This window comes from Balaenoptera acutorostrata, chromosome 7 (assembly GCF_949987535.1).
Source record: "Balaenoptera acutorostrata chromosome 7, mBalAcu1.1, whole genome shotgun sequence".
Taxonomy (NCBI): domain Eukaryota; kingdom Metazoa; phylum Chordata; class Mammalia; order Artiodactyla; family Balaenopteridae; genus Balaenoptera; species Balaenoptera acutorostrata.
Genome location: NC_080070.1, coordinates 12,202,164 through 12,274,252, shown reverse-complemented (window position 1 = coordinate 12,274,252; position 72,089 = coordinate 12,202,164). Strand labels below are relative to the sequence as shown.

Genomic DNA, 72,089 nt, shown 5'->3' with positions numbered 1-72,089 from the left:
GAGTTCAAGGCCCCTTTACACTTAGGAAAAAGGATCCCAAAGAAATTTTTCTTTACGTGTGTTATTAGATATTGGTATTCACTTTGTTATAAATAAAAATCTGCAGGATACTTCAGTGGCCTTTTTATTTCTAGTTTGAAAATGTGTAATCATTTTAGAGACCTCATAATGTCTACACTTGAAATGTTCAATTCCTTTTCCTTAAATTCTGGTCTCAAAATAACGTTACTGGGCTTCCCTGGTGGCGCAGTGGTTGAGAGTCTGCCTGCCGATGCAGGGGACACGGGTTCGAGCCCTGGTCTGGGAGGATCCCACAGGCCGCGGAGCGACTGGGCCCGTGAGCCACAATTGCTGAGCCTGCGCGTCTGGAGCCTGCGCGTCTAGAGCCTGTGCTCCGCAACAAGAGAGGCCGCGATAGTGAGAGGCCCGCGCACCGCGATGAAGAGTGGCCCCCGCTTGCCGCGACTAGAGAAAGCCCTCGCACAGAAACGAAGATCCAACACGGCCAAAAATAAATTAATTAATTAAAAAAAAAAATAACGTTACAACTTAACTGACTTCACGATACTATACAAAATGTTCTGTTGCATAAGACATGATACGGTACATTATGAAAGTCTATGAAGCTGAGAGAAGGTTTGCCAGGAAGGTCATTGAGCAGATTTCTCATCAGGAGCCTCGGAGGCCAGATGGCATGACTCAATGTACTTGAAGTGTTGAAGGAAAGAAACCGTCAACCAAGAATCCTATATCTAGCAAAACTTTCCTTCGAAAATGAGGGAGAAATCAAGACATTCCCAGTTAACCAAGAGTTGAGAGAGTTCTTAACCACCAGACCCGCCTGCCACAGGGAGTTCTTCAGGTTGGAGTCAAGGACCCTGGACAAGTAGCTCAAAGCCTTATGAAGAAATAAAGACCTCTGGTAAAAGTAGACAGACGGGCGACGAGAAAAGCTAGTACTGTTGTAACTTTGGTTTGTAGCTCCACTTTTTGTCTTCTATTTGATTTAAGAGACTAATACATAATAAAACACACACATACAAATCAAAAAAAAAAAAAAAAAGATCACCTCTTCACCTAGAAAAGTTACTTCACCCCCACTTTAGCCTAACTTTGGGAATTCCCATCAACAACATTCTTCTTTCCACTGTAGGAAGCAACGCTGCCAGAAGCTATGGCAAGCAGAGCCTCTTCTAAAATGCCTTTGATGATTGCAGCAACATGGATGCAACTAGAGATTATTAAGTGAAGTAAGTCAGAAAGAGAAAGACAAATACCATGTGCTACCACTTACATGTGGAATCTAAAGTATGGCACAAATGAACCTATCTATGAAACAGCAACAGACTCACAGACATAGAGAACAGACTTGTGGTTGCCAAGGAGGAGGGGGGTGGGAGAGGGAAGGGCTGGGAGTGTGGCATCAGCAGATGTAAACTATTATATATAGGAGGGATAAACAACAAGGTCCTACTCTACAGCACAGGGAACTAGAGTCAATATCCTGTGATAAACTGTAATGGAAAAGAATATAAAAAAAGAATGTCTATATGTGTATAACTGAGTCACTTTGCCATACAGCAGATTGGCACAAGATTGTAAATCAACTATACGTCAATAAAAACAAAAAAATAAAATAAAAAATGCCTCTGATGACGTACACAGCCCCTGCTCCTGCTGACTACCTCTCTGCAGCACCCAACACTGTGAAACCCCGCCCCCAGCTGAGGTCACTCCAGTCCTGTGTCTCCTTCCTTTGTCCTCTGTCTCCCACCAGTGTTTCTCTAACAGAAACACAAAGAACTGCTGTGTTTTCACTCAGTCTCACTGTTCACGTTCCCACGCTTGATTTGGGCATCAGACCTGCGAGAGTTCAAAACTTACTGGGTGGTAGAACTGCCATTTCTCTGCCTGTCTCTCATTATAAAGAACTTCTCTGAAATTCTGAATTCACTGGTCTGGTCATCCATTCACCAGCAAGTATCTAGGTACTGGGGTTAAGAGCTAGGAATGAGATACAGTTGTTAGTAAAGAAACAACAAACCCCAAATGGAGTCACTTGTGCTAAGCCCCACGTCAGCAAACCAAGACTTAATAGCTAACCTAATTGCAGTTTCAGCCTCTCTCAGGAATGGGACCTTTCACCAATAGATCTGGAATTACCTGGTCAGCACTAGAGGGGTGACCCCCCACCTTCCCCCAAAAGGAAGGTGACCCTGCCTGAAACAATCCACTCTTAGCTAGAAACTTCCCTTTTCTGCACCCTCCTGCCTGTAAAGTTCTTGCATTTTTTACAGCTCCGCAGAGCTCCTTTCTACTTGCTCAATGGGATGCTGCCCGATTCGTTAAGTCATTGAATAAAGCCAATTCGATCTTCAAATTTACTCAGTTAGAATTTTATGTTTTTAATACAGTGATGAGCAACACAAATAAAAAGAGAGGCATCAAACTCTTCGGAGAGTGTATCCCATTATCCCTCACACTCTTGGAAGCCTGGGTCAGCAGAAATGGAGGAGAGCCAGTGACAAGAAAAAGCCTCTTGAAAACCAAATCAGAGGTCCTGAAATACTACAGACTTACTTGTACAAGTGGGTGGGAACAAGCAGAGAGTAGCAGTTGTTTATTACTGTACACTGTAATCGAGGGAAACATTTGGAGTTCAAGAATAGAGATTTAAAGATGAGATGCTAAAATTCATAACAACTTGTCCAAAACAGGCCAGAAAACCTTAAGTTTTCGCCTTGTTTAAAAGAAGTCCTAAGTAAAGGGAAAACCAAATAGTATGAAAAATTTTGGAGACATCTCACACACCAACCTTCCCTTTATTTGAATTACTTCATTATCATTACTTTAGAGTTATGTACACTCATAAAAATTCATTTATTCTGAGTTGAGAAGTCCATTTTATCATCATGTGTATTGTGCTTACATTTTAAAATCAGAAACAACTTCCCCAAGATAAAACTGATTCTTCATCTCTTTTGGTTTGACTATTCCAAAGTAGATTAGGTGACTTGGGGTATTATTTTTACCCTATGTTGATTTGCCTACCTTGTAAAGGAGCACGGAACTTTTCCTTCAACCCTTATTTTCCTAGTGATTTGTTTAAAATGAAAGGTAAATATGTGTTTGTGGGCCTATAAGTGTGTGTGTGTACAATCATTTTTATATAGAGATTTATTATCTCTCAATTTATTTTGTACAAGAGGTTTGTCTCAGAAAATCAGTGTCTTCTTGCTTTACTATTGTGCTATTGTGATTTATCATAAGAAATACATTTGGTCTTTGTCCCCTTTTCCCGCACAGAGCTCCCAAGACCCTTGGAATTTCCTCAGTGAGGAGATCAACAAAAATGCCTTTGTTATGTTAACAAGGTGACTTTTGGAACACACCTAAGGGTGCGGACTGATTGCCAGGAAAACCGAGGGCGAATACAAGGTTGGAACTTTCAGTCCCACCCCCAGGTTTCCAGGAAAGGGGGAGAGGCTGGAGGTTGAAACAATAACCAATGGCCAATGACTTAATCAACTGCACCTATGTAACAAAGCCTCCATTAAAACCCAAAAGGACTGGGTTCAAAGAGCTTTCAGACTGGTGAACACATGAGGTGCTCGGGGTGTGGTACCCCAAAGGGGGCGTGGAAGCTCCATGCCCCTTCCCACGACCTTGCTCTATGCACCTCTTCCGTCTGGGTGTTCATCTATGATCATAACCTTTTATAATAAATCGGTAAATGTAAATAAGCTGTTTTCTTGAGCTCCGTGAGCCACTCCAGCAAATTAACTGAAACCAAAAAGAGGGTCCTAACTCTTAACTTATAACCAATAAGTCCAGGTGACAACCTAGACTTGGGATTGGCATCTGAAATGGAGGGCAGTCTGGTGGGACTGAGCCCTAAACCTGTGGATCTGATGTCAACTCCAGGTAGATAGTGTCAGAATTGAGTTAAATTGTAGGGCACCGAGACAGCGTTGCAGAATTGTTTGCTGTGGGGAAAAAAAAACCACACGTGTTTAGTGACCAGAAGTGTCCAAAGTAAAGTGTTCTGTGTGAGGAGTGAAAAAAGAAATCTCACAAGGTGGGTTTCTTTCCAACTCAATTATTCTTCCCTTAAGCCCTGAGGGCATCACAAAAGACCAACAGGATAAAAAGTTACAGCTAAGCCAACCCTGCCTTCAGTCTTTGGTGCACACAAAAGGATCCACAGGGGTAGGTAGTATAACATAGTGGGTAAGAACAAGGACTCTGGGACCATGTGACTCGGGTTTGAATCCCAACTCTCTCTCTCTCCTTCTCCGTCTCCCTCTCCCTCTTTGACTTTGGGACAAGTTATTTAGCCTCAGTTTCCTCCCCTGGAAAATGGAGATAATAAAAGTACATTCTGCAGAGGGTTGTTGTAAGGCTTAAATTTCATGATATGTATAAAGTGTCTGGACAGGGCCTAGCTCATAGCTATAAATATTGGAAGTTATTATTACTTTCAATCAGTTCCCTGCGGTCACAAGTGACACGCAGTTATCCGGTGACTTAGTGAACGGATGGTTGACTTAACCAGAGCTACTCAAGAACACAGCTCTCAACACCATGTCAGTGATTCATAAAGGAGCGTCTACTCAAGTTCCTCCCTGGGCCCCACGATTGAACTCACACCCCAGGGCATCCGAAAGGACACGGGAGAGGATTAGAAAACAACTCCTTCCATCATTTGCATCTCCAGACTTACAACTAAGAGTTCTAAAATAAACAAATGGAGTAGATTGGGAAATGATGCATCAACTGCTGCTTCTGGTGACATGAATAGTGGGAGCTATCACAAATCTGCCCATCACACGCTAGGGAGACATTTTCCTCAGACACCAAAGAGAAGCAACAACTCAGGATGACCGAAACCTGCAATCCCCCAGAAAATCAATTGTCACCATCTCGCATCATTTTGATGTGAATATTTATAGGCACTGAATGCGTCCTTGGTATCACTGCAAATGGGTTCATTGTGGCTATAAATACAGCAGAATGGATTCACAACAAGGCAGTTTCCACAAGTGGCAAGATCCTGCTTTTCCTGAGTGTATCCAGAAGAGCGCTACAAAGGTTCATGATGCTAGAACTCACCTTCAGTTCAACATCCCCACAGTTTTATAATCAAGACATTCATTGTATATGATACATTCAAAGGAAGTTTCATGTTCATAAATTATTGTAGCCTCTGGTTTGCTGCCTGGCTTAGATTCTTCTACTTCGTGAAGACTGCGGATTTCTCCTACCCCCTTTTCCTCAAGCTGAAGTAGAGAATTTCTGGATTGATGCCCTGGCTTCTGTGACTATCAGTGTTTGTTTCCTTGGGCCACAGTGTGTTCTTCCTCAAAAACATCTACACTGTGCATTGCAACAATCCTTTTTCTAGCCCCTCCTTCAACTCCACTAAGAAAAATTACTTTTCTGAGACCAGTGTGATCAGCCTGGTTCTTTTCTGTAACATGGGCATCTTCGTTCCTCTCATCACGTGCATCCTGGCTGCCACCCTGCTGATCATCTCTGTCAAGAGACACACCCTAAACATGGGAAGCAATGCCACTGGCTCCAGGGACCCCAGCATGGAGGCTCATGTGGGGACCATCAAAGCAATCAGCTATTTTCTCATTTGCTAAATTTTCAATGCAGATGCTCTATTTCTTTCCATGTCCAACGTCTTTGATATCAACAGTTCCTAGAATATTTTGTGCAAAATCATCATGGCTGCCTACCCTGTTGGCCACTCCATTCTACTGATACAGGACAACCCTGGGTTGAGAAGAGCCTGGAGCGGCTTCAGGCTCATGTTCACCTTTACTTAAAAGAGTAGACTCTATGATCCACACCCAAAGCACCTACCCCGACCAGCTCTGCCCTTCCCTCACCTAGACCTCTCTCTTCCTGCCTCCTTTCTTCCCCAAACCTCATCTGATCCTTTCACTCGATGTGTTTTTTGTATTGGAATTGGATCTTCATTCCTCTTTTGCTTCATGGGCACAATCTTAGTGATGCTTGACATATTCTTCACCTGAGTCTTCCATTTCTACCTCCCCTTTCTCTATCTAAAGCAGTGGTTCTGGACACTGGCTACACATTAGAATCTCTAGGGGAATTTTTTTTTTCAAAACACCAATGTCCAGGCCTGACCCCAGATCAGTGAAGTCAGGATTTCTGGTGTTGGAACTTGGACAATCTGTTCAGTTCTCAAGGTGATCCTGATGTGTAGCCAGAGTTGATGTAGCCACCAAAATAAAGGAAGGCTTTGCAACTTGAACTTCTTCAATTCCTTTCTTTCTCCATCCACATGTCTTTTAAACAGATTCAGATTATTCGGGAAGCTTTCTGAGTAACAGCTGGAAATGCATTTTATCTCCATCCTCCAAAGACATAATCTGAATAATTTGGAATATTTATCAAAATTAACACTACATAAAATATCTTTCAACCTAAAAATTACTAACAACTCTTCCCATAGATAAGATATGGTTCATATATATATATATATATGGAAAAAATATGTGCAGGAAGATGTTCACTGCAGGACTATTCATTAACGAGGGAACTCATATCTGAAAATGGAAACTTACGCAAACAGTTTTCAAGTGAGACAGATGCATGTGTCCTGAAATGAAAAGATCGCCAGTATGCTGTTAAGTACAAAATGCAAGCAGATATTTTATGATTCAATTTATGTTTTTAATGCAATATAAATGCTTCTTGTATATATATATGTATATATAATGTTTCTAGAAGGATGTACCAAAAATGATTTAACATAGGACTTCTGAATAGTGGCATCAGGTGTCTGGGGATAAATGAAACATTTACACTTAATTTTATAGCTTATTGCATTGTTTGAACTATTCAGAACATGTATGCACTAATTTCAAAATTTTGAAAGATTTATAGTTTTTTTTTAATTACAAAGAAAACTAGGTAAGTGAGCAAGGTTTGAGGGAAAGAACTGTGTATCTTAATGAGTTGATTGAAACCATTGGTTTGTATAAAAATGCAAACCTTCAAAATCATAAGTTAAACATCTCCACTCCTATCACTACCTCCTATTTTTCATTTTATTAGCTCAAGGGCTGCCCTGGAAAATCGCCAGCTTTCAATCCACTGACATGTCTAGATTCTCTGTCCCTCTATCAACCCCTCTTCTTCACTTTCCTTCATAGCAGTTTGGAATACTGGTTAATCATACCCACACCCTTAAAAATGTTTTCAGCATATACAGGTGAAGAGAGATGATGTCTGAGATTTGTTTTGAGATAATTCAGCAGAGGGCAAAGGGGTAGGGAGGTTTAGATGGGTCTTATGCTGATGTCTTTTTTCAAACAAGGACTCAGGTACATGCTGGTTCTTTATACTAGTCTATTTCAGGGTATGTTTGAAATTTTCCCTAATATATTTTTTACATAAATGAATTATAAAACACTTTCATTTCCTGGTCCCTGTTTCCCATCATGAATCTTCATCCCCATCATGTGGAATAATTGCACATCTAGATGAACCCAACTATTTAACACCCCACATTTACTTCTAAGCAGCCTGGTGTTGCTTGAGATCTCTCACAACTGGATGAAGTTATGTTCCTACAGATTCATGCTCTTCAGCCTCAAATGAGTAACATCACTGGGCATTTCTAGCCTGTATTTCCCTAAAGAAGTCATTCATTAACTACCCATGATAACTATCTCATATCTTTTCCTCAGCCCTAAACCTCCAGTCTATCATCTCTCTGCCTTATTTTCAACTGATGAAGTTGCCCTTACATTTTTTTTTTTTTTTGATAGAAGGAAGTAATCAGGAGGTCATTCCTTCACCTTCCCTTTAGCGAATCTATAAAACCACTAATTTTCTCCTACATTTCTAATATTTCAATAGAAAGAGTGCCCTTCTATCAACATAGATACAGAGAACAAATTGGTGGTTTTAAGAGGTGGGGCGGGGGGGAGGGATGAGAAAAATAGGTAAACTAGGTTTTTTTTTAAGTTCAAATAAAATTTAAAATTTTTAAATAAATACATCTAGGCAAAAGGAGACATTACAAACAGATCATAATCATGAATTTGAATGTGTTATGCAAAATTCTAAGAGCTATTTTTCAATGTCCAATTTCAAACTATACATGTTGAACACATGTGTACATTTCTGGTCAACATATAATTAGTAGTGGGATTTCACAGTTACAGAATATGTATATCTTCAGCTTTTATATATGCTCCCAAACTGCTTTCCAATAAAGTTCACTGTATTTTCATACACAGTGAAATAGTACATAGTACTGGAACAAATTCAGATAAATCACAAAAATGAAATCTCATAAACACAGATATAAGACAGGATAGATATTATGGTACCATTTTTAACAATATAAGCATTACAGAAATTGCTCTCTGCAATTTTAAGACAGGATATGTGGGGTGGCTATTGTCTAGAAAGGAGCAAAGGGGGACTTCTGGGGCACTGGTACCATGGTAATGTTTTCTTTCATGATCTGGGTGCAAGTTACTTATTTTTAGTTTGTGAAAATCAATGAGTTATATAACTTCAATGAAGAGTTTAAAAAATTAAGTGGCTATACATGTATATATGGATTGGTGTATAAATACTTCAATTAAAAGGTTTGAAAAATCCTAAACAAAAAAACAAAAAACGAAACACGATGAATGAGATGTGGTGGTGTGGGTGGTATTAAACCAACCTAGCCAGGAAGGCTCTGTGTGAGTAAATAGCATTTAAATAAGAAATAATTTTTAAAATGATAAATGCAAATCAATAATTTAGAAAGATAATTACAAAATAAATTTAAGGAAATCATAAGGAAAACACAATTTATAAACATAATTCATTACATATTCATTTCATGAAATATCAAAAGGGGGAGAATTAAAAATGAATATAAGAATTGGTTCATTGGCAAAAGACAAAATTAGTAGTGTTAACTTATATAATTGAGAAAGAAAGACAATGGAATAAATACACAAAATTTTTGAAAAAGGAAAAGTTACCACAAACTGGAAAAATTACAATATTCTTAAGAATCCATCTTGTTCAACTATAATAAGAGTTTTAAAACCAAGGGACTTCCCTGGTGGCACAGTGGTTAACAATCCGCCTGCCAATGCAGGGGACACGGGTTCGAGCCCTGCTCTGGGAAGATCCCACATGCCGTGGAGCAACTAAGCCCGGGTGCCACAGTTACTGAGCCTGCGCTCTAGAGCCCAGGAGCCACAACTAGTGAGCCCGCACGCCACAACTACTGAAGCCCAGGCGCCTAGAGCCCGTGCTCCACAACAAGAGAAGCCACCGCAATGAGAAGCCTGCACACTGCAATGAAAAGTAGGCCGTGCTCGCCGCAACTAGAGAAAGTCCGTGCACAGCAATGAAGACCCAACGCAGACAAAAATAAAATAATTTTTTAAAAAATGAATTAATTAAAAAAAAAGAAAACCAAGATAAGATTGATGTTTCTAGAAAAAAATGTAGTTTACTAAAATTGACTCCCACAGAATTAGTCATTATAGTTGAACTAGAGAAAGTTGTCAAGAACCACACCCCCAAAGTGCTAAGAATAAATGTCTTCACAAGGGAATTACACGGACTTTTTAAAAGCAGATAATTTCAAGCCTATGTAAATTCTTTCACAGAATAAAAATTAAGAGAAGCTTCCAAATTTGTTTTATAAAATCAATATAATTTTGATATCAAAACACACAAAAAATTGTCTCCCAGAAAACTACAAACCAACCTCACTTACCAATATTTAGGCAAAAATGTTAAATAAACCTCAAAGAGATCCAAAATACAAGTTTATTCCATAAAAGTAAAGATGGTTTAATATTAGAAGATGTGTCAATGCAATTTAACATATTAACACTTAGAGAAAAATCATATAGTAATTTTTATAAATACTTAAAAAACATGAGCAAAATTCAACAGCAATTCCTATTTTAAAAATATTCATAAAATAATAGATGGATAATTTAATATGATAAAATATATCTACCCTAACCTGATAGCCAGCATCATTCTTAAGGAGGGAACATTATTATTTATATTAAATTCAGGAAAAAGACAAAGATGTTCACTTTCACCCTATTAATTAATGTTGTCCCTAGATACTACCCAATGCAATTATAAAAGAGAAATAAATTGAAAGGATTTTTAAAAATTAGAAGGGAAAGTACAAGTATTATATGTAGAATATATAATGGTATAAATAAAAACTCAAACAACTGAAAAATTATTACAAACAATAAGAGCATGAAATATGGAAGGGAAAAAAAACCCTTGTAAGAGCAAAAAAAGATAAAATACTAGCAATAAAGTTAACAAAAAATAAGCAAGATCTATGTGAAGACTACTATAAAATGACCCAGAGGTACACAACAGGAGATTTGAACAAGTAGAATAGCTACTATGTCATTGAGTGGAAAGAATCAATGTCATTAAATGTAACATTTCCATAAATGAATCAAAATTCAGTGTGATATACACAAATCCCAAAATTTTTCTATACCAACTGATTACAAACATTATGTGGAAAAATAAAGCAAGCATAACTAGAAACATTCTGAAAACAAATCAAAAAAATTGAGGGAGGATTAATCCCATGAGATAAACATGTTATAAAGCTAACATATTCAAACTAGTGTGATACAGGACAATAAATAGCCAATGAAACCAAATAGAAAGTCCAGAAATATGAGAATTTAGTATATGATAAAAGTAGTATAGCAAAACAGTAAGGAAATGATGGATTATTCAGATAAATGGTATTAGAACAGTTAGATAGCCTTCTGGAAAAAGACAAATTTGGATACATGTCCCACATCTTATACCAGGATAAATTCCAAATGGATCAAAGACTTAATGTTAAAAAAATTAAATGCTAGAAGAAATCTTGGAGACTTCAAAATTAACTTTGGAGTTGGGGAAGACCTTTCTAAAAATAAAAAAGGAAAAAAAATAGAAGTTTATTAAACCTGATTACATAAAATAAAGATTCTATATGGCAAAAACTACCACAAGCAAAGTCAAAGACAAATAAAAAACTGAGAAATAGTATTTGTTGCTCACATCCTGGATAGAGGCTAATTTTGCTAATTTTTTTTTTTTATTAAGGATCCTTAGTTTTTTGGGGGTTTTGTTTTTTGGTTTGGCCGTGTCATGGAGCTTGCAGCATCTCACTTCCCAGACCAGGGATTGAACCTGGGCCACGGCAGTGAAAGCCCAGAACCCTAACCACTAGGCCACCAGGGGACTCCCTAATTTTGCTAATATATAAAGGGCTCATACAAATCAATAAGACCAATTACTAAATTAAAACATTGGCAAAGAATATGATCTGGAAGTTACAGAAAATGAAATGAAGATGGCTCTTTAAAATTAAAAGCTTATAAAATGCAAAAAGGTATACAGAAATAAAAATTGTAAATCACCCATTATCCTTCAACCCAGAGACAGCTTTTGCTAATATTTTTTAAATGTGCGGGGCTTCCCTGGTGGCGCAGTGGTTGAGAATCCGCCTGCCAATGCAGGGGACACGGGTTCGAGCCCTGGTCTGGGAAGATCCCACATGCCGCGGAGCGGCTGGGCCCGTGAGCCACAATCGCTGAGCCTGCGCGTCTGGAGCCTGTGCTCCACAACAAGAGAGGCCGCGATAGCGAGAGGCCCACGCACCGCGATGAAGAGTGGCCCCTGCTTGCCACAACTGGAGAAAGCCCTCGCACAGAAACGAAGACCCAACACAGCCATAAATAAAATAAATTAAAAAATATATATATATATATAAAATAAAATAAAAAAAAAATGTGCGTATGTGTGGTTGAACAAAATTGGTCTCTTACTGAATATAAATTTCTGTGACATTTTGTTTTTACTTAACATCTTGATGTTTATTTCCAATTTTATTAAATTGCTTTCTAAAACCTAAAAAACAAAAAAAAAGTTAAAAATGCTCAGCCATAAACATAACTTATAACAAGTGAAAAATTAAGACTACTCTAATTTTCATTCATCAGATTAGCAAAGATCAAAAAGTTTGGTCACACACTGTGCTGGTGATTACAGGGACCACGCAATCTCACAAACTGATGGAGTGTTAATTGCTACTTCCTCAAATGCAGTTTAGTAAGACCTATGAAAATTATGAAGGTATATCAGTCATGAGAAAGAAAGACATCCTGCCATTTCCAACGACATGGATGGACCCTGAAGACATTATGCTAAGAGAGATGAGTCAGGCAGAGAAAGAGAAATACTGTTATGATATCACTTGTATATGGAATCTAAAAAAGCCAAACTTGTAAAAACAGAGAGTAAAATGGTAGTTACCAGAGGATGCGGGGTAGGAGGTTAAGACAGAAATTGTTTAGGATACAAATTTGCAAGGAGTAGTAAGTAAGCTCTACAGAGCTAATGCACAGTAGTGAATATAGACAACAATATTGTATTGTAATCATCAAACTTGCTAAGAGACTAGAAGTTAATGATTCCAACCACTAAAAAGAAAGGATCATTATGTAATGTGACAAAGGTACTAATTATTGCTGCAATGGCAATCATATCACAGTTTATAAATGCATCAAATTAACATGTTGCACACCTTAAATTTACACTATATGTCAAATACACTTCAATTTACAAAAAGAAAAAGAGGAAATGCTAAAAAAAAATATGGAGGTACATACATTTACTTAGCAATTTTATTTGGGGGATTTATCTTACAAATATACTTGAATACACAAAAAGTGACATTTGTTGCAATATTCTTTATAATAGAAAAAATAGTAAAATCAAAACATCCATCAACAGCCATCCATACAAAGGAAAAAGAATAGAGGGCAAGGAGGAGAAGAAAAAAGAAAGAAAGACATAAATGTGCTTATATGTGGATATGGAACAGCTTCCAAATGTATCATTAGGACCAAAAAACAAGTTTAAAAAGCAGTGCCTTTACTATACTATCATTTGTATTTTAAAGGGTTTTTTAAAAATACCTGAGCGTATGTTTGCTTTCCTATATAAATTCTCTCTGGAAGATTTTAATAAGAAATTAATAACATTATTTTCTTTCAAAGAAGTTAATTGTGTGGCTAGGAGACAGGAGGAGAAGGGAAATTTTTTGCTGTATACATCTTTGTATCTTCTGAATTTTCAATGGTATAAACATATAATCTATTCAAGAAATGAATAAAAATAAAATCGGAGGTGTTTTGTGATATGTGTTACTAAATGTTGAGAATGAAGTCATGCTTACTGTATAAAGCACACCAGGCTTACTATAAAATGCTTACTATAAAGGCCACTGCCACTCATGTGTTTCCCTATCTTTGGTCTGTTTCACCCACAAGTGGCAAAAAAGATTTTTTTCTCAAGTTATCCAGAACTAGCATATGATATGTGACGGCCATTCTCAGAAGGCCAGGAGTATTCTCAATGTGTGTCAACTTGGGTTATGAGGGCATGTGTCTCTGGTCCAATAAATTTAAGAAATGCTGTATTAACCATAGCAAACAGGTTTATCACCACAACTCTCCTCAGAGCCTTTAACTTGCCAAGATGCATTGAGAGCCTCCATTTGGAAGTTTTAGAATGAGTTCCTATTTTGTGCGTTTTGAATAGGATTGTTTATCACTAGATGTATAAATCAATTTTGTTATTGACATCCCTCCCTTTTGAGCTTTCTGATCTCTTATACTTTCTTCATTATGCTTACATTTATAAAGTGGTTTAAGTCTGCTTTGTTGAATTGGTTTTTTTTTAATTTCCTTCCTTTTCTTAAACTTGAAATAAAATTTTTTCATACTGAAGAATGTCCACTGAGATTTCTACCAACGTAAAATCTTTGTCTGCTTAATAAGTGTTTGCCTATGTGAATGAAAAATATTACCTGCCATATCAGTAAACAAAGGATGTTGCAGTCATCGAGCCATCACATTATAGCCACCCAGATGGGGAGCCCTGAGGGAATTCAGGATGGAAACAGAATGCCCGCCATCAAACCACCAGATACTGCAGGCGCCCCCTGACGGTGCACCCTGAGGAAACTCAGGATGAGAAAGCACAGGATACTGACCCCAATAGCTGAAGTGCATATCAAAGGAATGATTTCAGTGAGCCCAGATTCTTGCATCTTCCCATACATAGAAAAGTGCTAAATTCCTTAACTTGAGATATCTGGTTTGCTTTAATTGATAGTAATCTTTTGATGTTCCGACTACCTGGTCTTTGTTGCAAAAACTCCTAGATCCTGGCTTCCCCCCACCCCCCACCCCCCTTACCTCTTCGGAGCAGTCTCTTAGAGTTATCTGAGATGCTATGTCCCGGGCTTAAGGCCTCGGTTTTGTCTGCCGAATAAAACATAACTCTCAACTTTTAGGTTGTGCATTTTTTTCAGTCAACACGTATAAATCTAAAATGTAAAACATCTCTCTAATTGAGTCCTTTATTTTCTATACACGAAAAGATTGTTTCTAATTTACCATCACTATTGGTATGACAAGCCCTAGAAAGCCGCCTCTCTAAGTTCTAGTACATTAGTGATAAAGGAGCATCCCCTATATCATCTGCTGACTTTTTTAATGAAAGAATTTCTTTTACTCAGCACTAGAGCAAGGGTAACCTACACTCAACTTGAGAAGGCCAGAAAGAGATGTAAAAAACTAGACTAAAAATCAACTGAAAACAAAATCTGAAGAACCAGTAACTAAGAGAGGGCTCAGAGAAGAAAACTGGGTTGAATCTTTTAAAAAACTGAATTATTTAACAACAATAGCAACAACAATGACAACAAAATAACCACAAGCGTGGGAAGTGCAAGGAATGGTAAGAATAACCTGTTTATCCCTGAGCAAACAACTAAACTTTCCAAATTTTAACTTCATCATCTAAAAATGAGAGGGATAATAATGCTGATCTCACAAGGGAGTCCAGAACAATAATTAAGATAATTTATACATGGTAAATGAATGATACAAGATGGCCATTTCGTTATTTTTCTTATAAAGCCATATAAGGGTAGCAACTAATGTTGTATCACCAATCTCCAACACTTAATCTATAATAAATTCACCAAATAAAACTTATTCCTCCTTCTCTTCCTATCTGCAAAGAATGAGGTTAAATTCCTTCTGAAATAGAAGCACTATTTCTTTTTCTCGTCAGGAAGAAGCAGAAGCTTGTCCTAAGGGTCCCATTTTCTGAACTTCAACGTCCATGGACTTGTAAGAAGGGAAAAATAAAGGCAAAGAGCAAAATCAATAAAGACCTTGAAACTCCCAAGCGCGAAGGAGATCCTATAGATCACTTGAATCTACTCAGAGCAGGTCTGGACTTTAGACGGAGTCATTGCTCATGATCTGGAGTGGAAAGGGCCACCGTCCTGAGACAAAAAAGGGTGAACTGCCCTCCCCCATTTCATAACCAGTCTATAGTACAATGGATAAACATGGACACCTTGGGGGGAGTCCTCACTGGGCCGAAGACTTAGCTGCACTAGACAGCATTCCTCACGTGTACTGTCCTTAAAGCTACCAACACGTAACACGACTTTTTGTTGACACCATGAAAGCTGTCCAGGAAGGAACATGACTGTTTCAGGTGTGAAACATGTCATCTTTATTTGTGATTTAATCCCTCCTAAAGATTCTGTTATTTTTTTTAAGTCCTTGATATCCAAAATGACGGCACGGTTTTTTTTCACCTTAGCAAACGGATTTTGAAATACATACTGGACGCCGAGAAAACTGGTAGGCCAATTTTGTCAACACCTTTTCCCATCTCATCATTCTTAATGTCTTAATGAAGACATTAAGTCAATAAATATCAAAACAGAGCTATGGGCAGCTGGAAATAGGTGAGGGAATTCCCTGGCAGTCCAGTGGTTAAGACTCTGGGCTTCCACTGCAGGGGGCACGGGTTCCATCTCTGGCCGGGGAACTAAGATCCCACATGCCTCACAGCGCGGCCAAAAAAAAAAAAAAAACCCATCACCTGTGAGAAAATATTTATGGAAACAATTAGATTCTTCATCAAGCAGCTCCCCAAAGCAACTAATAGATAACTGGGGAAGTACTGTCACATGTCACAATTGTTTGTCACTGTTTTCTGGTAATATTGTGAGGTTTTACTTTCTTGTGAAATAGCCTGATTGCCAGAAAGCTATTCAAAGCCTCATAACTCAAATTCTCAGGTATGGCTTTTTTTAAATGAGATTACCAATACTTACAAAAACATAATAATGTTCCTCATTTATAAATCTCCCCCCAAAAAATTACAGAAATGAAATTAAAGTTGTTTCACTTTTTAAAAATTATTATTATCAAAGTAAGACCAGCTTTGGTCCAAAAAAAAAAATCAAATGCTGAAAAGGTGTTTTGTGAAAACCATCAGTCTCCCTCCTCACCTCAATTTCCACTCCCCAGAAGCTATGTTTTTGTTGATTTCTGGCTTTAGTTTTGGGGTGGTTACTTTCAGAGGTCCAAGTGCATGTACCCAATACATGTACACATACACATACATTGCTTTATCCATCTGTAAACAATATCCATTGACTCATCACCGTAAAAGATGAGGACTGAAATGTCACTTCCATTGCCCTCAAATTCCCCCCGTCCTCCTCCCAAATTTTAAGAGTTATATTACTACTTGTATTCCTTATTCTTGTTGCCTCAAAATTACTGAATGATCATTTTAAGTTTCAATTTCTTGTTCTACTATTTATAGTTAATGACTATCAACTCCACATGATACAAAAAGACTATATTAGCTCCCCTTGACTTCCAATGACTTCTCCCATTTTCTCCTTTCTAACTTCTGAAAGCAACATGCTCCTTTTACATTGTAATATGCTGTTCTGTAACTATAGTTCAGTCTTCTATGCTTTATCTATGAATTTATTTTAAATGTGGAAAACCAATAAGCAGCATTCCTAATGTTGTTATTAAAAGTATTATTGGACTTGGGACCAAAAAGAGCTTTCCGTTAAGTTCAGTAACACAGTCAATAGACCCAGATAAAAGGAGATTGTTTCCAACATAAAAATCAAATGCATTTTATTTTCTTACACTTCATCATTGACTCAACAGCAGGCAAAGTTTAGTTTGGGTTTGTAATTCTGCTCAATTGTCTTCCTTTATGTTGTTTAGATCATACACACCCCAAAAAAAGATAAGTATATACTTTACCATTTCCTCAAAGGAATTCAGATTTTTGACCATGTTACTATCAGTTAGATGTAATCCACTTTTTTTTTTTTCCAGAAGCAGCTTTCTCAAAGCCCTTCATCCTCTTATTCCATTCTTGACAAATAGCTCCTAACCCTGACTCATACTTATCACTACTGGAAATTCCTTCACTGAATGTCTTGGTTATATCCATCAACTGTTTCCTAGATCTCATGTCTTACTCTTTTTTTTTAATTGAAATATATTTGACATATTGTGTAAAGTTAAGATGTACCTGTTAACGTAATACATTTATATATTGTAATATGATTGCTATTGTAGTGATAATTAGCACCTCTATCATGTTACAGAATTATCCCTTTTTTAGTGGTTGGAATCATTAAGTTCTAGTCTCTTTGCAAGATTAATGATTATGATAACGTACTGTTGTCTATATTCACTATACTGTGCATTAGCTCTCTAGGATTTATTTACTACCCTTTATAAGTTTGTACCCTTAAACAACATCTGTTCAATCCCCCCAACCCCCAATCTCCTGGTAGCCACTATTTTACTGTTTTTACTCTTATTATTTCCTACCTTTCTTATTAGAATATATCCTCAAGTCACTTGCTCAGAAAGGTTACCATAAAAAAGTAAATTCTCTCAGTCCTTGAATGTTTGGAAAGGTTTTGGGGTTTGTTTGCTTGTTGTTTGTTTCTTGCCCTCACTCTTTTTTTTTTTTTTTTTTAAGGATTTTCTTATTTATTTATTTATTTATTTATTTTTGGCTGTGTTGGGTCTTCGGTTCGTGCGAGGGCTTTCTCCAGTTGCGGCAAGCGGGGGCCACTCTTCATCGCGGTGCGGGGACCGCTCTTCATCGCGGTGCGCGGGCCTTTCTCTATCGCGGCCCCTCCCGTCGCGGGGCACAGGCTCCAGACGCGCAGGCTCAGCAATTGTGGCTCACGGGCCCAGCTGCTCCGTGGCATGTGGGATCTTCCCAGACCAGGGCTCGAACCCGTGTCCCCTGCATTAGCAGGCAGATTCTCAACCACTGCGCCACCAGGGAAGCCTCTTGCCCTCACTCTTGAAAGGTAGTTTGGTTAATTCTAGGTCTAAAATTATTTCCCTTAAGTACTTAGAAGAAATTTCATTATCTTTGAGCATTCATTGTTACTAATTAGAAATCAGAATGCAACATGTACCTTTGTCCTTTGTTGGTTTTTGTATTTTCTTTCCCTAGGTTTCAGGATCTTCTTTTTGTCCTTAGTGACTCACAGCATTACACTACATCTGGATGTAATTACAGTAACCATATAATGCCTAATATTTTTAATGTAATTTAAAGTCTAGAGGCTGGAGAAAATGCTCCAGGAAGTTATTAAAGAGCTTGGATCCTTCTAGCTTCTTATGCAATCCACGATTATCACGTTTCTGAACCTCCTGTTCATGGCCACAAGGATGGCTGTGACACACTGAGGTATCACCTCTACATTACATGCAAAACTGGGTATATGGACACCCCTGCAAGGAAATCTGCAGAAGAAATTATTTTTCATTGTGTGTGCTTTTACTCTTAAGAAAACCAGGGTACTTACAATGAGAAAGAGGGGAGAATGATCACGGCTTAGGGACTCTCAAAATGTTCCAGTTGATGAAACTTACATAAGACTAATTCAGGGCTTATCAATCAAAAGACCATGTCTTTCATCAGCACTAAGAAATTTTCTTCTATTTTTAAAAAATAATTGCTTCCTCTCCATTTTCTCTAATCTTGCTCCCTGAAATTCCATTCAGTCAGATTCTAGACCTCCTGGATTAAACATCTGTGTCTCTTATCCTTTCTGTTCTCATTTTTATCACTGATTTTTGCTCTGCATTCAGAGAAATTACTTTGACTTCATCTTATTTTTACTGAAGTCATATATTAACTGAATGTAATTTTAAATCATATTTTTAATTTCTAAAAGCTTTTTCTTGTTTTTATTTTTAATAGCATCCTTTTCTTATTTTATGGATACAATATCTTCTCTGTCTTCTCTGAGGATATAAGTTTGAATTTTTAAGTGTCCTTTGATCTTTATTTCTTCAGGGGTCATTTACTCTGAAAGTTTATCTTGGCTTTCTCTTGCAAGCTATGGATTTTGCTATTTCTGATAATCCTTGATTACTAATTCATGAGGGAAAATGAAAGGCTGTATTGCATAAGTAAGTGTTATTCCCCAGTAGGACAGTCTGCTGAATAGAACGGTTGATGGAGAGCTCTGCTTTCTAACTGGGTCATCCATTCGGTTCACCAGGATTGGCTTCTGACAAGTGGCTTTTCTTGTAGGTATGAGAGTGAGGAATCTGACATTAGCCTGGAAATCTAAAATGTCACAATAAGAAGGAATCTAATCTATGTGCACACACCAGCACTAGAAGCCCTAGTTCTTCCTGGGAAATGTATTCAATTTCTCTAGAAATGAATTGTCAATATGGGGGCTGCCAGTGGTTCTGTGTGCAGTGGTGGGGAAAAGTTGGAAGGGATCGCTGAAGCAGCTATCTGGCACACAAAGTTTTAATGATACCTCTGGTTTTGCACCATGCCTCACTCTCACTCTCCAAAGCTAGGAACCCTAAATCCGGGGTCCTGGATGTGGCAAGCTGATGAGCTACCACGTTCCCAGAGGCCAACCACGTGCCTATTCCGAGCATCCTCTACTCCACTTTGCCTATGATACGTTTTCATTGATGATTCACATCCGAGAAATGGGATGAATTCTCTAGTCTGCTGTTGGCCATCCCCACGCCTCTCTCTTCATCATTATGATTTTTCTGCCAATGGAGTCTCAAAAGAAAGGGGAGGCAGGGCTTCGCTGGTGGTGCAGTGGTTGAGAATCCGCCTGCCAATGCAGGGGACACGGGTTCAAGCCCTGGTCTGGGAAGATACCACATGCCACAGAGCAACTAGGCCCGTGAGCCACAACTACTGAGCCTGCGCGTCTGGAGCCTGTGCTCCGCAACAAGAGAGGCCGCGATAGTGAGAGGCCCGCGCACCGCGATGAAGAGTGGCCCCCACTTGCCGCAACTGGAGAAAGCCCTCGCACAGAAACAAAGACCCAACACAGCTAAAAATAAATTAATTAATTAATTAAAAAAAAAAAAAAAGAAAGGGGAGGCAAATGCATCTGTTTGGTCTAACATTTAAAATCAGAAGCCTTCTACAAACTTTTTTATTATGCAAGAGCCTCTAAGCATATTTCAGCAGCTTAATCTTTGATGCCTACAATGTTTTATCACGGACCATCTTGTATGGCCCAAATCTTAATTGTGGATCATAAAAATGCCCCCAAACTGGTTTTCTACAGGAAATTTCTAAAGAAATTTTTGAACTGGAACATTAACTCCATTGATAACAGGCTGATCTTGTTTTTGTTTTATGTCAGGGTTTTTCTCACCTCTTAACAGACCTGTTAATTCCATTTTATTTTTTATTTATTTAATTTATTTATTTATTTTTGGCTGCTTTGGGTCTTCGTTGCTGCAATGCGGGCTTTCTCTAGTTGCGGTGAGCGGGGGCTTAGTTGCAGTGCGCGGGCTTCTCATTGCAGTGGCTTCTCCTGTTGCGGAGCACGGGCTCTAGAGCGCAGGCTCAGTAGGTGTGGCACGCGGGCTCAGTAGGTGTGGCTCACGGGCTCTAGAGTGCAGGCTCAGTAGTTGTGGCGCAGGGGCTTAGTTGCTCCACGGCATGTGGGATCTTCCCGGACCGGGGCTCGAACCTGTGTCCCCTGCACTGGCAGGTGGATTCTTAACCACGGCGCCAGGGAAGCCCTGTTAATTCCATTTTGTGACTCCCCTCTTTGGACAGTTTATCAATCCTTTAAGTTGGAAACAGTGGCAGCTCCCAATTCCGTTTTCTCAGTAGATTCATAGAAAATGTCCAGAAAGCTTAAATTCATGAAAGCTGATTGTTGGGCTAGAGATGAGAGGTTTTATCAGTAAGTTGTTAGTTAAGTGTTGTTTTTCTTAAAATAAAGAAAAACATCCATATGGGACCTCTTAGCATGTACTCTACACAGCAATGTGCATGTCCCTCACCATTATCTTGGGAATTTTTTTCATAGGAGCTAAGAACAAACAGAGAAAAGATAAAAGTAGAATGTAGGCCATCCCAGCCAACTCTTAACTTGCCCGCCAAGTATATAAGAAGGCATGGTGGCCGAATCCCTGAAGTCTTGTGCCTATCTCACCATGGAGACACTCTTCCAGCCATCAAGTAATGGGATTCTGTACAACAAACCTAGCTGAACAGAAAGATTGAGCTACTAGTGCCAGGAGAATAAGCAAGAGAAGGGGCAGTTTAAGAGAGAAGAAAAGGTGACATACTGGACACAGGGGTCACAGCGAGAGGAAAGAGGGTTGCAGGTAGTAACTCTGCAGATGGGAAAGATGGGCTGGTGACTGGATAGTTATTTGGCTTGGAGACCACCTTCTACCTTTAACTAGCAGCCAGGCGCAAAGCACAAGAGACTATCTTGAGTGGGATGAGTGTAACATGCAGTGAGTGAGTTTTCCCAGAATTATGTTTTCACCCACCAGGTGGATGGGGGGTGGGGGGTTACTCGAATATTAAACCAATTACTTTAAAATGTAAGCTGCTTTTTCACACATTCGATTTGCACATTTTAAAATCCATCCCTACCTTATCTCATCTGGGATTTCAAAACTTCCTCGCAGTGCATACATCTGCACAGAAACCAATTCCCACCGCTGGACCAGAATTTGGAGTGAAGTCGTCTCCAGGCACGGCTCAGGACCAGTGAGAGGCAAGGGACAAGAGGCTGAGAAGTGGTGGGAAGAGACGAGACGGACTCTCAGAAGGCACTGCCGATATCAGCAATGGGGCTGAATTATAACAAGACTGACTTTGAAAGAGAACTTCAGATGCTTGAAGAGCCCAAGGTAGATCCATACTGCACTTTTTTTCTCTCTCCCTGAGCAAACCCCTCTGTTCTCACTATTCAATAAGAGCCTCAAAAAGCCAATGGCTTCTAAATTTGTGTCGTCCCATATCTCACTTTGGAACCCCAAGCCCTCTATATCCCCAAAGTCCTTTCTCCCATCTCCTTTTTGGATGCAGATTTTTGCTATACTCTGTCTCTAACTATCCTCTGCCTTGCAAGTGAAGGCTCTTTCCATTTTAAGAACTATTATGGACTGGCATTTATATCTGAGTTTAAAAATAACCCTCACCAGACTGCCTGTAAGATGTGGTTTTCTGAGAACCTGCAGGCCTTGAGAATGCAAATCAGAAAAGGATCCAATTGCCACCAACACTTCTAGAGAAAACTGCCATTTGCATCTGCACGCCAGATCCCGGATGTCTGCAAATAAATCAGTGGCTCCTTCAAACCAGAACCCAGGCACAGATTGAAAGCTCATGTGGAGGTGGATTTGGAAGAAGGAGTGAAAAGGACACAGCTCTGGAAATAGGGATGAATGAGCCCAAGTCACTGTCAGAAGAGAAGCGGGCAGCACATTCCTCAGTGTCTAACCCTAATCTGACTTTGAACTGTATCGACAATGTTCCTTTAGTTCAATGGGTGTCATTTGCAACTGTTAGCCCTCCCTCCCACCCCCCCACCCCCAAGACACCTTCCTATACTTTCATTAACTACATCCTTTTAAAGAATGTCATCATTGCCAGGGACACATTTTCAGGCCTGGAATAGACAGAAGTGATTTTACTGAAAACGTGTCAATAAACTGTGATAATAGTAGCCCACCATGGCACAAAGTAGAAACAAAGTCCAGGGGGGACCTTCAAGATGGCTGGGACGAAGTGAGAGAGTAGCACCGACATATATACACTACTAAATGTAAAACTGATAGCTAGTGCAGCTGCATAGCACAGGGAGATCAGCTCCTGCTTCATGACCACCTAGAGGGGTGGGATAGGGAGGGTGGGAGGGAGACGCAAGAGGGAGGGGATATGGGGATATATGTATACGTAGAGCTGATTCACTTTGTTATACAACAGAAACTAACACAACATTGTAAAGCAATTATACTCCAATAAAGATGTCAAAAAAAAAAAAAGAAAAGAAACAAAGTCCAGTTTTATCTTCCTTAGGAAACAGATTTTCCTGAAATCACTTCTATCCACACACCTGAATGCAGTAATCCCATTAACTCTTTATCTGGCCCCCTAAATACCATACCATATCATAAAATATCAGTTAAAAAATTAAAAACCTGTTTTCTTTAAGATTCTATGCTTCCAAATTCTGACTTGGCTTTCCCTAATGGGCTGACCTCTGGTCTGCAGCTTCAACTTGTACTAAACCTTCCCCACTTCGGAATTCCACAAAATTTGTCTGTTTTAGTCTAGAACAGGCTGCAGAACCCATGGTCCTACTGTCCTTGTTTCTAGGGAACACACTGATGTCTTTAGGGGTGAAGGGGCATCACATCTACAGCTTCCTCTCACACAGTTCAGAAAAAAAGTAATATGTATACAGTTGGCGTTTTGTATCCGTGGGTTCCACAGTCTTGAATTCAACCAACCACAGATGAAAAATATTGAAAAAGGAAAAAATAATTCCAGAATGTTCCAAAAAGCAAAACTTGAATTTGCCAGCTCCTGGCAACTATCAACTAATTACAAAGCATTTACTTAGGTATTATAAGTAATCTAGAGATGATTTAACATACAAGGGAGGATGTGGAAGGTTGTATGCACATACTACATCATTTTATAAAAGGTACTTGAGCATCCTCAGATTTTGGTATCCACAGGGGAATGGGGGGGGGGGGTGACTGGAATCAATCCCCTGCAGATACCAAGGGACAACTGTACACATATTTAGAGAGAAAGACAAGAATCAAGTAATGTGGGCTTCCCTGGTGGCACAGTGGTTAAGAATTCACCCGCCAATGCAGGGGCACGGGTTCGAGCCCTGCTCCGGGAAGATCCCACATGCCACGGAGCAACTAAACCCATGCGCCACAACTACTGAGCCTGCACTCTATAGCCTGTGAGCCACAACTACTGAGCCTGCAAGCCACAACTACTGAGCCTGCGAGCCACAACTACTGAGCCCGCATGCCACAGCTACTGAAGCCCAGGTGCCTAGAGCCCATGCTCTGCAGCAAGAAAAGCCACCCAATGAGAAGCCCAGGCACCTCAACGAAGAGTAGCCCCAGCTCGCCGTTTACCCACGCACAGCAACAAAGACCCAATGCAGCCAAAAATATAAATAAATAAATAAATTTATATATAAAAAAATAGAATCAAGTAATGCAGTAATGGTAACATTTCAATCATCTGGATGAAGGATATGCAAGAATCCTTTCTGCTCTTCTTGTGACTTGTCTAAAAGTCTGAAATTAAATCAAAATCAGAGTTAAAAGAGGGACTTCCCTGGTAGCGCAGTGGTTAAGAATCCCCAATGCAGGGGACACAGGTTTGATCCCTGGTCCAGGAAGATCCCACATGCCGCGGAGCAACTAAGCCCGTGCGCCACATATACTGAGCCTGTGCTCTAGAGCCCATGAGCCACAACTAGAGAAAGCCCACAAGCAGCAATGAAGACCCAACACAGCCAAACAAAAAAAAAGTTAAAGAAAAATTACCTGAAGAGCATTGTGAGCTTTAAAGGAAATAATATCTATGGAAACAATGCTCTATAAATTATAAAGTGTTTTTAAACTGGAAAATTACATCAATGAAATTCATTTGATGTAATTTAAAAAATAAAAATAAAAAATTTTTAAGTGTCAGTGGCTTAACAAAACACGTATTTGTAACAGAGCAGGACTTTATTGGGCCCTTCCGGACGGACCCTGCCTCCATACTCTCTGCTTTAGCTCCTCTCTGAAGTACCCAGATAACAGTATCTGAGGCACATTTCCTGAGTTGTTTCACAGATGCTAAAACCCCCACCAAATGGAAGAAATTAACTACTTGATGACCATGAGCATGTAGCCCCCAGACCTACTGGCACCTAAGGATTGATACTGCTAACCCCTGTGACACCACCCTGTTAACTCACCATCAACCAATCAGAATTGTGCACAAGCTGACCACATACCCTGGGATGCACCCCACCCCCAAAACCTTGCCTTTACAAATACTTTGCTGAAATCCATCCTGCTTGGCGCCCTTCAACAAACACTGTACTTTCCTTCACCACAATCCAGTGTCAGTAGATTGGCTTTACTGCGCGTGGGCGAACGAACACAACTTTGGTTCAGTAACATTTATTTCTTGCTCCTTCAAAGCCTTCTACATGCCCGCGCCCTCCAAGTGCAGCTGTTCTCCATCTCAGGCATTCAGGCTGCTTGGAGCTAATGTTCCACCACCTCAAACGAGGCCCAGGGGTCACCTTAGCAAGAGAAGGGAGCTTGTGAGCTGCTGCCCCTGCTCTTCTGTGCATTGGTAAGGGTGTCACAAATCTCCTTCCACTCAGGGCCAGAACAAATGACACAGCCCCACCTACCTGTAAGGGGGCAGGAAATGCAGGGACTTCCAGGCCATAATCGTGGGGCACTCCTGTCTCTGCCCCAGTATCTCCTCGAGTTCCCATTTTCTGCTGAACCCTTGTATTTCTCAAGATATGTGGGAAAGGAAAAGGAGAAGAGGGTTTCCCTGGTGGTGCAGTGGTTAAGAATCCACCTGCCAACGCAGGAGACATGGGTTCGCGCCTTGGTCCGGGAAGATCCCACATGCCGCGGAGCAACTAAGCCCATGTGCCACAACTACTGAGCCCACGTGCCACAACTACTGAAGCCCATGCTCCGCAACAAGAGAAGCCACCACAATGAGGAGCCCGCACACAGCAACGAAGACCCAATGCAGCCAAAAATAAATAAATGAATTTATTAAAAATAAATAAATAAATAAATCCTATCCCTTTAAAAAAAAAAAGAAAAGGAGAAGAAAGGTATATATCTTACTTTATTCCTTCATTTCTCTTCTAATCACCTCCCAATGCTCCAACTTGGACTCTCTACCTGACTCCCAGTCAAATAGAGCAGGAAGCATCGCCTTCTTCAGGGATGGCCCAGATCAGGCCACTCCTGTTCAGAAATGTAGTGGCTTACACTTGTCCAAACAGAAAACAATGCTCTCCATCACGGGGATCATAGACGTGGGGTCTTGACTGGACAACAAATGAAGACAGCATTGAGAATAAAGACAGGCAAATAGTAAACAATAAGCGTGTAAGAATTTCCCAAATCCACAAATACCGATCAACACCGACTCTACACCTAGACTCTTCACATTTAATATTCTCAACAGCTTGTTTACACCCAGCCGAGTTCCAGCCACCTTGGAACAGACAAATTTTGGAGGTCACAGTACAGCACAAAAGATGTGTGTGAAGCCAGAGCAACAGCAATCTCCTCTGCGACCACAGAATGTAGATAACAACCCCCCGCCCCATTTTTTATTTTAATTATTTATTTATTTATTTTTGGCTGTGTTGGGTCTTCGTTTCTGTGCGAGGGCTTTCTCTAGTTGCGGCGAGCGGGGGCCACTCTTCATCGCGGTGCGCGGGCCTCTCACTATCGCGGCCTCTCTTGTTGCGGAGCACAGGCTTCAGACGCGCAGGCTCAGTAATTGTGGCTCACGGGCCTAGCCGCTCCGCGGCGTGTGGGATCCTCCCAGACCAGGGCTCGAACCCGTGTCCCCTGCACTGGCAGGCAGACTCTCAACCACTGCGCCACCAGGGAAGACCCCCCCGCCCCATTTAAAGAAACACACACACACACACACACACACACACACGCGCGCAAGTGCAGAGCACAGGGCTAACAGCATCAAACACGAAGACAGATGGGGGAGAATGAGGCTCCAGGGAGAGAAGAGAGTGATCTTAAAGCAGGGCAGTAAATGAAGAAAGCACAGGGCTGCTTGGATTTTACTGATTTATGCACCCAGAGAAAGGCAATTAAGCAGCTCTTCAGGGAGAATCGAGTTACAAGGGTCCCCGAGCTCACTGGTAACTCATCCCACCTTCGTGGTAACATTTCTTACCCACAGTCACAGAATAAGGATGGTTCTACTCCTCCCACCACAAACCTTGAAAATCTGGCCCCAGAGTAACCCCCCTGCTTCCTCTAGTCACAGCCCTAAGCCTTGGAGTGCGCTTCCCAGAGCTTAGCTCTTCCATCATCTCCTGGGCCACCTCCTGAAGCAAAGTCGTGTGACAACACACCCAGCACACACCTAAGGCAAGTCTTATTTCTTGCCTTCTTCCTTCCTTCCCTCCCTCTTTCCTCCCTACTCTCCTTCCTTCAACAAATTACTTACCAAGATCCTAACGTGTGGCCAGGCACAATCTCCTTAATTTAGAAAACAAGACTTTCCAACGTGCAATTTAAAAGTAAGAAGCACCTGTTCCCAGGTAGATAGCTAGAAATACATGCAGAGAGACAGAATCCAGCTCCGGCTAGATATTTCTGCCCACCCACCTGAGAAGAAAGAAAAAATCCAGGTTTTTTTCATTGCCCATCCTGAGTAGAAATGTGGGCATGAAAGCAGCGTGCGCTCACAGGGGTAGATACATAAAAAACGTCCTACTTCCAATATCTGCCAAGCACCTGGAGTAAAGCTTTAACAGTTCATTCCTGGGCTTCCCTGGCGGCACAGTGGTTAAGAATCCGCCTGCCAAGGCAGGGACCACGGGTTCGAGCCCTGGTCCAGGAAGATCCCACATGCCGCGGAGCAACTAAGCCCGTGAGCCACAACTACTGAGCCCACGTGCCACAGCTACCGAGGCCCACGCACCTAGAGCCCGTGCCCTCAACAAGAGAAGCCACCACAATGAGAAGCCCGGACACCGCAACGAAGAGCAGCCCCCGCTTGCTGCAACTAGAGAAAGCCCGCACGCAGCAACGAAGAACCAACGCAACCAAATATAAAAAATAAATACATTAAAAAACAAACACTGATTTAAAAAAAAAAGTTCATTCCTATTTAGAACCTAAAGAAAGGTGTATTCTGCTTAACTGCTCCCTGCCTCTCCCCACATCACTTTTGAGCGTGTTTCTTCTCTCCGGACCTGGAGCTCTGACGAGGTCTGGGCCCACTTCTCCTGCTTCGCATTTCCCCAGGCCCTATACTGATGTGATAGGCACACAACATTTGTTTATCTTATTGCGTTTTCCTCATTACCCGCTGCACTCTATCGTGACTATTCCACTCCATTCAAACAGACAAACCTGCACCTCGTTTCGTGCATGAAACCGGCAGCCATTTTTGGTGCTCCATAATCTCCAAAACAACAACAACAAAAACAAAGCCATCGCACCCCAAATCATTACCTCTCTCTTTCAGAAGGAACTGTGAATAGAATATATTTTTCATTTTTGAATGCTTCAAATAGTCATTATAATTATATATAAACACATCCCATATAATAAACAATAGGTAACTTTGGTTTTAATAATGATAGTCACTCACAGTTTTTAGTCTTCGTCTATGGCCTGGTCCACTGTGTTGCAGGTCCCAGGAGTGAAGGAAGCAGGCTTGTCCAGTCACAAGGGGACAAACTGGGGTTTCGCTATCTCCTTGGTGTCCTCAAGAAGCCCACGGAAGTTTTCTGGCGATGGTTTCTGGGTTTGGGCAGCCATACATTTACACGTTGGGAAGCATGTTGGTTGGATTCGGAGCTGCAGAGGTGTGAGCTGCACCCCTTCCTGTGGAGCCATATGCCCTGGCTTTTCCTGCCAGCACAGACTGGAAAGACCGTCTACTTCTTTTTCCCTATGTGAGTGCCAGTAATTCAGTCCGGGTCCTTCCAGCCTTTTCCCACTCTTTTTTCTTCTTCCCTTCCTCTACCTCCTCCCACAAATGTCTAGGTAAGAGAAAAATCATCCGGTGTTCCTGAGAAAATAGGGAAAACCACGGGCTTCCGGAGGCCTCCCCACTGCTCGGCCTCCGGGTGCAGACGGCTCAGCACTCAGCCGCCTCTCCCCTTCTAGGAAGAGGGTCTTTTTAGTTCATGGGGCGAATCAGTAGAATTTTGAAATCCCCTCTCCCCCAAAATCATCTTGTACCAGGTTTATTCAACGAGCCGGATTCTGCAAGGGACCCTGAAAAGCGATTTTCTCTCACCCCATCATTGCCTTTGGTTTTACAGCCTAAAAGGTCTTTTTCCAGCCTCGAGCAACCTTCCAGGTAGAGCCCGTGGCTTTCCAGACAAGTCAGGAATTAAAACAGCATAACCTTCAGTTAAAAAAAAGAAAAGAAAAATTCAGTTCTATTGTAATCAAAACCATTATCTTCCACTTAAAGTCCTTCCTCCCTCCAGCTAGGCCTGAGCCACACAGCCGCTCCGCCCCCGGGACGGGGGAAGAGCCGGGCGAGATCTCTTCATCAACCTCGTTTCCCGCTAGCTCAGCCACCTCCCATTCCTGGGAGGAGCCAGGGAAGAAGGAAGTTGAGTCCGCCCTCGGTATCCCCAGGTTCCTTATCCGCAGATTCAAGCAACTACAGATGGAAAATATTCGGGGAAAAAATTTCCAGAAAGTTCCAAAAACTAAAACTTGAATTTGCTGGGCACCCAGGAACTATTTACAAAGTATTTACATTGTATTACTCTGCCATTTTGTATAAGGACTTGGGAATCTGCAGATATCCTGGGGGCGTGGGGCAGGCGGCGCACGAGGATCCTGAAAGCAATCACCTGCAGATACCAACGGAGGACTGGAGAACGCATAGAATATTACTTAACTACTGCTGGTGCAATCTGGCTACTCCAGGCCCAAATACTGACTGTCGTTGGCAGAAAATACCTTCCCCAAAGCTGTCCACATTCTAATCTGTGAAACCTGTGAATACATTACCCTCCATTGAACAAGGGACTTGGTGGATGTGATGAAGTTTAGGACCTTCAGATGGGACGGATTGGCCTGGATTATCCAGGTGGGCCCAATGTAATCCCAAGTGTCTTTATAACAGGGAGGCAGGAGAGTCAGAGTCCGAGAAGAAGGTGTGATGGTGGAAGCAGAGGTCAGGTGATGTCATTGCTGGCTGGGAGTTGGGAGCCGAGGAAGGAGGGCAGCCTCAAAGAGTTGGAAAGTTCAAGGACAGAAATTCTCCACTTGAGCTCCCAGAAGAAACACAAGCCTGCTAGCACCCTGATCTTAGCCCCCTGAGACCCATGTTAGACTTCTGACCTCCAAAGCTATGAGATCATGAATGTGCATTGTTTTAAACCACAAGTTTTTGGTAATCTATCAGAGCGGCAATAAGAAACTAATATGCTGACTCATGGAGAACTTTCCGGACTCCCACAGTGGGAATCTTGGCATGTACTGTATGGCCAGGCTGCTCAAGGGGGCTGTTCTTGCGTTCTCTGTACATCCCCTACTCAACCAGCGCCTGCTTCGCCTACACCTACTCACAGGACTGACCTTGCCCCTCTGCTAGTTTCCCTGGTAACCGATGAGCCAACCTGACATCAATTCCCCCTTAACTAGCAATCTCTCCCCCTCCATGGCCACCCCCCTACCTCTACCACCCCCACCCCGGAGGGACGACTGCCACCTTGTCCTGCCTGCGGCCCACCGCACACGGTGGGGTGTGGCTACAGGACCTTGCCTCCAACACGTAAGAGCCCCCATCCATTAAACCACTGACGTCTCTGTTGCTGACTCCGGGCTCTTTCTTCGGTCTTAAAGCTGGGCATGCGCACAGGCCTTGTGGGCCTTCAGGGTACAACACAACACGTACCTTTCTCGCAAGCACTGCTTCTCAACCAGGGGCAATGTTTGCCCCCCACCCCCAGGGGGTATTTGATAAAGTCTGGAAACATTTTAAATTACATTAACTGGTGCGGGGGCAGGGGGGCAGTGATTTCTAGTGGGTGGAGGCCAGAGATACAGCTGACCATCCAACAATGCACAGGACAGACGCCTACAGCAATTATTAGGTCCAAAACGTCAGTAGTGTCAAGGCTGAAAAATCCTGATCTAAAGCAAGCAATGAACTCTTTGGCTTCTTAGAAATGTCTCTCCTGTCCAACAGACAGCCCCCCTCCAAGAGGGTCCTTTCAAAATAACTTGAGATTGATTCACTTCTACCACCTGTGCCTGAGGGGAGGGTAATGACCCTTCTTGGCTCACCAAACATCCCCAATTCATGCAGCCCCTACTGAAGGATCCTCTCTTTTGTAGGTTAGAGGTGGGAGATTGTATGGCTTTTGTCATAACTGACACCATCTTGGTTCCATACAGTTCCTCCAGCCCTTACGCTGACCCTACCCAGGGCTGTGTGGCATATCACTTCCCTGTCATCAAGGGCTTTGTAGTTAACAGACATTTTTTAATCATCATTAAGACCAAGTGGCCTTTATGCTCTGTTAGTCCCCCAACAATGAAGAACTTCGCTGATGTGTTCCCAACTCCCAAAGACTAGTTACCCATTCATAAATCTTGACTTAGGAATGCACATCTTGTTTCTTTCCAAGCACGTACCCCCATGCCCTCTTATAGGTTAACTATAAAATTGTCCCAGTGGCCCCGCAGGGTTGTAGAGTGCAGCTTCTAATGCTTCTGGATTGTGGTCTACTGATCACACACTGTAAGTCACCCTATAAGAAACTGATCCACTGATTTTATGGAGCTGCCTGCCTTGTTTTTCGGTCTCAAGAGGGAGGAGATATGCGGATATATGTATATGTATAGCTGATTCACTTTGTTATAAAGCAGAGACTAACACACTATTGTAAAGCAATTATACTCCAATAAAGATGTTAAAAAAAAAAAAAGATAACTTCTCAGTTGGTGGGCACTTTTAATTCCCTCCGTCCTCCAACAGAGATGAATTAAGAATTCTCTCCAGATTATGTGGCCACTTATCACCAATTGTATTCCACTTGAATGGTTTAGAAAACACTCAAGAGCCTCATTTAACATCCTGTTACACACCTTCCTTAAGACAATTAAGGCATTGTTAGAGTTTAGAGATTTTCCTGTTAACTAATTCTGCAGGGAAGCATTGTAAGCAAACATTTCCATGAAATGACGATGATTTTCATTTCCTGAATGTGTCTTTCACACAAATTTGTAGAATTGGAATGGGTAGACACACTCTAATATTGTATGTATCAGAGAAAGGACATACACAAACGAAGGAAAAGAGTATAGGGAGCATGGCGGGGCCTGTGTGCTTCATCCAGTCATTCATGAATTCAGCAAATATTCTACTCAAACATGACCTTTCCATCAAAACTCTCCCTGACCAGTGTTTAAAATAACCCACTTACCACCCTATGCCCACTTTCCATCCTCTCACCCTTTTTCTTTCTTTTTTTAATTGAGATGTAACCGCATGCCATAAAATTCACTCTTTTAAGTGTATAATTCAGTGGGTTTTAGTATATTTACAAGATTTGTGCAACCAATCACTGCTATCTAATTCTGGAACATTTTCATCACCCCAATAAGAAACCCTGTTTCTTTAGCAGTTATTCCCCATTTCCCCTCTCTAGTTCCTGTCAATCACCAATCTACTTTCTATCTCTATGAATTGGCCTATGCTGGGCATTTCATATGAATGGAATCAGCCTTTTGTTTCTGGCTTCTTTTACTTAGCATAATGCTTTCAGGGTTTATCCCTGTTGTAGTATATATCTGTACTTCATTCTTTTTTCATGGCTGAATATTATTTCTTTGAAAGGATATACCACCTTTTTCAAAATTTCTCAGACATTTGGGTTGTTTTCTCTTCTTCACTATCATGAATAATGCTGTTATGTACGTTCACATTCAAGTTTTTGTGTGGACATATGTTTTCAATTGTCTTGTCCTACCTAGGAGTATAATTTCTGGATCATATAGTAACTCGATGTTTAACTTTTTGAAGGACTGTTGAACTGTTTTGCAAAGTGGTTGCACCATTTTACATTCACACCAGCAATGTATGAGGGTTCCAATTTCTCCACATCCTTGCCAACACTTGTAATTGTCTTTTATTTTTGCCATCCGAATGGATGTGAAATGGTAGCTCATTGTGGTTTTGACTTGCATTTCCCTAATGACTAATAGGGCTGAGTGCTTTTTTCACATACTTATTGGCCACTTGTATATTTTCTTTGGAAAAAATATCTTCAAATCCTTTGCCTGTTTCCTTTTTTTTTTTTTTTTTTAATCTTATTTTAATTAATTAATTAATTAATTTTTTTTTTTTAATATTTATTTTTGGCTGTGTTGGGTCTTCGTTTCTGTGCGAAGGCTTTCTCTAGTTGCAGCGAGCGGGGGCCACTCTTCATCGCGGTGCGTGGGCCTCTCACTATCGCGGCCTCTCTTGTTACGGAGCACAGGCTCCAGACGCGCAGGCTCAGTAGTTGTGGCTCACGGGCCTAGTTGCTCCATGGCATGTGGGATCTTCCCAGACCAGGGCTCGAACCCGTGTCCCCTGCATTGGCAGGCAGATTCTCAACCACTGCGCCACCAGGGAAGCCCTGTTTCCTTTTTTTGAAGTACAGTTGATTTACAATATTGTGCTAATCTCTGCTGCACAACAAAGTGACTCAGCTTTACACATTCATTTTTAATATTCTTCACCATTATGGTAAAGAGACTGGATATAATTCCCTGTGCTATACAGTAGGACCTTGTTGTTTATCCATCCTAAATATAACAGTTTGCCTTTGCCTGTTTTTTAATTGAGCTGTCTTTTTATTGTTGAGGCTGTAAGAGTTCTTTATATATTCTGGGTACTAGACTCATCATATATATGATTTGCAAATATTTCCTCCCGTTATGTGGGTTGTCTTTTCACTTTCTGGATGGTGCCCTTTGAAGCATGAAACTTTACATTTTGACAGTCCAATATTTGAAAATTTTCTTTCATTGCTTGTACTTTACATGTCATATCTAGGAAACCTTTGTGTAATCCAAGATCACAAAAATTTACACTTATACTTTCCTGTAAGAATTCAATAATTTTAACTCTTACATTTAAGTTCTTTGACCCATTTTGAGTTAATTTTTGTACATAGTATGAGATAGAAATCTAACTTCATTCTTTTGCATGAGGATATTCAGTTGTTCCATCATTTTTGAAAAGACTATTCTCCCCCCATTAAGCAGTTTTGGCACCCTTGTTGAAAATCAATACTTTATTTTCTTTATGGTGCTTATCACCATCTGAAATTATCATCTGCCCTTCTCAAACTCCCTCACTCCTCTCCCCCTACATTTTCTCCCCCCCAACACACACACAAACTAAACTAAGTTTCACGAAGACAAAGTTGTCTCACTTACAGTTTATATCCAATGTCTGGGATATAGTCAGCAATTAATAAATATTTGTTGAATGAATGAATAAAGGAAACTCCACTTTTTTTTTAGAAAAAAAAAATGGCCACTGTATGTATCTATACTTCCTGAGTGCAAGAAATCATTTAACTTAGGGCAAAAAAGATTGTTGTGTGATGGGCTTAAATGAGATTTCATTACCACTTCCTGGACTGGGTGTGATGAAAGTAATTAGGCAAGTAACTACACATTGATAAAGAGAGAGCCTGCAGAGAACTTCAGTAGAAATCCAAAGGCAAGTGTAAAGGGACTATCCAAGATACAGTACTTGATATTCAGCAATGTCCTCATCTCCTAACGATGTCTACTCACCTCTGAATGGTGAGCTCGATGTACTAAACCAGCTCTCAGGTCAAGCACAGTGTTTACTGGTATTCTAGTATTCTGATGTTTTGAATTCTTTAGAAACAGGCTCTGTAGTCATCTAAAGTTAGCCTATTTAAGGAATATAGTTTTTATTTGCAATATGTCTTTCAAAAATAAATATTGGGCTTCCCTGGTGGCACAGTGGTTAAGAATCCGCCTGCCAGTGCAGGGGACATGGGTTCGAGCCCTAGTCCGGGAAGATCCCACATGCCGCAGAGCAACTAAGCCCGTGCGCCACGACTACTGAGCCTACGCTCTAGAACCCATGTGCCACAACTACTGAGCCCGTGTGCCACAACTACTGAAGCCTGCACGCCTAGAGCCTGTGCTCCGCAATAAGAGAAGCCACAGCACCGCAACGAAGAGTAGTCCCCCGCTCAATGCAATTGGTGAAAGTCCACGAGCAGCAACGAAGACCCAACGCAGCCATAAATAAATAAATAAATAAAATTAAAAAAAAAAATTAACCAACATGTTAATTAAAAGATACACTATTAAGAGACAATATAGGGACTTTTCTGGCGGTCCAGTGGTTAAGACTCCATGCTTCCATTGCAGGTGGCACAGGTTTGATCCCTGGTCTGGGAACTAAGATCCCACATGCTGCACGGTGCAGCCAAAACAAAACAAACAAAAAAACACAACAACAACAAAATCTCATATTTAAATAAAAGAGGAGAGACAATATGAATTTTCTTATAAAAGCTTTCTGAAGTATTTCTGACCATGAGTATAAAGATTCAGAGCGCTCCCTAAAAGTGAGTAGATAAAACTCTTAGCCAGCCACCTAAAATAGAAAAGGTTCTCAAAGACTTTCCTGAGGCTCCTATTTAGAAAGAAAGAGCGTGCCCTCCCACTAGTGGAAGAATTAAGTAATTGCTTGATTTTCCAAGAAGGATTCATAGACTTCATCTTATGGTGAAAACTGTTAGCTAAGCTTTAGAGCCACATAATTCATTGCCTGCACGAGACGTGAATTGAAGAGATCATTGAAAACTCCAGGGACTACAGAAGCCAGGAACATAAAGGTCTATTTTCCGGGTAAGAAAAACAAACCAAGTACCAGGAAAATAATCAAACTGTATTTTTCGGAACTATGACTGCAACCAAATCACATAATATGTGCATGCGTGATATTGACAATTGTATCTCAAAGTTGAAAAAAAAATCAAGATAAAAGGGTTTCCCTGGTGGCGCAGTGGTTAAGAATCCGCCCGCCATGGCAGGGAACACGGGTTTGAGCCCTGGCTGGGGAAGATCCCACGTGCCGCGGAGCAACTAAGCCCGTGCGCCACAACTACTGAGCCCGCGAGCCACAACTACTGATCCGACGTGCCACAACTACTGAAGCCCATTTGCTTAGAGCCCGTGCTCTGTAACAAGAGAAGCCACCACAATGAAGAAGCCTGCGCACCTCAACAAAGGGTAGCCCCTGCTCGCCACCACTAGAGAAAGCCTGCACACAGCAACGAAGACCCAACACAGCCATAAATAAATAAATAAAAACCAAGATAAAAATTGGAATATTTTACTTCTAATATTTTCTTTCACAATTTGTTGACTTTTATTTTGGAACCAGAAATCTGCAACTTTTTCTTTGGCAGCAATATTTCATTGCTAAATCTTGTTTTAAGTTTGATATGAACTCAGAATTCAGCCTTGACAGGTAGTCTTGACTAGAAGTGATGTTTGATATTGGAAAAGAGCTGTTGAAAAAGTAGGCATTTTCAAAGATTTTCAAAAACTCTCTGCACAATTGCTAAGGTATTTGCAGGAGTTTGACTTTCTAGTGTCACCGTACTAAATTTTCCATCCTGTATGACACCACGGATCATCTTCCACATTATAGGTAAGAACTAATAAAGGAGCACAGAGCAGTGGGAGGTTATTTTCAGAGTTTGAGATCAATAAACCACTTTGGAAAGTCAGTTGTCAGTGTATCCATCACGGAATTCAGGCCATCAATTACAGTTCAAGAAACTAATTCTAGCACAGAAAAGAGGACCAGGTAACACTCTGCCAGATAACTGTCTCCATAATGCTTTATAACTACTGTGAATGGCTTTGTAGGAAATATTCAAAGTGTCTGTCAACCCAAAGGGCCAAGTATGTGACAACAATCTTTGCTGCTTAACATAAGCAAAGATTTTTGTTTTTCCTCAGATGATGTGAATGAGTTTGTTTCAACAGTTCAGTAATACTCCATAGCTTCAGCCATGACTAAGCCTCTCAACATACCTGCCGTGAGGAGACTGCCGTGTTATGTGTCCAGTTCATCAAACAGCACCTGGAACACTCTGTGGTCCAAACCCTAGGAGGAGATCCAGCTTACAGGTGGTGAGCTCTGCGTCTGTGATGTATTCCATTTTTAACTTCCAGCAGAAAGCAATTTCTGCTGAATAATGCAAATGAGTAGATGTAAAAGCTGTGTCCTTATGTAACTTACGACATGAAACTTACATTTAATGGCAAGTCCAATATGAGCATCATCTATCCCAGGTACATCACCTACATAAAATTGTTTGAAAGTTTCCTCTGTTACAAAAATGAATTTCTTAATCGCTTCCTCATACTGTGCCTGTCATGGGCATGCTGTCCAAAATATTTTCAATCACAAAAATTCTCAAACCCTTGGGGCTTCCCTGGTGGCGCAGTGGTTAAGAATCCGCCTGCCAATGCAGGGGACACTGCAACTAGAGAAAGTCCGCGCGCAGCAACAAAGACCCAACACAGCCAAAAATAAAAATGTTTTTAAATTAATTAATTTAAAAAAAAATCTCAAACCCAGAGTGAATAGAGCTAATTATTACATCTAAGTACTACTAAATATGTACCCTCATCAGCTGTAATAGCAAATGTCACAGTGTTTAAAACTTTCACACAATTTATCTTTTCGTTTCCTAGCCATATTTCCAGGACATTGAACAACAGCCTTTCCAGTTACGCTTACATTGGCACGTGCTTCCATCTTTTCAGGACACACAATTTCCGCTACATTCAAAAGATACTCTGTTACAACTTGCGGTCTGTGAAGACATTGATGTCCCAGGCAGATTTTTCACTTAAATACATAACTGCTTATTTTATGAACAACCAGAACAAACCTTGTTGACATTTCAGTTCTCTTGGCAGTGCATTAGGTTTTGATCACATCTCTTCCACATCCCTGGTCTTTGTTCTTCCAGTGGTTTATTTCATAGGGCATCTAGGCTGTTTTCTTTAATTACATTTGTCGACTAAGAAAAAAAAAAGGTACAACCTAAAGAGTTATGTTTTATTCAGGGACATTAGTGAGGACTATAGACTGGGAGGCAGCCTCTCACATAGCTCTGAGGAACTGTTCCAAAGAGGTAAGGGAAGAGCCAGGATATATAGTTTTTGTTGGGAAAAAACAAAAAACAAACATGTAGCTGAACATCAAAAGATTACTGCTAATCACAAAAAAACCAGACATGTCAGGTTAATGATTTTAGTGCTTTTCTACATATGGGAAGATGCAAAAGTCTGGGCCCATTGAAATTATTCCTTTGATAAGCATCTTAACTATCTAGGGCCAGACAGTTTTTTTCTCCATCCTGAATTTCCTCTCAGGGCACACAGTGGGGTGGCTACAGTGACTGATGGCTTGATGGTGGGCATAATTCATTGTTTACTGTAATGGCAGGCAACACTCTTTGTTTACTAAAATGGCAAGCAATATTTTTTTGTCCACATATCCTTTGCCAAATAAGCACATAGGAATGGTTTTCAGTTTATAAAGAACATTTGACCCTCTAGGCTTATCTTCTTTTTCCTCCTTTTCATAGTGATATGAGAAATATCTTTGCTTTCCTAACACTATGTAGTAGAAGTGATTTTCACAAGCTCAAATCTCAGTTTTTAAAAATATTATAATTTTCTGTAATTCAACCTCTGGATATGGTATCCCTCTACCTGGTGGGAGAATTGTCCTCTTAGTTTCCTCCAGGAAGTCAGTCAGTCACTTCCACAAAGATGTTGGGTGGCTTGGTTCCTGTTGCCCCAGAATTGACCCTAGAGCCCACACTATAAACCACACAGGAAAGTACCCTTTACCTGTAGTCATTCTAACCGTCCCCTGCTCCAAATTAGACTTGCAATGGGGAGCTTTGGAGATGCCAATGCTTAGCTTTTCTCCAGAACAATGGCTCAGAATTTTTGAGGGTGGGAGACCTGGGTGTGGATTTTCTTTTTTAAGCCCTTCAGGTAATTCAGGCAATTCTGGTATGTAGACAGGGTTAAGAAGGACAGATTAAAGAAAGCAGCCAAGAACTAAGGCTATGTACTTACCCTGAAAGTTTACCAAAATGGGGAAATGCCAGCCCTACTGTAACCAGCCAGGATCCCAACAGCAACCCTCCACCTCGGTCATACTTTAAAAAAGATGAGGGGAGGGAGAGAAGAGGAGGGTGACATGAGTCATGGGCAGCATGCTGGACAGTGCCACAAAGCCCTCTCAACAACTCACTTGTTCTCCTCAGGAGATAGCCAGTACAGGGATGCCTGGCCCCCAGAGGCACCAGGGCCAGATGGTGTAGGGGAAGCAGCACCCACAAGACAGTACATTTACCACAGCAGCCAGTAAAATAATGAGACATCCTCCGGCCCTCCTCTCCACACCAGCACCCTGGAGGAAGAGGAAGGAGAGACCGGTGTCTCAGAGCCTACCCCATTCCCATCCAACCCAAGCAGATGGGTCTCAGCTCAAACTGTGCTTGGGACAAAGGGAGAAGGTAAGGTTTAAACCAAATATGACACTAAATTGGATTGAGTAGTAATAAGCAAAAAAGACTAGAAAAGATGCAACCTGCCCAAGATACCACTATGGGATTGAAACCGACCAGGACCCTGTGGGGTCCCACCGGATACAAAAACGTTTCCATGTCTCCTGTTTCTTGTTTGTAGAAAAAGGTTTTAGACTCCTAGACCTTTCCTTGAGTTTCAAAGCGCAGATTCAAACAGTTACAACTAGGGAAGCGAGGGAGTGCAGAAACAAAGGAAAAGCAAGCCCAACAAAATCTTTTCCACGATGGTTAGCTTAAACTAATGCCTTGATTTATGACCCCAAACTGTGGAGATAATGTCCTGTGGCTTCAACCAGCTGCCCCAAGTGAACTTAAAATTGATGACACCAGGAGGGCTAATTAAGAAATGAAGCTTCTGAACCACCACAGAAGCTCTGAGTAAATAATAAAATGCTTCAGCCATGGCTTTTGCTCTCTCCTGGAAAGAAGTTAAGGGATCACAAGACCAGGATTTACTAGTTTGCTTTGCAGGCACGCACAGATCAATCACAATCACCAAGGACACCCCGAGTCACGAGACAGTGCCAGGAGGTCTGCAACGGAGGTCGTATCAGGAAGGTGAGATCACAGAGACCCCCTCCCCTTTACCTTTTTTGCCTTTAAAAACCTCGCACCCCAGCCAGCCAACCAGCTGGATTTGAGATGAGTCTAGGTCTCCATCTTCTGAGTTGGCACCTCCTCTACAAATAAACCTTTCTCTGCTCCAAACTCTGTTTCAGTTTGGCCTCACTGTGCATCGGGCACATGAACTTGGGTTCGACAACAGGATGGGAATAGATTCAACAGCACAGAGCTGAGCACTGTATTGAAGGGGAAATCTTGTTCATGTTTATCCCCCTCACTGAGTTGACACTGCTCCCTAAGCCAATTATTCTTTAGTGTTTTCTCAGTCACTGTAGGCTTGAACCCTAGGATTACAAGATTTTCTTAGGAGTCCTCCTTCCTATCCTCCCTGAGGTGAGGTATATGTCATTTGGGGATCAAACAGAGACTTGGAGTGGGGGCAGGAGGTGGATATTCCTCTGTCCTTGCACTGGCTTCATCAGAACCCAAGCTTGCAAAGCCTCCTTGGTATGACCGACCACCAGACCCCCTTGGAATCTACTAACTCCCTCAGCAAATTTCCAAACCCGTTTTGTGAACACAAGGAAGACACAGTGATCCTCCCAAGGGTGGATGGGCTGTGGGAGACTCGGGAGCAAGCTTGCGCTGCCCCCTCTGCCACTGACACCTCCACGCAGCCATGAGTGACGGGCCAAGACGTAGGGCCCCTTTCAGAGAGATGCTTACCCTCTCCAACTCTTCCCTCGCACCTCTCTCATTCCTCCCTAACTTGGAAAAGCATTTTCTAGTCTGCACGGTGGTGCTTGAGATAGAAGTGAAAGGACAATGGTTCCCCAATCACATATTCTTCCAAATCTGTTCTATCCTACACCTGGACCAAAGTTTTTGAACTTAATAGCTAAGAATTTGAAACCTTTGGTGTTTGGTTCCACCATGAGAGTCTCCCCAAAATACAGGTGCCTCCATTCTAGCTCCCCAAATGAGAAAGGATCAAAATAAATAAATAAATCGGCCCCCCATCCCTATAAATACAGTGCCTGCCCACAGGCCCCCTATGCTTTCACCTCTTAAAATCAGAGAAAAATGTGAATGAACACCAACAGAAGATGCTACCAAATCAATGGAAATCAATAAATATGTGCAAGAAATTTGGGGAGATGTTATTTATTACAAACCTGTATAACTTGGGACAAAATAAAAAAGATGAATTCACTGCTTTGTAATACGTGAAAGCTGCTGACAAATACTACTCTCCTCTATTAGTAGAAGTAACATAAGTAACGTGACTCTCTTACTGAAGATGCAGAACTTGTCAAAGAACCTTGTTTTCTGTCTCTGTCTATTATGTATAAAGTCATTCTTGTACCAGTCTTTGTGTTGAATTTTGCATGAATTTTAATTTCTCTAAACAATGCTTTCTTGACTTTGCAGTATACTGCTTTGTCTGGTGCTATTTTTAAACAAATATGATTTAATAATACAATTTTATAATAAAAATAAATCTCTCACTTTATTTGAAATAAAATTAATTTGGGATTAGGGAAATCCATTTTATTATCCTTCCATTTATATTATAACAATTATAATAGGGCAAGCACACTGGCCCAAAGCCTCAGGGTCAAGAGGAATTGGTAGATACTGTAACACTGAAAAGTGCATACATACCTGTTTTAAATGGGCAGCCACTATTCTACTTCAAACAACTCACCATGCAGACCCAATATTGCCAAATCTTCTAATTTTTCAAGAGAAGACAGATTTTTGTGTGTACATATATGCAATCTCCTAAATTTAGATGTTGACCTATAAGATAAAAATTGATCATTAGTGGACTAATGCTGTCCAACATTAGGCAGTACAAGACAAAACACAACTGCAGGCCAGATTTTGCTTTATCTTTCCAAATGATAAGAGACAAAGTGAGAAGAAAGGAAAGGAAGAACAAAGTAAAAAGAGTGACATGTGCAAGAAGCAGAAAATAGATAGAAAGAGACCAGACTAGCGAATAGTCTCTTTTGCTTCACTCCTGGGTCTGTGACAATGTACGTGACACCCGTGCCTCTGGCTTTTCCAGTTCTGGGTCACCTCTGGGTAACCAGGGGGGTGGGGCAGGGTACCTGGGAGGGGTTGCTTGACAAGGAAACACTACTTGCTGTTCATTGTCACTCTCCAGAATGAGAACATCAGCAGGGCCTCAAAAGGCTGGTCACAAAATGAGACACCCCACCTCCCAGATATCTTGGAACTAGAAGTTAGGAGATTGGGTTTTCTTGTATTTGGTATTTTTAAAATCAGAATTACTGAGGTAACTGAAAAGAAGGCTACTGATCATATCAAGCTTAAGAGGCTCCCAAGTGAAAATGTAAGGTCACCAGCAAAGACTAAATTCTGAGTTCCTGGGTCCTCAAGCACATATTTCAGAGAGTCCCTCACCTCCTAAATGGCAAAAAAAATCACACACACACACACACACACACACACACACGCGCGCACTCTCTCACATTCGTCCCTTTATAGTTCAGACAGCTTGGGACTTACTCAGCTGTAAAGACAAATGTTTATGAAAACACACTCTTTTGATAGCTTTCCTAAGTGGTATCTATTTAGGACTATTTAAGGTTGGCATAACTGTTATAGCAAAACAAATTTAATTTTGAGGTTTCATGTCAATTCCTAAAGAATAGAGAAATATACATTTTTTCCAAATACTACATGCATCCATACCCACTGAAAAACAGAAAATTGATTTAAAGTCATCATGTCATTAATATGAACCCTGCCAAGAAAACAAAGTGTATAATCTCTCTCCGTGCTTATTATAAAGAAATATTATCTCATTGTTTGCAAAAGCCAAAGGCAGCAGAGAGCTAACAAGAGCTTTAAGGATAACATCCTTATCAATACTGTATGTTGCCCTACTTTAACCAGATTAAGTTCTCTCCACTCCTTCCTCCCTTCCTCCCTTTTTTTTTTTTCCTTTCTTTCTGTAAAACACATCTAAACTTCCAGATAGGCCAGAATACCCTGTCTTTGAATTGGTTGGCTTTAGACAGAAAACAGAATTCCTAAGGGATCCACTTTGCAAACTCTACACAACACCCTTGTCCCCTGAGAGATGCTGAAAGTTACAGTGTGAAGGATTTCTTTACCCACAAAATCACCCCAGACATCATCCACCACGTGGAGCAGCTAAGGGGATTCTGTCTGCCGTGGAAGTCCAGTCTGGAAGGCCCAGTACAGGGCCAGGTGTCTCAGACCTGGCTGAGTCCTTGCAAATGAGAACTGGCCTAGCAGCTGGGGTCAAGCCAAGGGCAGGGATTTGAGAGGCACCAGATCTTCCCACAATCCAGCACCATCTTCCCCTTCTAGTACCTCAGTGTCTGCTATATTCCACTGTGGTTCCTGCTTTTCTGGGAGAGAATTCCGCTGGAATTCTTTTGTTATTCTCTCAGGCATGCTTTACTTTGGGCTCCTAAGCCAGAAGCATCTATTGAATAAGAGACAAGAAACCATAAGTTCAATCAACCAGTAACAAGTCTTGAGCTGAGGGAGGGGGACAGACACCAAGGGCAGAAATCTGAAGCCATCAGGGCAGGAAAGGAAGGAAGAGACGCTGACAGGGAGGGAGCCCTCCACCCAGCTCCTGTTTCCCTCACCCGTCTGGAGAGAAGCGGACTCCTTAGAGGAACGTGGAGGAATGGAAATTTCTTCCACACTCAGTAACATGGGTTTGCGGGAAGAGGAAGGGATAAACAAGCTGGGGGGCCAGTCCCCAACCTGTGAAGGCTGGGGGAGCTCTCTGGCCCCTTCTCTAGACCGGAAGGCAGTGCCTTCTACAGGAGAGGTGAAAGTTGGGGGGAAACGCCCATCTCTGGGGTCCTCTACGGGGAGGTCACAGGTTACAGGCAGTTAGACGTTTCTATCAGTGGAAGGAAGACGGAAGCATTCTGGAGCCTGGGACACAGCTCAGGTGGCCCACGCAGGGCAGGCCCAGGCAAAAAACAGCAGCACAGCAGTGATGGGTGGAGAACACAGCAGCAGGTACTGGGAAAGGGAAGGTGTGAAGGTGCTGAGCACGGAAGACAAACTTGGCTGGTCTCGTTGGGAGAAGCACTCTACTTACAATTCCCACCTGGGCCTCTGGGGATTATCCCTGCAAGCAAGCAACCAAACAAAACATCTTTCCAGAGCTTTCCAGAGGAACTTTCAGGGTGGGACCCTTCACAGTTTGGGGTGCAGTATGGCAGAGGTGCTCTGTGTCTGCAAAGCTAGCCTGTCAACCAGCCTCACTGAGGGGGAAATGGACTTTTTTTTTTTTAAGTTTCTGGTTTGTCTCTCATTTGGTTTTCCTTATTGTTTTTAGTAAAGTGTTTAGAGAATGTTCTGCCCTCTCTCAGTTGCATCAGGAGAAAATAAGAGAAAAGTGGTTTTGAAGACAGTTCAAAGAGAAAAAGAATCAATAATCCCTTGGGTTGGGTTGGGTTCGGGTGTGGCAGCAGCAGTGAGAGGGGATCCGAGAAAAGAATTCCAAGGTGGAACATTAATGGAAAAATCTCATGTCAGTGGCAGCTACGCCCCACTCCCCACCCACACCCCTCTCCCTGCTGCTCCGCAGTCCCCAGAGTCCAGATGACTTAAGCTTGGGGTCCTGGCTCTGCTACTTACTGGTGTGTGACACAGGCATGTTAGTGCATGTCTCTGAACCTCAGTTTCTGTATCTGTAAAATGGGAATAACAATAATAATACCTACCTCCTAGGATTATCTATCTCACCCTAAGAAATGAGTGAGATAAAACCTGTCTGGTCCAGAGTAAGCTCTCAATAAACATTTGCCATTTATAGTCTAAAGGTAAGGGATGTGAGGTTGAGAGGTAGGTGTCTAGAATGAGGACATTCAGAGCAGGCCAGATGTGAAAAGCCAGAGCCCAGGTTGGGCCGGATGCACACAAAGGGCTAGGCCCATACCAGGGGCTCCGGCAAAACACAGCTCAATCTGCAGCAGCTCAATCACTCCAGCGGGGAGGAAGGGAGGGAGAGGGGGTACCCTGAAGTATTCAGCTCCTGCACCCACTCCTGACAACATCAGAAAGACTCCAGGGTTTATAGACCCCCGGCAATTATTCAAGTCCCTATTTTGAACAAAGCAGGGCACTAGGTCAGGGGTCAGCAAACTTTCGGTTGAGGGCCACATAGTAACTATTTTAAGCTCTGTGGGCCACATGCAGTCCCTGTCACAAGTACTCAACTCTTCTATTGTAGCACAAAAGCCACCAGAGGCAACATGTAAGTGAATGGGTATGGCTGTCCTTCAACAAAATTTTATTTACTGGAACTGAAATGTGAATTTCATATAATTTTCACGTCATGAAATATTCTCTTGACTTTTTTCAACCATTTAAACATGCAAAAAGCATGCTCAGCTCATAAGCTCTACAAAAACAGGCGGTGGGTCAGATTTGACCAACCAGTTTACCAACCCTGCACTTGGTACTTTCTCCAACCCAAGGGAGCACCAAAACCTACCATCAAACCCCACTTTTCTTCACTGTAAACCAAAGACACTTATCATGACAATTTTTGCCATGCTTTGAACATTGCAACTTTTCGAATATTTTTGCCACTTCTAATTTCTCCAGGTTTTGTCCACATCTTTGCAATCTCTAAAGCACAATCCTTTTTTTTTTAAATATCTTTACTGGAGTATAATTGCTTTACAATGTTTTGTTAGTTTCTGCTGTACAACAAAGTGAATCAGCTGTATGTATACGTATATCCCCATATCCCCTCCCTCTTGCATCTCCCTCCTACCCTCCCTATCCCACCCCTCTAGGTGGTCACAAAGCATCGAGCTGATCTCCCTGTGCTATGCGGCTGCTTCCCACTAGCTATCTATTTTACATTTGGTAAGGTATATATGTCCATGCCACTCTCTCACTTTGTCCCAGCTTCCCCTTCCCCCCTCACCCCCGTGTCCTCAAGTCTATTCTCTACGTATGCATCTTTATTCCTGCCCTGCCACTAGGTTCATCGGTACCTTTTTTTTTTTAGATTCCATATATGTGTGTTAGCATACAGTATTTGTTTTTCTCTTTCTGACTTACTTCACTCTGTATGACAGACTCTAGGTCCATCCACCTCACTACAAATAACTCGATTTCATTTCTTTTTATGGCTGAGTAATATTCCATTGTATATATGTGCTGCTGCTTCTTTATCCATTCATCTGTCGATGGACACTTAGGTTGCTTCCATGTCCTGGCTATTGTAAATAGAGCTGCCATGAACATTGTGGTAGATGACTCTTTTTGATTTATGGTTTTCTCAGGGTATATGCCCAGTAGTGGGATTGCTGCGTTGTATGGTAGTTCTATTTTTAGTTTTTTAAGGAACCTCCATACTGCTCTCCATATTGGCTGTATCAATTTACATTCCCACCAACAGTGCAGGGAACCCTTTAATTCTTTGTGAAAAACAAACAAACATCTAATGCCCTGGTCCCCTCTCTGTCACCACCATGATGCTGTTAAGGACACACACAGAGTCTCCAAGTGAGTTTTTATCTAAAGCTTTGAGAGATACCACCCTGAAGCTATTCAATCGATAACAAGGATTAAAGACTGGCAAACCAGTCCCTACAGGGTCCCTGGGAATGTTTTGAAGGCTATGCCTCCAGCTCTGAAATGATCACGCCCCTGCCAACTCCCGCTGTCAGACTGGACATTAGGCTGCCATTCTCTTCGTGGAACTGATCCAGTGGGGCAGTGTTTGTATCTCTGCATTCTTTCAGATGGGGGGGTAAGTGGCTGGTTTATTATATGATGGCAGGAAAGGCCCAGAGTCAGTGTGGCACATGGGAAGGACCTGGAAGATCTTTGCTGTCAAAGATCTAGATTTGAGTTTTCACTTGGGTGATCTTTGGACAGTCACTAAACCTCTCTCAGCCTCAGTTTCCCCGTCTAAAAAACAGAGATAATCAGAATATCCACTTCAAGGGGTTGTTTTGAGGTTCACCAGAAATAATACCTACGTGCATAATAAACCATAAACCTCCATACAAAGGTAAGGGTATTTATTCATTCAACAAAAGTGTATGGAGGACTTCCCTGGTGGCGCAGTGGTTAAGAATCTTCCCGTCAATGCAGGGAACACGGGTTCAAGCCCTGGTTGGGGAAGATCCCACATGCCATGGAGCAACTAAGCCCGTGCACCACAACTACTGAGTCTGTGCTCTAGAGCCCACGAGCCACAATTACTGAGCCTGCGTGCCACAACTACTGAAGCCTGTGTGCCTAGAGCCCGTGCTCCGCAACAAGAGAAGCCACCGCAATGAGAAGCCTGTGCCCGCAACGAAGAGGAGTCCCCACTCGCCGCAACTAGAGAAAGCCCGCGCGCAGCAACGAAGACCCAACACAGCCAAAAAATAAATAAATTAATTAATTGATTTTTTTTTTTTTTAAAGTGTATGGAGCGTATGGGCTACTCACTGAACTGGATGCTGAGAACTCAAATGTCGAGGCAACAGAACGTTCCCTTCCCCAAGCTCAGAGGCTAGGAAGGAACAACTCATTAAACTACTGTGTGGGAAATACTTCAGTGGAGGTCTGCGTACTGTGGGGTCAGGGCTGTGCCTCAAGCCTCCAAGGTTCACAATTAAAACTCATTCTCTACAAATTATTATAAGTCCTGATCTTCTTGCTTTATCTCCTTCTGGGTTGGAGAGAGAGGAACTCAGGTCAGAATCCTTATCTCTCAGACTCACTGGCCAGTTAGGAAAGATCAGGGCTGAGAGAAGAAATGTTTCCCTGAGCATCCTTACAAATCCCCATCAGCGCCTAAGGATGCAAAAGAGACAGGGGTCCTATTACATCCAGCCCTCCCTAGGGAAACCTGCTGTTCGCATCTCCTCCCCAGAGCCCTCAGAGCCGGCAAATAAATCCATAGTTATTCAAACCAGATGCTAGATAATATATCACAGCTGGTGGCCCTGATTGCACCTGGGACCATGAACGACAGAAACGCTTAGCAGGGAGAGGGTGGCAATTCAACTCTCAGAAAAGACAGGAGACCTCACAGGATCCCAGTTTGGTTTCTAATCTCATCTCACTTCTCAGTGGAATAGAACCTCAATTCACTGTACTGAACCTCATCAATACAGTGAGAAAAATGCTTACCTTTGGACACAAAGGTCCAGAAAAAATGCCTTGGAAAACACAGACCAGCCACTTGGGGGGCATGTCTATATGGGGCCCTGCCACCCTCCAGCATTTGCTCCTAGTCATGACCTGGCTCCCCCAAAGAACAACGGAGTATCTGTCAGGAGATCCATATGGGGGCGTGGGAGGGAAAAGCTGGGTTCTGTATCCTTTGTTGAGGCTGGAGACAGAAGGAACCATGGTTTAACTCCTACCCCCACCCCCTCACTTCCCACCTGCCACCCCCGATTCCCTGCCCTAGCTGGGGACCTATCCCATGTGAGAAGGTACTAACAGGCAGTGGCATCAGGAAGCAGAACTGGGCAAAGCTCTCTCTATGTGCTCACGGAGGGTGTGGAGACAGCAACAGAAAGTAGATAAAGTCACGGGCAAGCTCTGGCCACAGAGGGATTGAGGTACCAGAAAGGAAAGGCCACGTGACCTGGTGGGTCTCTGGTTCAGGTGCATCTGAGCAGACTAAGCAACGCTCCAGCCAATCAGTGCCCAGACAGCTTGGTCGATGAAGCTCCAAGTCCAAGCTGCAAACCTGAGACAATATACAGCCTGTGATCTGCCCTCCAAGCTGCCTGAGGCAGCCTTCTGACAAAAGTAAACCAGCCACGATCACACTGGAAGACTAACTCATCTTTCTCTTCCCCGGAATCCCAGCCCAGGATCTCCTTCACAATGCAGCGGAACGAAGTCCAAGTAGACTCCATCCATCAGTTAATTACAATGAGGAAGATGAGCAAGGAGGCTGAAATCATTTGCTCTGGAGTGTCTTAAGTTAGCTGTGTGTTTATGTTCTATATTTATTATGTTTATTTTTTTTTATTTTTTTTTTTTTGACCACAACAAAAGCAACAATGATTGCAATTACCAAACATGAAACACACTTATACTATGTCATAATATTGACATTCAGTCCAGTAATCCTCCACTGTAACAGCTCCTTTACTTTGCAGTGAAAATTGATTTGTATATTCTTTTCCTCTGAGTCCTTGTGGGATTTTTTTTTTTTAATTCAGACAGAAAGTCACAAAAATTATACTCATCCTCATCAGTTCACTCAGTCCCATGTAATTAATTTCTTTTTTTTCATCTTGATCTTTTGTTAGCAGTTTTATGAGTTCATCAGTTTTTCATTAGAGTTCTGAAAATGCTTATTCATTCAGTTCAGCAGTACAGTCAGTTACCAGAAACCTGTACTTGTCAGAGTCTTTTCCATGAATTTCTTGAATATTATGTTTATTTTTGACTAAGATGTGCTCAACCTTATGTGAGATTTATCTTAATGTACAAAAATTAAATATCTCCAAATACTGCAAGATATTGCTTTAACCTTTGCGTGAACTAATCAATTGTTATTGACTAAAATGCCTTTGCCTTTGCAGTTTATCTTATCATGAGTTATTTAACTAATTAATTCCCGTAATTCCCATACCTAATATCTAAAAATACTAATACAGTTTAATTTTTTGGCACTGATTATATTCACTGTACCTGATGGCAAAAATTTTTGTTTTGTTTTGAGTTTTCAAAGGCTAAGTAACTGAAGAATGTGTCTGGCAAGTCCTGATCTGAAGAGGTCATTCTAAAAAGTCAAACCCTATGGCCTGAGTCTCTATCCTCTCTGGTCCTCCATGGCAGGGGACACTGGGACCACCCCCTCTTTTAAAACGCTCTACTCTTGGCTTCAGAATCTGTTCAGCTGCCTGGTTTTTCTCCTGTTTCCTTATCCATCAACACCCTTCAAACATAGAAGTCACTCACAATTTGTACACTTCATCTGCTGCCACCGCTAAAGTGACCAACCATCCAGATTTCAAAACTGAAATTTCCACATCTCAGAAAAACCTTCGGATCTGGGCAAACCAGAATAGTTGGTCACCCTAGCATCACCCAAGTGACTGAGGCGATATTCAGATTTCAAGTATTACCTTCCAACTGCAGTCATGCTATTCTCTCCAGTGCCCTTCCTTTACGAGCAGATATGCACACACTTGAACTTTGCACATGCACATATATGCCACCTTCTTAAAATCCTCCAATGGGTTCCCCTTACCCACAGATCTTCAGATTGGCATGCAAAGCCCTGCAAACTGCATCTCAGGCCTACTTTTTCTGACAGATCTTGATGCTTTATTTTATTCACTCTACGGAATATAATCACTTACAAGGGCTTGGTTCTCATTTTTTTTTTTTTTTTTTTTTTTTTTATTTATTTATTTATTTTTGGCTGTGTTGGGTCTTCGGTTCGTGCGAGGGCTTTCTCCAGTTGCGGCAAGCGGGGGCCACTCCTCATCGCGGTGCGGGGACCGCTCTTCATCGCGGTGCGCGGGCCTCTCTCTATCGCGGCCCCTCCCGTCGCGGGGCACAGGCTCCAGACGCGCAGGCTCAGCAATTGTGGCTCACGGGCCCAGCCGCTCCGCGGCATGCGGGATCCTCCCAGACCAGGGCTCGAACCCGTGTCCCCTGCATTAGCAGGCAGATTCTCAACCACTGCGCCACCAGGGAAGCCCTTGGTTCTCTTTTTAAATTTTAAGTATGGAAAATTTCCAACATACAGAAAAGAGAAGAAATATACGAGGATCCTCTATGTATTAAGCCTCAAGTACCATCAACATTTTGTCAGTACCATCTATTGAAAGTTTTGAGTAGGGTTATTCTATGAGTCAAATATTTCTAGTAGCTTTAGCCCAAAGGATTCTGTGGGTTCTAAAGTAGAAAACTGTAGCAACTTTGTGTCATTTCCCCTAAATGCCATGACCATTCTCAGTCTGTGATTTGATTGCCTTCAGATCGCCATATGTGCGTTCTCTGAATTTTAGCTCTTCTAATTCTACTTTGCCCATTTCAACAATGGTTAAGTAGGCCCCACTGTATTTAGCTTAAGTTCTTCTAGAAATGGTTCTGCTTGTTTTTCCTGACTCCTCTGTCTCTTTGGCCATTTGTGATGCAACACAGACCCTGCAACTATTCTGTTTTCTCTTCTCATAAAGCAGTTGAACAATTTCACATTACTCTTCAATATGTCTGTCTTCATTTGAAGGAGTTCTACATTAGTCATAAACTACCCGTTTCTGTTCTTATATAAAAAATCAAGAAGAAAAGTCTTAAGATCTCTTTATCCCCCCCCCGCCCCCGCCAAACTAGGTTTTAATTACTTTCCAAATCTCTTTTCCAGCTTTCTCAAAGAAAGCTTAGTGCTGTATGTCTGCCTTCTCAGACATTTTCACCTAGGGTGTGTAGGCAAATTGGTTCTCTGGAGAAGAAAGAAAAGAAAAGAAAAGGAAAGGAAAGGAAAGGAAAGGAAAGAAAGAAAGAAAGAAAGAAAGAGAGAGAGAGGGAGGGAGGGAGGAAACGAAGGAAGGAAGGAAGGAAGGGAGGGAGGGAGGGAGGGAGAAAGAAAGAGAGAAAGAAAGAGAGAAAGAGAGAGAGAAAGAAGGAAGGAAGGAAAGAAAGAAGGAAGGAAGGAAGGAAGAAAGAAAGAAAGAAAGAAAGAAAGAAAGAAGGAAGGAAGGAAGGAAGAAAAGAAAGAGAGCGAAAGAAAGAAAAAGGAAGGAAGCAAGGGAGAGAGAAGATGGAAAGAAGGAGGGGAGGGAAGGAGGGAGGGAGGGAGGAGGGAAGGAAGGAAAAGAAAAAGAAAGAAATCCCTAATCTGTAGAATTTTCTGATTTCCATTGGGTAAATTCTCCCACCATGATGGACTTTGAACTACCAAGGAGATGTCAGTGGATGCATCGCGGGGAAGAGGTGCACACCATCTACGCCCTCTTGGCGGTAGGAGCCAATTACAGCCCCACACTCCCTCTTCCTCTCGGGCAAAATAGCAGAAAGATTGTACATACTGATTCCAGAGCTACACAGTCCAGATTTTAACACAGTAGTACCTCTGTGACCCTTGGGCAAGTTGCCTAACTCCTCTGAGCCTCAGTTTCTTCATCTTTAAAATAAGGGTAAACGGGCTTCCCTGGTGGCGCAGTGGTTGAGAGTCTGCCTGCTAATGCAGGGGACACGGGTTCGAGCCCTGGTCTGGGAAGATCCCACATGCCGCGGAGCGGCTGGGCCCGTGAGCCACAGCTGCTGAGCCTGCGCGTCTGGAGCCTGTGCCCCGCAACGGGAGGGGCCGCGATAGTGAAAGGCCCGCGCACCGCGATGAAGAGCGGTCCCCGCACCGCAATGAAGAGTGGCCCCCGCTTGCCGCAACTGGAGAAAGCCCTCGCACGAACCGAAGACCCAACACAGCCAAAAATAAATAAATAAATAAATAAAGTAGGGAAAAAAAAAAATTATAAAATAAGGGTAATAACATGTCTGTCTCATGGGGTTACTGTCGAAACGTGCAAAATTCTTAGAATAGTGCCTAACATACTGCAGCCACTGTACAGTAACGCATTTCCTGTTATTACTTGGGACTGAAAATCAAATGGTGTTGTATAAATTTATTGCCACTAGATGGCACCCTCCTCATTTCTGTGGCAAAAACCCTTTCCGCAGAGGTATTAGCAATTCGATACGAAACAAGTCATTAATTCAATCATAGGAATGAACTGACAAAAATTTTCCCCTTTCATCTCCCAGTTTAAGCTTCATACTTCCCTCTGAAAATCCATTAGGAACCCAGCTATTGACCCTTGAGTGTAGCCACCTCTAAAATTCTAGGCAGGACTTCCCTGGTGGCGCAGTGGTTAAGAATCCGCCTGCCAATGCAGGGGACACGGGTTCGAGCCCTGGTCCGGGAAGATCCCACATGCCTCGGAGCAACTAAGCCCGTGTGCCACAACTACTGAGCCTGTGCTCTAGAGCCCACGTGCCACAACTACTGAAGCCCACCTGCCTAGAGCCCATGCTCTGCAACAAGAGAAGCCACCGCAATGAGAAGCCCGCGCACCGCAACGGAGAGTAGCCCCCGCTTGCTGCAACTAGAGAAAGCCCGTGCGCAGCAACAAAGACCCAACGCAGCCAAAAATAATAATAAATAAATTTTTAAAATAAATAAATTTATATTAAAAAAAAAACTCTAGGCAGAAGCTATTAATATTTTCAATCTTATAAGAAATCAAACCAAAGTCACAGTTGTCCCTGTTACAGAGGGGTCAACTCCCTGATATTTGCTCTCGTCTCTCTCCCCTTGCTCAAAAGAAGACAAGATGGCTTCAAATATGATGTCCATTACCACATCACTCGTTTCCCTGCCCAGAAAGGAGACCTAAATCAGTTGAACAATAGTTCAGTTCTATAAATATTTACTTAGCTACTGTATATGTGAGATACTAGGCCAAGCAGTAAGGATATAAAGGTAAATAAGAATCATATAGGAGCAAGGAACTTACTTATCAACAAATCTACTAGATTTTTCCAGAAATAAAACATTAATTTTTAAATGAACTCAACAACTTATTTCTAAAACTTATATAGAAGAATAGAGGCATCTACTAAATAATAAGGCATACTAACCTCAACCAGATATGAAGGCATACTACTAAGTTATAGTGAGACTAATACACAGGAAAATGAGCATAAGAATGGACTCATTTATCCATGGGAACTTCAGATATGATAACATGTGAACCACATATATGTGCACAGAGGATAGATCATTCATTAAGTGGTACTATGAATGAGGCTCACTGTTTGGAAGAAAATAAAGTTGGATCCCTTCCTCTTACTTTATACAAAGGTAAATCCAAATGGATAAAAGACCTAAATGTGAAAGGTAAAATTAATAGAAAAAAATATAGAATAATTCTGTGACTAAAGGGTGAGGAATGGCAAGATCCCAAAAGCTCAAAAATTGGCTGGAGTTCCATTCAATGAAAGGCACAGATGACAGTCAGGGAGAAAACATTCACAACATAGGAGACCACTAGCTAGACTATACAAGGAAAATTGGGGTACACACACACACACACACACAAAGAGGCAGAGGAAACTCAAACGCACAACAGGAGAGGTCCTCATCCTCACCTGTAACCAGAAATATCCAAGTTAAAACAACAATAATATACTACTTCACGTTCATCAGAATGGCCCAAAATTACCAAATGTTGGCAAGGATGTGAAGAAAAGAAAGCTTGGTGCTGCTGGAAGGGGTGTGAAATTGCATCGTCATTCTGGAGAGCAATCTGTCAGGACTTGGTGAAATAAAAGATTCACACATGCTTTGACTCAGAAACTCACTCCCGGGTACATTCCAAAAAAGAAACTGTAGCACAAGTTCATGGGGGATAGAGATAAGGATGTCTCTCACAGCACGATTTGTGGAGGTAGGAGCTGAAGGCACCCCGAGAGAGGAGACGGGTCAGCAAGGTACAGTGGGTGCCCGGTGCAGGATGGCACGGAGCAGTCACACTCAGTAAGCTAGAGGGACAAACAGCACTGTGGAGAGGCTGTAGAGACAAGTGGAAGAAGCGAACAAGATCTGTAGCCCACAGAGGGGCAGCAGGAGGTATTTCGGGGGGTGATGGAACTGTTCCATATCTTCATTGTCAAAATAAACTGTATGCCAAGCAAACAAAAAAAAGATCTGTAGCCCAACACCACCTACGCATATGGAAAACACCTCCCACACAGAACAGCGGTAGAACAGCTGTGGGATGTCATCACCCACAGCAGCGCGTCTGGGAAAGGCACAGAGCAGGGCTTCTGGAGCCAGACCACTTGGCTTCAAATCCTGCCTCTGCTGCTTACTTGCTCAGTCACCTTAGGCAAGTCTCTCAACCTCTGTGTTTAATCAGTTTCTTCATCTGAAGAATGAGAGATAATAATAGTAACTAACTGGGCTTCCCTGGTGGCACAGTGGTTGAGAGTCTGCCTGCTAATGCAGGGGACGCGGGTTCGAGCCCTGGTCTGGGAGGATCCCACGTGCCACGGAGCGGCTGGGCCCGTGAGCCACAATTGCTGAGCCTGCGCGTCTGGAGCCTGTGCCCCGCAACGGGAGGGGCCGCGATGGAGAGGGGCCCGCGCACCGCGATGAAGAGTGGCCCCCGCTTGCCGCAACTGGAGAAAGCCCTCACACGAACCGAAGACCCAACACAGCCAAAAATAAATAAATAAATAAATAAATAAATAAAAAAGAAAAATCCTTAAAAAAAAAAAAATAATAATAGTAACTAACTACTCACTGGGGTTCTTGTGAGGATGAGCAGAGTTAATAAAAACACTTCATGCCTGTCAGTAAGTGCGGAGCGGTGATGTTGTTATTACCCATAATAATATGAGTGGCAGAGCAAGAGTGGAAGAGAAAAGTAAATTAAAAAAACAAGTGTGTGGACTTCCCTGGTGGCGAAGTGGTTAAGAATCCGCTTGCCAATGCAGGGGACACGGGTTCGAGCCCTGGTCCGGGAAGATCCCACATGCTGCGGAGCAACTAAGCCCACGAGCCACAACTACTGAGCCCGCGTGCCACAACTACTGAAGCCCGCGCGCCTAAAGCCCGTGCTCCGCAACAAGAGGAGCCACCGCAATGAGAATCCCGTGTATCGCAACGAAGAGTAGACCTCGCCTGCCGCAACTAGAGAAAGCCCGCGCACAGCAACAAAGCCCAACACAGCCAAAAATAAATTTAAAAAAAAAAAAAGTGTGGGGACTTGTATGTATGATCATAGTGAGCTATGAATTGAAGGGAATGATTAACTTAACTCGGTACCTGAGTTTAAAACACACAAACACACACATACACACGCACACCCCAACACACACGTCTTCCTCCCTGCAGAAGCTTGCAATACAATGGGAAAAACTGAAAATTTCAATATACTATGGCAAAGACATGGTAAGAGAATGCACAGGGCACTACAAGAACCCAGAAGAGAGACATTTAGCATAACCTGCAGGTTCACAAAGGGATTCTGGAGGATAGGAGTCTTGATGGGCAGTACGGTTTAGGGCTTAAGATTTGGGACCTGAGTTAGGATCACAGTTGTGCCTCCTACCAGCCTGTATGATTTTTGGCAAGTAAAATTCCCAGAGTAAAGACACCTAGAAAACACGCATCCCTAAGAATATATTATTAGAGCTCAAAGACCCCAGCAGAACCTCACCATAACCTTAACTGTGATCAACACTCTCTCAAGGTAGTTCACAACTCTCTAAGAACAATCCCTAAAAGTGCATATTGCCAAGCATGTGTACCGTAACCTAAAGGCCTAAATATGCATCTCCTCCCTGGTTTGTTTAGAGCATGGAGTGGGGCAGGGCTGTGGCATTCTTTTGCAGTCCTCATCAAAGGAAGGGAACAGACAGTGGTGATCATATCAGATCTTGGAAGCAGAATGGAGTGATGACTGTGATGGCCTTTGAAATCAGGAGGCATAACCAGTCAGATGCAAAGGGTCTTTTGAGCAACTGGCCCGTGAGTGGCTGCAAGTCGGCCCACACACCATCATCGGCACGTGTACTGTTGGCTACCAGCTGCCGCATTAAAAAAAAAAAAATCCACCAGACACACACATTGAGTCAGTAGCTAGAATGTTATTTTGTCCTAAGGATGTGTTTCTTGGTCCAAGAAAGGGACTCGATCACTGGAGAGTTTACAAATCCCATTTGCAAAACACTCGCTAGGTTTGTTCATTTTTCTCATGGAAGGAACACGAATATAGAAATACTTGAGTGGCCTGAAATTTGCTTAGGGAATGACCTTGGAAGGAAAGAAGGAAAAGGACATCACAGACATTCTTTCAGGCACAATTCCCATGGACAGAGCTGAATAACATGTTCTCTAGCAGTTTTGAAACAAAAATCTGGTCAGGGAAAGAACACAAGGTGCATTCTTTGAAACTGAGAACAGTTTCCAACCCAGGAAGTGGCCACCAAAGTTTAGGGTCAAGTTCACAGAGACCAGCTCCAAATTCCACAGGTTCAATTCCCACCTCCACCACTTATAGGCTTTATGATTTTTTGCAAGTTTCTGAATCTCTCCATGCCTCAGTTTCCCCATCAATAAAACAGGGACCAGGGTGATAATAGTACCTACCTGAACAGCCATTTGGGCGGACAGTTTGTCAGTTTCTCAAAGAGTTAAACATAAACTGATTGTTAGACCCAATAATTTCACTGCCAGGTATCTATCCAAGAGAAATAAAAACATTTTCACACAAAAATTTGTATGCAAATAATCCTGGCAGCGTTGTTCATAATGGTAAACAACTGCGAATAATCCAAATGCCCATCAACTGGTGAATGGATAAACAGAATGTGGTCCATCCATGCAGTGGGGTGATTCAAACCCTGAGAAGACATCTAATAATTATATGACCTGAGAGGGTTCCTCTGTGGGCTTCCCTGGTGGCGCAGTGTTAAGAATCTGTCTGCCAATGCAGGGGACACGGGAAGATCCCACATGCTGCGGAGCAACTAAGCCCGGGCGCCACAACTACTGAAGCCCACGCGCCAAGAGCCCGTGCTCCACAAGAGAAGCCACCGCAATGAGAAGCCCGTGCACCGCAACAAAGAGTAGCCCCCGCTCGCCACAACTAGAGAAAGCCCGCACCAGCAACAAAGACCCAACGCAGCCAAAAATAAATAAATTAAATAAATAAATTTAAAAAAAAAAAAAGAAAAGAAAGTTCCGCTGTGCCAATTTTCAGTCAATACCCACTCCTACTCCAAGCCTCAGGAGAAACCACTGATCTGCTTTCTGTCTTCTCTGAAAATTTCATATAAATGAAATCATATGATATGGAGACCTTTGCATCTGTTTTCTTTCACTTAGCATATATTTTGTCACAACTGAGGTTGGAGCATGCTACTGCCATCTAGTGGGTAGAGGCCAGGGATGCAGCTAAACATCCTACAATGCACAGGACAGCTCCCACAGCAAGAATTACCCAGTCCAAAATGTCAGTAGTGCTGAGGTTGAGAAATCCTGCTCTAGTGGAATCAAAGTGTGAATCGATGAACCAATGAATAGTTTTTTACACTTGAATTTAAGGACTGTCCTCTCAAATTCTAAGAAAAATCTCTAAAAATATTTCAACACCCCTTCCCTTTCCACAATTTGACATTTGTTGCTCTAATATTTTTAAAGAAGTCCCCAGGATGGGCAAAATGTCAGAATTATTATATCAGAAGCACTGTGATACTCCGCACAGATCACCTTTCAGACATGACCCCCATCTCGTGGGGTGTTGCCAGCTGACAGCCTGTAGGTGGGAAGTCACCTCAGCCAAGGTCAAGCTCTCTTCCCAGCGCAGCTTACATCCTATGACAGGTTTATTGGGGGAGGGGGGGCGGCAGGTAACAGGCCAGCAACTCACCCAACTCGGGGTAACTCTGAAGGGCCAACTCAGCTTCAGAATTCCTTGGGGGTTGGCTGAGGCCTTTGTTAAGACAGCATCACAGCCCAGCATCTCCCTCCTCCCCTTCTTGTCCCTTCCTTTCCACAGGTGTCAATCATAAAATCAATCCCTAATAGAGCTCCTTCTCTCTAATCTCCAGGAGTCAACCTCCCAATTGTGACAACTGGAAACAACGGCTCTGGCTTCTAAAATTTATTTTGGAATATAAATATTTTTAATGTATAAAAGTCTAATCTAACAGTGACAGAAAGACTCACGCAAACTAACCTCTAGTGACAGAAAGCAGGTCACTGGTTGTTTGGGGATGGAGGAGGTGGTTATTGCCAGGGGACACAGGAAACTCTGGGGGGTGATAGGTATGTTCACATCTTGATTGTGGTGATGGTTTCACAGGTGTATGCATATGTCAAGACTTAGCAAAGTTTACACAAGAAATATGTGCTGTTTATCGTATGTCAGTTATACCTCAATAAAGCTGTTTTGGAAGGGGGAAAAAAAAGAAATTATCAAAGCCTGAAAGGGAGTCTTAGAAATTAAGAAAATTATGTATAATCCCTAATACAGCTATTTTCATTTTTTCCATTGTTTTTCTGTTTTTGTCCATATGTCCAATATGTGCGTATTTTACAAGGGTATAATGACAGCATATATTAGCTGTTCTCAGCTGTGATGTTGTCACACTGGTATGTCCTCATGAGCTACAAGATGTTCCAACTAAATTTGTTATTGATCGCATTTAAAATACCTGGTTTGCCAAGGTTTACCTCTTTTAATATAGCACAGCATGTTCCAAGATTAGAACCATAATAATGTCAACTTGAGTCTCTTGCATTTCGGTGTGGTTTCTTATGTGTGGAAGCTAGCACACAGAATTTCACATCACCTTTGGCATATCCTTAGGAAAATGTCAGGCGCTGAGAACCAGTGATGTAAATACTCAGTTGTATCTTGGAAAGTATTATAACTTAAAACTGTGTCACAGGGCTTCCCTGGTGGCGCAGTGGTTGAGAATCTGCCTGCTAATGCAGGGGACACGGGTTCGAGCCCTGGTCTGGGAAGATCCCACATGCCGTGGAGCAACTAGGCCCGTGAGCCACAATTACTGAGCCTGCGCGTCGGGAGCCTGTGCTCAGCAACAAGAGAGGCCGCGACAGAGAGGCCCGTGCACCGCGATGAAGAGTGGCCCCTGCTTGCCGCAACTAGAGAAAGCCCTAGCACAGAAACGAAGACCCAGCACAGCCAAAAATAAATAAATAGATAAATAAAAATTTTAAAAAAAACTGTCACATGTGTTGCTACATGGCCTTCATAATTGACATTTTCCTTAAATCAAAGTAAAATATACAAAAGCTAATAAATCATATAAGTAAATCTCCTTGAAATCCCCTCCCCACCCCCCTTTCTGCCAGTACAAATTCCTAAAGTCACCTTCCTTCCTTTTTTAATTTTTCTTCCTTCCTTCCTCTCTTTGTCTTTCTTCCCTGTCTTCCTTTAGTGGGTAGAGAATATACTCACATGGGTCAAAAATCAAAAAGTAGGGGCTTCCCTCGTGACGCAGTGGTTGAGACTCTGCCTGCCAATGCAGGGGACACGGGTTCGAGCCCTGGGCTGGGAAGATCCCACATGCCGCGGAGCAACTAGGCCCGTGAGCCACAACTACTGAGCCTGCGCGTCTGGAGCTTGTGCTCCGCAACGAGAGGCCGCGACAGTGAAAGGCCCGCGCACCGCGATGAAGAGTGGCCCCCGCTTGCCGCAACTAGAGAAAGCCCTCGCACAGAAACAAAGACCCAACACAGCCAAAAATAAATAAATAAATAAATTTTTAAAAAAAAATCAAAAAGTAGTAAACATGATATACAACAAAAAGTCTCCTTCCTGCCCTGCCCCCAGTCACCTAGCTTCCCTCCTCAAATGCAGCTGATTTTATCAGTTTTTTAGCTCTCCATCTATCAGTATCAATGAGCATATATGGGTATGTGTATATCCACACACTTAGAGAGTATTTAAACCCTGCCAAAAAAGATAGCAAATTATTTGCACTGTTTTACACCTTGTCTTTCACTTTTTAATATACAGGCTATCATCCAATATTAACACATAAAGAGCTTCCAAATTCTTTTTAAAGTTGAAAATATTATAAATATTGGTGTATTGAATTAGACCCACATGGATGAAGATTTAGGTAGTTTTCCAATCTTTTGTTATTACAAACAACGCTGGAATAACCGCACAGCACATCATATTGCATGTAGGTAAACATGTTTATAGTATAAATTCTTAAAAAGGGAATTGCTAGGTCAAAGGATGTGTGCATTTTTATTATATTTTTTTTTATAGCTACTTTATTTATTTATTTATTTATTTATTTATGGCTGTGTTGGGTCTTCGGTTCGTGCGAGGGCTTTCTCCAGTTGCGGCAAGTGGGGGCCACTCTTCATCGCGGTGCGCGGGCCTTTCACTATCGCGGCCCCTCCCGTTGCGGGGCACAGGCTCCAGACGCGCAGGCTCAGTAGTTGTGGCTCACGGGCCCAGCTGCTCCGTGGCATGTGGGATCTTCCGAGACCAGGGCTCGAACCCGTGTCCCCTGCATTAGCAGGCAGATTCTCAACCACTGCACCACCAGGGAAGCCCAGGATGTGTGCATTTTTAAAACAGAGAGATATTGTTAAACTGCCCTGCTTAGAGGTTGTACTGATTTACACTCCCACCACTTACATAAGACAATGACTTTCCATGGATTCCTGCCAACTACCTGAGTCATAACCCTTTTTGATCTCTACCAACTTGATAGATGAAAACATATCATAATGTAATTTTAGCTCACAGTTTTCGTAAGTGTATACAAGCAGGTTTGTGTTTGAGAGCCATCTATTTGTCCATTTCTGTGAATGTTCTGTTCATATCATTTGCCTGCTTTTCCACTGGGCTTCTGTTCTTTTACTTTATTGATGTTTTAGCTCTTTGTACACTAGGATAACTACCTTTCTGACTGTGAAATGAACCCAAATATTTTTCCCAGTTATTTTTTGACTTGCTGGATTTTGCCAAACAGATTTTTAAAAAATTTTATGTAATTGAATATATAAATCTTTTCTTCCTAAGGCTTCTGCATTTGGTACTAGTTAGCAAAGCTGTTTCTACTCCCAGAATTTTTTTTAAAGATTTTTTTTCCCTTAAGTTCCTCAGGTACTTTATTGGTTTCTTTCTCTAACATTAAATATTTGATCCATCTAGAGATGTTCCTTGTGTAAGGTGTGAGGTATGGGCCTGGTTACATTTTGTTTAAAATTACCAGTTGTCCCATACCATTTAATAATCCATCTTTTACTGATTTTAAAAAGCAGCTTATTTAAAGCATTTCTGGTTTCAAATATGTAACTCCAAATTACATGATTAAAGCTCTAGCGATGTTTTGAATGCAGGCTATTTCACTGACTTGTGTGTGAAAGCTGGGATTTAGTTTCCATACGCTACCCTTTCTCTCCCTCCTCCAAAGTTTGATAAGTACATCATGTTTAGTTCCTCTGTTACTAAGTACTATTAGTTACTTTAGCTACCTTAAATCACTGACTTATACCACTATTTCTAGTTCCAACTAATCAGTACCAAGACACTCCTTTCAGCAAAGTGCAGATAATTCTGCACAGAAGTGTACATATTTTTTGTTGTTGTTCCCACTCCATATTACCCACAACAGGGCCCAATCTAATTCATAACAGTGGTAATAATAATGGTGCATGAGGCAGGATATAGAGACTCAGATCAATGTTTACCATTCTATGACTCTTTAAATATCCACGAGTCCACAGTGATATAAATAAATCATCAAATGAATGAATGAGTGAATGGGACAATTCTCCTTTCAGAAGAATTCTAATTAATAAATGTAGAAGAAATGAGGTAAATAGAAAATCTCGATTAGAACACCACAGTAATCATTGCTGCAGGCAAGTTCTACTGATAAATGATAAAACTGGTAGGTGAAAGTTTAAGGAGGAACAAGACTTATGCAAGCCTCAAAGTATCTCCCCCAAAATATGTCTTAATTACTGTGATGGTTTTAACATATGTCCACAAATTCTTTGATGTTCTTCCCTCCAGAAGGTGGGTTTAATCTACCCAACCCCTAACCCCACCCCTAGAGTGGGCTGCACTTAGTGACTTCCTTCCAAAGAATAGAACATGGAAAGGAGGGAAATACTGATCAACAGTGACCAAGTGATCAAAGTTAACATCACTGATAATAAATCATGTTTATGTTGGAAACCCCCTGACTCGAGTGGAGGAGAAGAGCACTTCACCTCTGTGGTATACTTCCCCCAAATCCATAACCCCAGCCTTGGCCTGAGAAAACACCAAACCCAAATTGAGGGACACTCTACAAAATACTTGCCCAACACTTTTCAAAAGTGTCAAGATCATGAAACACAAGAAAAAGCCAAAACACTTTCATAGATAAGAGGACTGGTGGCGCAGTGGTTAAGAATCCACCTGCTAGTGCAGGGACATGCGTTCGATCACTGGTCCGGGAAGATCCCACATGCCGAGGAGCAACTAAGCCCGTGTGCCACAGCTACTGAGCCTGCGTGCCACAACTACTGAAGCCCATGAGTCACAACTACTGAAGCCCACGCCCCTAAGACCCCATGCTCCTCAACAAGAGAAGCCACCACAATGAGAAGCCCACACACTGCAAGGAAGAGTAGCCCCCGCTTGCTGCAACTAGACAAAGCCCGTGTGCAGCAACGAAGACCTAAAGCAGCCAAAAATAAGTAAATAAATAAAAACTTGAAAAAAAAAAAAAAAAGAGGAGACTAAAGAGACGTGACATCTAAATGCTGTGGGGTACCCTGAACTGGTTCCTGAAGCAGAAAAAGTCATTAGTGGAAAGACGGGTGCAGTATGAAGCCTGTAATCTAGTTAATTTTTAAGTGTTAATTTCTCAGTTTTGATGTTATACCATGGTTATGTAAAATGTTCACATTAGGGGAAGCTGGTTGAAGGATATGCAGAAACTCTTTGTACTACCTTTACAACTCTTCTGTAAGTCTAAAATTATTTCCAAATATAAAGGTATTTTCAAAATAAAATCTTATTACCGGGCTAAATTAGCTCTTGGATACTTTTAAATTAATATCAGTATTACTGGAGGAAAACAGAGTATAATTTTTTTTAGTTTCTGTGATCATCAAGCAATTAGTTTAATGTGAAAGTGAGTGAAGATAACCTCATTTCTCATTCTATTTTCTTTGTTTTACTCTATGTAAAGGTTTCCACTGTGTCCTTGTATTCTGAAGGCCTAGGATTGTTTTTCCAATGCGCACAAGTGAGAAGTGGAATGTTTATTATGTTTTAAAATTCATAAAATTAGTAATATTAAAAATAATTTTAATAAAATTAAATGGAACTTAGAAAGTTCTGTTTCTTTGCATTAAATGTAATCCCAATATAAGACAATATGACATATTTACCGGTAAAAGTAGTGCAGACCATTCCCATTATCCCTCCAATTGTCGTTGCAATAAGGTCTTCTTTCCTTCACTCACTCCCAATACGTATTGGCTACCAAATATATTCCAGACATTGTCCTAAACTCTTGAGAAATTAAAAACAAAACAAACAAACAAAAGTATCATTGGGGCACTTCTTACTCTGCCCCAGTCCCAAAACGTTCTTGTAACTGCCAACTAACACTAATAACTGACGTGAATAGGAACTCTTTCACTCCTCACAAGTCTATAGGTAGGGTTATCATTATGTATCCCATATTTTTATGCCTATTTTTACAAGGGACGAGGATACTGTGGTTCAGAGAGGTCAATAGGCTTGCCAGAGGTGCACAGCTAAGCGAGAGGCAAGCGCATCTCAAACCACGTCTCTTTGCCCCACACTCCACCCCAGGGCAGGACGGTGACCACGAGGTGAGCGGGTCACCACAGCGGCGCTCTCCCCAGGGGACGCCCCTCACCCTCGCCCTCCGCGGCCGCCCTCGGGTAGCCTCCCTCACTCCAACCAACCGCCTGACTCTGTGCCGGTGGCCGGTTTCCCCCGCGAGGTTGCGCAGCCGGGGCGGGGCGGGGCGGGGCGGTCCTCCGGGGAGGCCGGGCGCCGGGGCGGGGCCTCTGGGCGCCGGGGCGGGGCCGCCGCGCGCAGGAGGAAGGAAGTACCCGCCGGCCCGCTTCCGGGGCAGCGCTGGCTTCGCCTGCGCCCAGCTGCACCATGGGACCGCTGCCGCGGACTCTCGAGCTGTTCTACGATGTGCTGTCCCCCTATTCCTGGCTGGCCTTCGAGGTGACTCCGGGGGAGCCGCTTCGGCCGGGGCTTGGAGGACGAGGGCAGAGGGAAGGGCGAGCAAAGGGCGTAGGGACCGCAAATCTCGTGAAATTCCTGGCGCTGCCCGACGCGGTTTAGGACAAGCAGATAGAGAGCCAGGCTGAAGGTCACTTTGTTGGTAAACCGGATACGATCGCTGGCTCCAGGTCGAACCCTTATAGCCTAAGGCAGGGGCTTCCCCCAGTGGTTAAGAAGATGTTCAACTTCAAAGAATCAGGATATAAGCCCTCTTCGTAGCCCTCCGATTTCCGTTTGGGGGGGGTGGGGGTGGGTGGAGTGAAGAACAGATAAAAACTGTCCACAGGAGCAAAGGTCCTGGGGTCGATTTCTAGCAGTGGAGAGAGTTTTGCCCTTTCAAACCAAACAATTTAGGACGTCCTCATAACCCCTTGTCTGCGCCTATAGCTTCTGGCTGATGACTGCCGTGAAGCACCCTTCCCTCCCTCAGCCGTTTTCACTCTCTGTCTTCGCCCCCGCCCTGCAGGTCCTGTGCCGTTATAAGAACATCTGGAACGTCAGCCTGCAGCTGCGCCCGACTTTAATTGCCGGGATCATGAAAGACAGCGGTATGAAGGCAGCAGCGTTTTCGGCAGGGATTTGAGGGAAGACTGATGGCAAAGGCCCAGGGGAGCGGCCCTCCACTGGGTCTTCATGTTGGCGGCAGCAGCTAGTAACATGCCCTCTGCCTGAAACCCCGGTAGGGGTCCCCCAGTCCTGGGACCCTTAGGTCGTCCCTCACCAGTGAGCCCAACTTTCCACTTGCAGGAAACCGGCCGCCAGCTTTGCTTCCCCGCAAAGCCTTATACGTGAAAAATGACGTTAGGCTCCTGGGACAGCATCTCCAGGTTCCCATCCACTTACCCAAGGATTTCTTCTTTGTGGTCTTTGAAAAAGGTGAAGAGAGTGGGATATAGATGGGGCCTCAGGTAGAGGGGAGTGGATTTGGAGATTGCAGGGCCAGAAGGGAGGGGTTCGGGTGATTCCATTAAGTGAAACAAGCCTTGGGAAAACTCAGGATAGGAGTTAAGCGAGCAGAAGGTTTGGGGATGTCAGGGGCAGGAGCGCAGGACAAACGGGTTACCAGAAACTTGGGTGGGAGGCTGAGGGCGTTGGAGCACTGGGGGGTGTCAGAAGCAGGAAAGAGCTGGTCTTCCATGGGGAAACAAGCTAGAGGAGCCCTACCCCTGAGTGCCTCTGCCCCACAGGAAGTTTGACAGCCATGCGCTTCCTCACCGTCGTGAAACTGGAGCACCCGGAGCTGCTGGAGAAAGTGTCCAGGGAACTGTGGATGCGCATCTGGTCACGGGTGAGGGCGGGGCTCTGGGAACCCACTTGCAGGGAGACCCTGGACGATTCGATGACCCTGCCCTAGGCTCAGTCCAGGTCCCACCTTCCCCATCGTTCACTGACCTAGTGTCCTCCATCACGCCCCTCACCTCGCCACTCCCTCGTACTGAGTGTCCTCTTCTTTCCAGGACGAAGACATCACGGAGCCCCAGAGCATCCTGGCCGTGAGTGTCCCCACTCCTCCCGTGGGGAGTCTGAGGACAGTTGACATCCGGGGGCAGAGAGGACACCGTTTTCTTATTGGGTAGAAGAGGTCATAGTTAGGGGAGAAAGGATCTTTGATAGGCCAAATTACTAAAGGGTTGGAACTAAGAGGACTCGCGAAAGACTATCCCATGGTTGAAAGAGGAAGTGCAACATTCTACATATGGGTAGCACGTATTTGATGCAAGAAGTCAGTGGGAGAGAGGTGTTAAATGTTGGCACCTGCAGATGTGAAGTACTGGCAAGTCTTGGCCCCAAAGACTCCAGCACAGACCTCACCATCACATCCAGGAGACTTTAAAAACAGGCTTTAAAAAGACAAAAAGAGATAACTGACTCAAGCCAAAATTACACAGAAGCCTGAGTGAGAAAAATGGAAATAGCTCAAAACGTTAAAATGTGTGCCAGCCATAGATAGGGCTATAAAAAGTAAGTGTTTCTGCAGGATTAAATCGGGAAATTCAACACCATATTTTTTTTCCCCTTAAGTTTACAAAAGACAGTTGAGGCATATTCATATGTAATAGATAAAACGACAAGTCACAAAAAAGTTAAACATACAAAGCATGCCCAATATATCCTTCATGTTTTTATTCTTGCAAAGTCTATGCATAGGCTTGCTTTTTCACTTAATATTTAACAGTCATTTTCCATGCCATTTAAAACTCTTGGAAAGTATAACTGTTAGTTTCCACATAGCATTCCATTCAGTGGATTTGTTTACTTAACCACTGCCCTATTACTGAACCCTTGGTCAGAACACAATTCTCTCATGTGGTCAAAGACAACGTCATGGATGACTTTGTGTTTCCCAATCCAGGTCGTGGAAGTAAGGTCACAGTGGTTGTCAACCCTGGCTGTATATTAAAATCACCTGGGCACCACCGCCCAGAAATTCTGATGTAATTGTTCTCAGGGATGACATGCAAACTGGGATTTTCAAAAGCTCCCCCAGGAGATTCTCATATGTGCAGCCAAAGTGAAGAGCCACCGATCCCAGCAAAGCCCAAACTGAAGCCTTCAACGTTCTCCTGAAGCCAGACCCTCATAGCTGTAGCCGTGTGCCTTGTCCAGAGTCCTCAGGAAATTCTATAGGAATTAGAGCCCAGCCCTTGATTTAGGAGTTCTGAGAAGTAGGAAGGCACGAGCCCCAGACTTACTGTCAGGGGGCTCAGATTCTAGCATTGGCTCTGCTACTGACAAGCTCTTCAACACTGACCAAGATATGTACCGTTTCTGGATTTTAGGCTCCACATCTGTTGACAAAGTGGTCGGGAAGCTGGTCTCTAAGATGCCCTCTGGCATTAAATTTCTACAACTATGCCTCTGCCACCCACTCTTTCCACCCATCTCATGATTTTGAAGGGAAAAACAGCCCCTGTTGGCAAGGATAGACCTCCATTCGTGGGTGGGTAAAGGCATTGCCAGGAAAACGTGGGTACAGAAAATTTAAAAAAGAGTTTTTTCCTGAGATTCCCCTCCCCCACTAATGCAGACACAGTTGTGTTCTCTACCCCATCCCTTCAGGCTGCAGAGAACGCTGGCATGTCCACGGGACAAGCCCAGGAACTTCTGGAAAGGGTCTCAACGCCACAGGTGAAGAACCAGCTCAAGGAGACCACTGAGGCAGCCTGCAAATACGGGGTGAGCAACTCTGTGTCCCCAGCCCCGGTGCTGAGACAGAGCGAGAATCTCGGCTAGGTCCCCATGCTCCTGTCCCAAAGCTGCTCCCCAACCACGAGTCCTCCTGGCTCTCCCGGACCGCCCTCACCCTCTCCCTTCCTTTCCCTGGACCCCAGGAAAGGAAGGGAGGGAGCTAGATGGTGAGAGAGGAGACAGAAAACTCTCCCTAGAGACGCGGAGCCTCTTACCGGACACCTCTGGCTGCTTTGTGTCTATGACCTCAGACCATTATTGATGTGCAGCCTTCAACGGCAGCCCAATAACCACCTGCTCCATCACCCTCCTTCCTGCACGGTGACTGCTTTCTCCAGGCCTTTGGGCTGCCTGTCACTGTGGCCCACCTGGATGATGAAACCTACATGCTGTTTGGCTCTGACCGGATGGAGTTGCTGGCACACCTTCTGGGTAAGTTACAGGTTCATGCTGAGCTGCCCTTGACCGCACGCCTGCATGATATCAATTGCCCAGAAGGATGGATTCAGAGCAAAAAAAAAAGAATGTTCTAGGCCCTTCCAGTAATGGAGCCTCTTACAGACACAGATGTGCCTGAGGTAGAATGGGGAGGGGCCACCTTCTCCCATAGGAGAGAAGGAAGCCTCTGTACCTTGAAGCCAGGTAGAGGTCGTCCTAGAGAACCCCCAGGGGCTTGTGCGGCCAGCCTCTGGCTTGATTTTCTCCATCCAGGAGAGAAGTGGATGGGCCCTGTGCCTCCAGCTGTAACTGCCAGACTTTAAGGAAGACCAGAAGCAGCAGAATTATTGGTATAAAAAAGCAGACTATCCTTAACCCTCCTCTACCGTGGGGCCCTGGGACTCTGGTCTCCTGTCTGATAGAGGTTCCTCTCCAGCCCTGGGGGATGCCAGGGACGGGCTCAGCAGTACACCATCTACCATTAGTCTCACGGCTGCTCTTACTTCTGTGCCTCACGAGTGCCTTTCGAGAGCCCCAAACTCTGCTTCCCACAAAATAAACGTAATGCCATTAGGCATCATATTTCTGGGTCTATGTCTTCCCTGGTGTTTGTGTGTGCTTTTTCCTGCAATCACATCCTGGCCGTTCTAGGTGTTTGAGAAGACCAGCTCACTGTGTGCTCCCAGCCCCCTGCCCACCTGGGGGCAGCTTATGTGGAGGGAGCAGGAAACAGTCCCTCTTTCTCTTCTACAGAAGCTTCCTGAGTCTGTCAGAGACAGAAAACTAAGCCAGATGGATTTTGCCACTAACCAGTTGGGCACTGTCTTCTGACCAGCCATGGTGCCTGAGACAGGGCTGGGGCCAGAAGCCCCTGGGGAATGGAGGCTGCAGGGAACCAGAGCATGACTGAGCTTGCATCCAGGTATTTAAACAGGGTCCAGCTACTCTGACCAGCAGAACCAGGACAAGGCCAGGCAAGGAGACTGGCCGGAGCTGCCATGGCCTGAAGAAGTTGCTCGTCCCTTCATGGTTCCTCCCCCTCACCCACAAAGCAGATCCCAAGGAAAACTCAGGGCTGTCTCCTGGCCTATTATGACCCCTGTTCCCTCCCACACAAACCTATAGCTTTCCCACTCCCCCAATTATTAATCCAAAGTTTCTGCTCTTTCTGTGCCCACTGTACGATAATCAGAATGCCTTGTGTTTCGATAGGGTCTGGGCTTCTTTGACAATACTCTGTTTAGAAGCTGAAACCACACTTGGATGCCTGTGTGGCGACTTAGATGGCTCAAGGGGCTTTAAGAGGAGATGCCATCTTCCCTTTGCTTCACTCTGGCTTTCTCATCTCATATCCCGTTTCCCCCTCTTATCCCCTATCACCTTCTGTCTTCCTCCTCTCCCCACTTTTTCATTATTCCATCATACTCCAGGATTTCAACTCATCCTACCAGGCTTACCTGTGAAGAATGTCGGAAGTACATCTCCAAATAAGCACTCCTTCCTCCGAAGGAGATTTGTGACATGTGCAGCTAATATAAAAATATGGGGAGGGGCTTCCCTGGTGGCGCAGTGGTTGAGAATCTGCCTGCTAATGCAGGGGACACGGGTTCGAGCCCTGGTCTGGGAAGATCCCACATGCCGCGGAGCAACTGGGCCCGTGAGCCACAATTGCTGAGCCTGCGCGTCTGGAGCCTGTGCCCCGCAACGGGAGGGGCCGCGATAGAGAAAGGCCCGCGCACCGCGATGAAGAGCGGTCCCCGCACCGCGATGAAGAGTGGCCCCCGCTTGCCGCAACTGGAGAAAGCCCTCGCACGAACCGAAGACCCAATACAGACAAAAATAATAAACAAATAAATAAATAAATAAATAAAAAAGAAAATCCTTTAAAAAAAAAAAAAAAAATATGGGGAAACATAAGGGCAAATAGAAACAAAATGGAACTTTTCACGTATTGAAGTTAAATATATTCAAGTATATTGAAGTTCTCATATATGCTGAGAGCAGCATGAGTAGAGACAAAGTTTTATGAATAAAGATGCTTGTCTCACCATTATTTGTGATATCAAATGACTTAAATATCAAACAGGAGGATTTTTGAATGTTATGGTGCATCCAGGATGTAAAGTTTCATAGCCATCAAAAATTATATTTGTGGGGCTTCCCTGGTGGCGCAGTGGTTGAGAGTCTGCCTGCCAATGCAGGGGACACGGGTTCGAGCCCTGGTCTGGGAAGATCCCACATGCCGTGGAGCAACTAGGCCTGTGAGCCACAATTACTGAGCCTGCGCGTCTGGAGCCTGTGCTCCGCAACAAGAGAGGCCGCGATGGTGAGGGGCCCGCGCACCGCGATGAAGAGTGGCCCCGGCTTGCCACAACTAAAGAAAGCCCTCGCACAGAAACGAAGACCCAGCACAGCCAAAAATAAATAAAATTAATTAATTAATTAAAACAAAGAAAAAAATTATTAAAAAAGAAAATTTATTAAAAAAAATTATATTTGTGAAGAATTTTTAGGAAATTTGGAAATTCTTAGGATATAATAATTGATTGGAAAAAAGATGAAACTATATAGTATTATCTCAATTAGGTCTTGATGTTAAAAATATATTACAGAAGGCATTAATGTATTAATCTGGAATAAAATATATCAAAATGTTTTCATTTTATTTGTATAGTTTTTTTAAATGATCATTTATTCTGGTAAACAGAAAAAAAACTTAAGTAAAAAACAAGAATTTGTAGATTCACATTTGGGTACAATTGTGTATCTTCATTGTTTTCTAAATTTATCAATTGCTTAACTTAATCCTAAATCTCATCCCAGACTAATGTGGGATAATCTCTTATTGTAGAGGCAGATTTCCCAGTCCTGGCCACTCTTCCTTTAAAGGCTCTAGCATCCTATTTTTCTAATCCAATAGAAGAATTTAATCTTCACTGAAGGAGTGAAACAATTTCTAGACTAATCCTTACACATGTGATCTAGATTTTAATGTCTGAACTTATGCCAAATATAATAAAAAATGATTGTATTAGGGTTCTCCCAAAAAGACAGAATCAATAGGATATTTATAAATATATAGAAAGATTTATTGTGAGATATTGGCTCACATGACTATGGAAGCTGAGGAGTCCCATCATTCGCCATCTGCAAGCTGGAGGCCCAGGAAAGCTGGGGTCAGTTTCAGTCCAAGTTCAAAGGCCTGAGAACCAGGAGAGCCAGCGTCTGAGGGAAGGAGAAGATGGCAGTCTCCGTTCAAACAGAGCAAATTCTCCCTTCCTCTGCCTTTTTGTGCTATTCGGGCCCTCAATGGATTGGATAATGAAAACCCACATTGGTGAGAACCACCTCTTCTACCGATT

General features: G+C 42.7%; 2 protein-coding genes and 1 long non-coding RNA gene across 7 annotated transcripts; 2 read left to right on the top strand and 1 right to left on the bottom strand.

The window, feature by feature from the left end:
- The first annotated feature begins 4,879 nt into the window (after positions 1 to 4,879).
- TAS2R39 (taste 2 receptor member 39) lies at positions 4,880 to 5,842 on the top strand. The gene is given in 3 exon segments (XM_057550436.1): positions 4,880 to 5,152; positions 5,154 to 5,799; positions 5,802 to 5,842. Coding segments are annotated over 3 exon segments (960 nt in total).
- Positions 5,843 to 26,208: 20,366 nt separating this feature from the next.
- LOC103019248 (uncharacterized) lies at positions 26,209 to 64,816 on the bottom strand. 3 transcript variants are annotated; one of them, XR_009008900.1, is made up of 7 exons: positions 64,767 to 64,816; positions 64,221 to 64,344; positions 41,921 to 42,058; positions 37,973 to 38,104; positions 37,107 to 37,263; positions 28,639 to 29,403; positions 26,209 to 26,332 (listed from the first exon to the last, which is right to left on the bottom strand). It is a non-coding gene; the product is annotated as an uncharacterized LOC103019248 (long non-coding RNA). The 3 variants fall into 3 exon arrangements; XR_451230.2 differs by having other exon boundaries at positions 64,718 to 64,780; XR_009008901.1 differs by having other exon boundaries at positions 37,107 to 37,260; positions 64,718 to 64,780.
- Positions 64,817 to 64,887: 71 nt separating this feature from the next.
- GSTK1 (glutathione S-transferase kappa 1) lies at positions 64,888 to 69,309 on the top strand. 3 transcript variants are annotated; one of them, XM_007184686.3, is made up of 8 exons: positions 64,888 to 65,040; positions 65,567 to 65,648; positions 65,848 to 65,976; positions 66,288 to 66,388; positions 66,558 to 66,593; positions 68,161 to 68,277; positions 68,628 to 68,721; positions 69,001 to 69,309. In XM_007184686.3, exons 1-8 carry the CDS (start codon positions 64,969 to 64,971, stop codon positions 69,048 to 69,050), a joined length of 681 nt encoding a protein of 226 aa, XP_007184748.2. In that variant the 5' UTR covers positions 64,888 to 64,968; the 3' UTR covers positions 69,051 to 69,309. The 3 variants fall into 3 exon arrangements, with proteins under 3 accessions (XP_007184748.2, XP_057406523.1, XP_007184749.2); XM_057550540.1 differs by lacking the exon at positions 69,001 to 69,309 and having other exon boundaries at positions 68,559 to 68,722; XM_007184687.3 differs by lacking the exon at positions 69,001 to 69,309 and having other exon boundaries at positions 68,541 to 68,722.
- The last annotated feature ends 2,780 nt before the right edge of the window (positions 69,310 to 72,089 follow it).

Excerpts from the sequence above, each read along its gene's own strand:
- GSTK1 (XM_007184686.3), top strand. The coding sequence starts at position 64,969 with ATGGGACCGCTGCCGCGGACTCTCGAGCTGTTCTACGATGTGCTGTCC. Across the intron at positions 68,278-68,627 it reads AGGCAGCCTGCAAATACGGG|GCCTTTGGGCTGCCTGTCAC; the intron begins GTGAGCAACTCT and ends TGCTTTCTCCAG. Across the intron at positions 68,722-69,000 it reads GTTGCTGGCACACCTTCTGG|GAGAGAAGTGGATGGGCCCT; the intron begins GTAAGTTACAGG and ends TTCTCCATCCAG.